Source organism: Odocoileus virginianus, chromosome 17 (assembly GCF_023699985.2).
Source record: "Odocoileus virginianus isolate 20LAN1187 ecotype Illinois chromosome 17, Ovbor_1.2, whole genome shotgun sequence".
Classification (NCBI taxonomy): Eukaryota; Metazoa; Chordata; class Mammalia; order Artiodactyla; family Cervidae; genus Odocoileus; species Odocoileus virginianus.
In genome coordinates this window covers 34884548-34955089 of record NC_069690.1, presented here as the reverse complement: position 1 = coordinate 34955089, position 70542 = coordinate 34884548, and the positions used below count along the sequence as shown (strand labels likewise).

General features: G+C 49.2%; 2 protein-coding genes and 1 long non-coding RNA gene across 4 annotated transcripts; 1 reads left to right on the top strand and 2 right to left on the bottom strand.

Moving 5' to 3' along the window:
• Positions 1-14626: 14626 nt before the first annotated feature.
• Positions 14627-41869, bottom strand: LOC139039101 (uncharacterized). Its single transcript, XR_011492283.1, has 2 exons — positions 41504-41869; positions 14627-17281 (listed from the first exon to the last, which is right to left on the bottom strand). It is a non-coding gene; the product is annotated as an uncharacterized lncRNA (long non-coding RNA).
• On the bottom strand, positions 35084-35847 carry LOC139039100 (calmodulin-1). The gene has a single exon (XM_070479313.1). The coding sequence runs from the start codon at positions 35647-35649 to the stop codon at positions 35200-35202; it is 450 nt and encodes a 149-aa protein (XP_070335414.1). The 5' UTR covers positions 35650-35847; the 3' UTR covers positions 35084-35199.
• Positions 41870-41914: 45 nt separating the features above from the next.
• Positions 41915-69620, top strand: ITGA3 (integrin subunit alpha 3). Of its 2 annotated transcripts, XM_020914155.2 has the most exons (26): positions 41915-42564; positions 49851-49975; positions 50300-50376; positions 52143-52392; positions 53925-54011; positions 54361-54568; positions 55027-55223; positions 57146-57234; positions 57360-57496; positions 57659-57745; positions 58634-58701; positions 58775-58911; positions 59485-59634; positions 59721-59818; positions 60100-60247; positions 60531-60599; positions 61180-61259; positions 61366-61443; positions 61949-62051; positions 62159-62341; positions 62488-62610; positions 63283-63396; positions 64314-64412; positions 66891-67016; positions 67351-67492; positions 68241-68413. In XM_020914155.2, exons 1-25 carry the CDS (start codon positions 42359-42361, stop codon positions 67459-67461), a joined length of 3150 nt encoding a protein of 1049 aa, XP_020769814.2. In that variant the 5' UTR covers positions 41915-42358; the 3' UTR covers positions 67462-67492; positions 68241-68413. The 2 variants fall into 2 exon arrangements, with proteins under 2 accessions (XP_020769814.2, XP_070335415.1); XM_070479314.1 differs by lacking the exon at positions 67351-67492 and having other exon boundaries at positions 68241-69620.
• The last annotated feature ends 922 nt before the right edge of the window (positions 69621-70542 follow it).

Sequence of the window (70542 nt, the reverse complement as noted above, 5' to 3'; positions counted from 1 at the left end):
CCTGAGGAACCTGTATGCCTGTCAAGAAGCAAGAGTTAGTACTGGACATGGAACAGCGGACTGGTTCCAAGTTGGGAAAGGAGTACATCAAGACTGTATATTGTCACCCTGCTTATTTAACTTATATGTAGAGTACATCATGTGAAATGCCAGGCTGGATGAAGCACAAGCTAGAATTAAGATTACTGGGAGAGATATCAATAACTTCAGATATGCAGATGATACCACCTTTATGGCAGAAAGTGAAGAGAAACTAAAGAGCCTCTTGATGAAGTTAGAAGAGGAGAGTGAAAAAGTTGGCTTAAAACTCAACACTCAGACAACTAAGATCATGGCATCTGGTCCCATCACTTCATGGCAAATAGATGAGGGAAAAATGGAAACAGTGGCAGACTTTATTGTCTTGGGCTCCAAAATCACTGTAAATGGTAACTGCGGCCATGAAATTAGAAGGTGCTTGCTTCTTGGAAGGAAAGCTATGACCAACCTAGACAGCATATTAAAAAGCAGAGACGTTACTTTGCCAACAAAAGTCCACATAGTCAAAGCTATGGTTTTTCCAGTAGTCATGTATGGATGTGAGAGTTGGGCCATAAAGAAAGCTGAGCGCTGAAGAATTGATGCTTTTGAATTGTGGTGTTGGAGAAGACTCTTGAGAGACCCTTGGACTGCAAGAAGATCAAAGCAGTCAATACTAAAGGAAATCAATCCTGAATATTCATTGGAAGGACTGATCCAGAAGCCGAAGCACCAATACTTTGGCCACCTGATGCAAAGAGCTGATTCAATAGAAAAGACTCTGATGCTGGGAAAGATTGAAGGGAAAAGGGGACGACAGAGGATGAGGTGGTTGGATGGCATCACCGACTCAATTGACATGAGTTTGAGCAAGCTCTGGGAGATGGTGAAGAACAGGAAAGCCTGGCGTGCTTCAGTCCATGGGGTCGCCAAGAGTCAGACATGACGGAGTGACTGAACAACGGCAACAGTGGTAGTTCCGGTTTTAGTTTTCTGAGGAATCTCCTTACTGTTTTCCACAGTGACTGCACCAACTTACACTCCTACTAGCAGCAGAGGAGTGTTCCCCTTTCTCCACACCCTCTGCAGAATTCATTTGTAGACTTAAATGATGGCCTTTCTGACCAGCATGAGATGGTACCTTGTTGTAGTTTTGATTTGCGTTTTTCTAATTAGTGATGCTGAGCATCTTTTCACGTGCCTATTGGCCATCTGTATTTCTTCTTTGGAGAAATGTCTCTTTAGGTGTTATGACCATTTTTCAATTGGGTTGTTTTTATTGTTGAGTTGTGTGAGCTATTTGTAAATTTTGGAAATTAACCCCTTGTTGGTTGCATTGTTTGCAAATATTTTCTCCCATTCTGTAGATTGTTCTTTTTAAAAATAGGGTCTTTTTTTATAGTTTTTTTTTTTTTTTTTAAGATTTATTTGGCTGCCCCAAGGCTTAGTTGCAGCGTGTGGGATCTAGTTCTCTGACCAGGGATTGAACCTAGGCCCCTGCATTGTAAGCACAGAATCTTAACCGCTGGACCACCAGGGAAGTCCCTCTTTTTGTTTTGTTTATGGTTTCCTTTGCTGGGCAAAAATTTTAAGTTTGATTAGGTCCCATTGGTTTATTTTTATTTCTATTGTCTTGGGAGATCTGACCTAAGAAAACATTGGTACAATTTTTGCCTATGTTCTCTTCTATGAGTTTTATGATGTTGCATGTTATGTTTAAGTCTATAAGCTGTTTTGAGTTTATTTTTGTGTATGATGAGAGGGTATGTTCTAATTTTACTGTGCTGTCCAACTTTCCCAACACCACTTGCGGAAGAGACTTTCTCTCATTGTATATTATTGTCTCCTTTGTTGAAAATTAATTGATCATAGGCACATGAGTTTATTTTTGGGCTTTCTATTATGCACTATTGATCCATATGTCTGTTTTGTTCCAATACCATGCTGTTTTGATTACTGTAGCTTTGTAGTATTGTCTAAAATCAGAAATCGTTATGCCTCCTTTTTTGTTCTTTTTCTTCAGGACTGCTTTGGTAATTATGGGTCTTCTATGCTCCACATGACTTTCAGGATTATTTGTTCTAGTTCTCTGAAAGAGGCCATGGGTAATTTGACAGAGGTAGCATTACATCTGTAGATTGCTTTGGGCAGTATGGCCATTTTAACAATATTAATTCCATAAGTTTGTTTTCTATGTCTGTGAGTCTGTTTTTGCTTTATTCATTTGTACAACTTTTTAGATTCCACATAGAAGTGATACCATATAATATTTGTCTTTCTCTGAATGACTGTGATATTTTGATGACAGACAGATATATACAACTGGATCAGGGAGGTAAATAATTAAAACAGAGGACTGCACAATATGCAGAAAAGAATTTGGGCTTGAAGAAGGGGCCATGACGCATACAGGGAGACGTGCATAGATGGAATCTCACAAATTTGGGATGAGTCAGGCAAGTAATTATGAATCAATCAAAAGTTTTTCATCTCCTAAAAGACACCAATCCTCAGTCACAAATAGTGGCTCAGGCATCCCACACGAATGATCAAGCATCATTATATTGTTTCCTTGATGGCTCTGTGAAACTGAGTGAAGTTACATTTCCTGATTCAGAGGGTGCAACTAAATGTCCCATGGAAAAGCAAAAGGAGATGTTTCAATAACTTGGCCTCCGAGAGTGGAGAACTGATTTTTCAGATCTCACTAACAGTCATGCTGTGTATATCAAGTCTGAATCATGGCAATGAAAAGATGTTTCCCCTCAGCTCTTAGGTACTTTATTTTGAAAAACAGTTTCAAATGGTCATCTTGATTTCTATGAAGATTTTAACACATTCACGGAAAACACAAAACTAAAGGTTGTTGATATCCTATCCACATGCAAACTAATCTTACTCCTCTATCTTGGATACTCAGCAGACAGGCAAACGTAAACTTTAGCAAATTCCATTCAGTCTGTAAACTTCTTACTGAAAAATAGAAAAGATCTAATCTGCCAAATGTCATGAACCTCCGCCCATAGTTCATCAGGCACTCTGTCTATCAGATCTAGTCCCTTAAATCTATTTCTCTCTTCCACTGTATAATCATTAGGGATTTGATTTAGGTCATACCTGAATGATCTAGTGGTTTTCCCTACTTTCTTCAATTTAAGTCTGAATTTGGCAATAAGGAGTTCACGGTCTGAGCCACAGTTAGCTCCTGGTCTTGTTTTTGCTGACTGTATAGAGCTTCTCCATCTTTGGCTGTAAAGAATATAATCAAGCTGATTTAGGTGTTGACCATCTGGTGATGTCAAAGAATGCTCAAACTACTGCACAATTGCACTCATCTCACATGCTAGCAAAGTAATGCTCAAAATTCTCCAAGCCAGGCTTCAACAATACGTGAACCATGAACTTCCAGATGTTCAAGCTGGTTTTAGGAAAGGCAGAGGAACCAGAGATCAAATTGCCAACATCCTCTGGATCATCGAAAAAGCAAGATAGAAAAACATCTATTTTTACTTTATTGACTATGCCAAAGTCTTTGACTGTGTGGATCACAATAAACTGGAAAATTCTGAAAGAGATGGAAATACTAGACCACCTGACCTGCCTCTTGAGAAACCTGTATGCGGGTCAGGAAGCAACAGTTAGAACTGGACATGGAACAACAGACTGGTTCCAAATAAGAAAAGGAGTACGTCAAGGCTGTATATTGTCACCCTGCTTATTTAACTTATATGCAGAGTACATCATGAGAAACGCTGGACTGGAGGAAGCACAAGCTGCAATCAAGATCGCCAGGAGAAATATCAATAACCTCAGATATGCAGATGACACCACCCTTATGGCAGAAAGTGAAGAGGAATTAAAGAGCCTCTTGATGAAAGTGAAAGAGGAGAGTGAAAAAGTTGGCTTGAAGCTCAACATTCAGACAACGAAGATCATGGCCTCTGGTCTCATCACTTCATGGCAAATAGATGGGGAAACAGTGACAGACTTTACTTTTTTGGGCTCTAAAATCACTGCAGATGGTGATTGCAGCCATGAAATTAAAACACACTTACTTCCAGGAAGAAAAGTTATGACCAACCTAGACAGCATGTTAAAAAGCAGAGATATTACTTTGCCAACAAATGTCCATCCATCTAGTCAAGGCTATGGTTTTTCCAGTGGTCATGTATGGATGTGAGAGTTGGACCATAAAGAAAACTGAGCACCAAAGAATTGATGCTTTTGAACTGTGGTGTTGGAGAAGACTCTTGAGAGTCCCTTGGACTGCAAGGAGATCCAACCAGTCCATCCTAAAGGAAATCAGTCCTGAATGTTCATTGGAAGGACTGATGTTGAAGCTGAAACTTCAATAATTTGGCCACCCGATGTGAAGAACTGACTCACTGGAAAAGACCCTGATGCTTGGAAAGATTGAAGGCAGGAGGAGAAGGGGATGACAGAGGATGAGGTGGTTGGATGGCATCACCGACTCAATGGACATGAGTTTGAGTAAACTCCAGGAGTTGGTGATGGACAGGGAGGCCTGGCGTGCTGCAGTCCATGGGGTTGCAAAGAGTTGGACACAACAAAGCAACTGAACTGAACTGAATCTGCCAAATGGCCTGCACATCCTGTGCACAGTGCTGCTGAAAGGGTGTGATTTACTTACCTGTGATACTGAGGTTTTCACAATAAATTCTTTCAGTCACTTTTTAGTTTCCTCAAAATGTGCAGAAGCTCTTAATAAGTGTATTGACCTTGTATAAATGGAAGGAGATCACTCCCTCGGTCAAGTGCCCACAAGACAGCTATCAAGATTGCTGTCCATGGCAGAGATGTTAGAATGTTGACCTGTTGTAAACTCATATTTTTAAAGAATGAATTTGTAAGTACATTAAAGATGAGAATGGAGAAAGGGATTAGAGTAAAACAAATGTTTATGCTATTTCTCCAAAACTGTTTGATGACCTTTACAGAGGCCATGAGGAGCCTAGAAAAGGATGAACCAACCACATCTGAGTTGTTCAATGTTATTTGTAGCTCGTGACAAAAACTCATACAGAAAAAAAAAATCACATACTTTGGAAGTAAGGCTGCTTCAAGACTTTCTTAATTTCTCTACTAAAACTTGAACTGATTTGAAATCTGTTAGTCTGGTTTCTGCAGACAAACAGAACCAATAGAACATTACATAGACACTGGGCTTCCCAGGTGGCGCTAGTGGTAAAGAATCTACCAGCAAATGCAGGAGACACAGGAAACACGGGTTCAATCCCTGGGTTGAGAAGATCCCCTGGAGAAGGAAATGGCAACCCACTCTAGTATTCTTGCCTGGAAAGTTCCATGGATAGAGGAGCCTGGCAGGCTATAGTCCGTGAGGTCGCAGAGAATGAGACACAACTGACCATGAATGTACTGCATAGAAAGATATAGATAGATATGGGTGACCAGATCTCTCTGTCTATATCTACATGTATATAGATACACACTTATTCATTTTAAGAATTGGCTCATGTGGTTTTGGTGAGAAGACTTCTGTATCTATGGTCAGCAAGCTGAAGACCCAAGGGAGCTGACAGTGTGGTTCCAGTCCATGTCCCAAAACCTGAGACCCAGGAGAGCCAATGGTATAAGATGTAGTCTCAATCTGGCACTCAGGCTTTCAAAGGAGTGGATGAGGTCCCCCATGTAGGAGAGAGCAACCTACAGACTCAGTGTATTCGGTCTACTGATTCCAAGGCTAATCTCATTCAGAAACACCCTCACAGACACAACCAGAAAAATATTTAACCAAATATCTGGGCACCCCAGTGACCTAATTCAGCTGACACATAAAAGGAACCTTCGCAGAAATCAACTTCGATTTCACAAATTCAGATTACCTCTGTGCTCTAAACCATTTTCCTGAAGAAAGAAGTTAAACTTCTGATGACATCTGAGTATTTAAAAATTATGGACATTTTAGATATTGACAGTCTATATGATGAATTCATAGATGCAAAAGACTGGATTGATAAACAGCTTGTTGACCAAAACAGATCTGTAGATAAAAGTGGATGGACATTTCTCAAGAGCTGTGAACTGATTTCCACAATCTGAAAATGCTGAAATGTTTTTGTTGAGAGGATTTTTAGTTCATCATCATGTTGGACTGACACAAGGAATCAGTATAATGTGGGCTTGATATGAGCAGAACTGTAGGTCCAAGTGAATTTTACATTTGCCTGTCTGGAGTTGCACTATTATATAAAAGACAAGAAGGACATCCTAAATAAAGACCTCAGGCAGTTCAGTTACCGGAAAAGAAAACAGAAAGAGTCAAATTGCCCTACCATGCCACAGGACAGGAAGAGAGATGTCAGTGCTCTTTTTAAAATTAAATATGGATAATATCTATTTCATTTGTCCTATTACATTTCTGTTCTCCTTTTAAAAGACTCTTATTTATGTATCTTAAGAATACACAGTAATATAGCCCACAGAATTTTAATTTCAATAAGGAGTTTCCAAGAATTAAAATAAATTTATAAAATTATATGAGGACAAAAAAAAGATGTTATAAAAATATTGTTATATTTGTTTGGTCCTACTATCAATGAGTGCTAATCTCCTCTTTTAACTAATCCTATTGTTTTGTTTACATAACAGCATTTATGGACCAGAAAAGCAAATAATAGAGAATAACATATAATTTCAAATAGATAACTATTTTCATATATTAATGTTAAAGTCATAGAGCATGGATATACTATATATGATATTATTATGCTCTTATATGTTTTTCTGGTATGGCTGTGTCCCAGGTTGACTTTAAAAAATTGGTCACGCATGTATGAAGCGATTCGCTGCCTTTGAAAGGCAGGGCCCGGACGGAACTCAGTTCACCGAGCTCAAGTGATGTCGCCAGTCCCCTCTATCCCTCTGTCTGCCTTCCATGTCCCCCCTCCCAGCCCGCTCTTACATTATCCCCAACAGTCCAAACCAGGAACGTGCTTCCCAGGGTGTGGTCCTGGGATTCGGTTTCAGCAGGTGCCCTGAACCCCTTGCATGGCCTCCAAAGGGAGTTGCCAGCTCCCACACACAGAGATTACAAGAGTGGAGAAGTGCTTCCCTAAAGGGAAATTGAGGGGCTCTTACCAGAGAGGGAATAGATGCTGTGTGGGCAGAAGCATCCTCAGCTGTCCATTACCCGGCCAGCCCGGAGCCAGAGTGCTTTCTGCTAAATCGCTTTTGTCCAGATCCCTGGAGCCAAACAAACACACATCTATTTGATCACTTACCATATTTACTGAGATGATCTATCGATGTGTCTCTCTTACTGATTGGACAGTGAGTTTCCCAAGGTCAGGGACCACGTCTGATTCCTGCTCTGTCCTCAACGCCTCCCACTCAGCCAGGTGCTCGGGTCACAGGTGCTCAGTAATGTCCCTGGGATCCTGCTCTTGCATCTGTTCTCAGCTGTCACTTCACACAGGCCTTGCACAATCTCTTCCACTTCTCTGGCCTTTCAATCTACAGCTCCTGCACAGGCCGTCCCCCCAAGTCCAGAACTGGGCAGATACTCTCTTCTGGACACTCTAACTGGGGCATCCCAAAGGCAGCTCAAACACCATCTGTTGGAAACGGAATCTTCCATCATCATCCTAAACCTTCTCCTTCACTGCTCCCCTTCTCAGAAACAACAGCATGTCACTCAGTGACTATGCTCCCACCTGCCACAGTCACTCCCCGAGGGTTACTGATCCAGTCTCCAAAAGCCTGTCAATTTTCCTGCCATGTTCACCCCACTGCCCTGCCTCCCCACCCAACCCAGGCCTCCCTCCCCTGACGTCCTACCCCAGGCCTCTCTCAACCCGGCTTTCATTGGTAACAGGAAGTGCAGCTCAAAGCCCTTGGGAGCATCCTCTTCACCTTCAGGCCCACCCAGCAGCACTTCAGCCCTGCAGACTCCAGCCCTGCCAAGAGCCCTGCATTCCCTCGGGGCCAGCTGGGAGCATGTGTCCTGCTCTGAGTCCGTCCTCCTTCTTTAGGTGCTAACCCCTTCTTGTCCTTGGAGACCAAGCTTACCTCCACGAAGCCCGCCATGAGCCACAGCCCAGTCCCTCAGCTCAAAGCCCCACCCCGGGCTCCTAGGACCTCTGTACTTTTCTCTTCTCTACCTTGTCTGTCTACTATTTTACTAGATAGCAATCTGGTTTCCTGCGGTAAAACCTCTGTGGTTAGACAGGTGGTCTCTCTTCTACCAGTCTCTCCCTCTAGACTGTGAGTGCCAAGGGGGCAGGATGACACCCTTAGCCTTGGACCTCAGTCAGAATTTATCACATAGTAAGTGCTCATCAGTCATGACATGGGTGATCCGTGGACCAGTGACGGCAGGGTTTGGCAAACTTTGTAAAGGGCCAGATAGGAAATATTTCAGCCTTTGCAGGCCCTGTGGTCTCTGTTATGAGAAAGCAGCCACAGTCAACAGTAAGTAACACTGTATTTGCAAAATCAGGTTGGATTTATGTTGTGGACTGCAGTTTGCCAGCTCCTGCACTATATGGATGAACTCCCCCAGCGCTTGGGGCCAACTTCCCCCCAACTTTCAATGCCCAGTGAGACCTGGGCCTGCTTACTGCTCTGACCAGCCTCCCTTCTCAGCCTGCCCCAAAGGCCCTTCCCCCATCCCCTTCTCTCACCGTCCCACCCCATTCCACTCTCTGCGCCTCATCACCCACTTCAGGCTCCCAGCTACCTATGACTCAGTGTTCAGCTTTCTTTCCCTGGGGCTCCTCCCGCCCAGCCACACAGACTCCCCATCATTTCCACTTTGACACAAAGACTGGCCCTTTGGACAAAGGAATGACAAGCAGATATTTACCATGAATAGCATTTCCTTGGCTGATCAGAAGCACTTTCCTTCACAAAGCAGTTTACCTGTGGTTTTCCACTCTTGTCAGCCCCTGCCTCTTACCTTTAGCTGAGTTCCCTGAGGATTTTCCCCTAAAGACTCAGCCCTCCTGGCCCCTGCCCTGGCAGATACACTGTGTGGCAATCAGCAGTCTGAGCTGAGCAGCATCCTGGCACCCAAGGGCTGGAAGTTTGGGGAGCACTGGAAGAAAGCACCCTGGGAAGAACCCTGGTATTTCCCCCAGAGTACCATCAAGTCCCCTTGGAGTGGTTTTGTGGGCAAAATAGCTCAGCTGGGGGACTGGAGTGGCAGAGGAGGGCCAGCATGGGTGCAGCGAGAACCACTGCTTGGGGACAGGTTTGCACTTATTCCTGGGCTTCCCCTTTGGGGGCTCGAGATCCCTGGTGCCCCCAGTAAAAGTGGGGTCTCTGACCAAGAAGCAAGAAAAGAATGGATGTCAGGGATGGGCAACCAATGATCTCACCACACTGGGATGCTTCCTTACAAGGACAGAAAAGAAGGGAACATCCAAGAACTCATGTTTGTTCTACAACTGGCCCTGAGGATGAAGAGCAGGACAGGGGATGGAGAGGGGGGAGGCAGCTATGGAAACTGGACCAATGGAGGGAGGGAAGATGTGGGCATCAGCCAGGTGTGGAGAGGCAGAGGCACCCCAATTATACAGATGGGGAAGCAAAGGCCCAGAGAGGGGCCATGACCTGCCCACAGTCACACAGCCACGTCTCCCACCTCCAGGCTGGACATTTCTCCAGGTTAGAGCTGTCGAGGTCATCACAGACCTGGTGGGTATCCACAGTGTCTTGCTCGGTGAGGTGGACAGGCAGTGTGTCTCTGGGCCTGGGCGTCCATCAGGGATTTCCAGACCCCCACCCAGAGCAACTTGGAATCTGCCTTTCTTCCTCGAAGGAGAAAGAGGCCAAGTTTTCTCACATGAATGGAGAGGGAGGAGCCAACAACCCATCCTGGCACAAACCAGCCAGCTCAATATGTTTAGAAGTAGAAGGAGAAACAGGCAGGCAGACAGAATTCCTGCCAGTCCTTGGCCCCGCCCGTCCTGCCTCTCATCCTCTTAGTCTTTCTCTGTCTTGAAAAGAAGAGGTCAGACCATAGGAGCAAAGGTGAGGGAGAAATCTCTTTCCTTGGAGATTTTAAAAAATAACATTGCCTAAGCGTGCTGGAAAAGAAGAGGGTCGTGACCTGGAGGCAGGAGGAGGGTCAAGGTCACACTTGGATGAGTTTTTTTTCTTGGATGAGTCGCAATTCAGGCCTCGGAGATTGGAGAAGGGTGATGCCGGGCCCTGATCGCCGGCTGCAGTAAGCGAAATCGCCACCAGGTGGCAGGCCTGCCTATTTCTAACAGATAAGGACTCTGGCTGCTGGGAACTCAAATTGGTTGCCCTGTTTGTTTACTCATCCGTCATTTATTCATTCATGGTTTTTATTCCCCAAGCACTTTGGACTCCTCATATATGCCAGCGGGCATTGTGCTGGGTGTAAGGAGGAAACAAAAGTGGCCGAGACAAGGGCTGTGTTCTAGGCACCTCGCATAGCTCCTCTCTGCTTAGCCGCCGGCCCCACACGCAGAGGAAGGTCCATGGGGCGGCCAGGTGTCTGTGAGTCACATCTGCTGCCTAGGTTGGTTCCTACTGCAGCCACGTGGGATGGTGCCCCTTGCCTATGTTCTGCAGAGAGAGCCAACGGCCGTGGGCTCTGAGTGAGGTTTGGACGGCCTCCCATCCCGGTGTCAGATCGCCCACAGCAGGTCTCAGGTGTAGCCGCACAGTGGTCCCTGGGGCTGAGGTTTTCTCCATCTCTGTTCCTCCTCCAGCCAGGACCAACCTCAAACCACCAGCCTCTCCCCCCACCCTTCCTCCCTTCAACCGCTATGTTCTGGCAGCTTTCCTTAGAAATGTCCATCCAGAGAGCCCAGGGTGGGCCCCTGGAGCAGATCCAGGGCCTGGATGCCCTGGGGCCACTGTGCACCATCTGCCTTCCTCAAGCCTGGCTCCTACCCCACCCCTGCTCTGGGCACCCAGGGCCAGCGTTCACCTCCAGAGTACTGGTCTCCCATGTGCTGGAAGCATCATGTCTTGACTCCTCACTCCATCCCCACCTGAGGTACAGTTTCAGAAGGCCAGGGATCTCGACTTGCTCCCCATAGATGCCGCAGGACCTTGCACAGTGTCCAACAACAAATGTGGGCTGAATCACTCAATGGAGGTGAGGGAATGCAGCTATGCAAAAGCTTCGAGGTCTTCAGGAGGCCCCATGGATCCACAGGAAGGCAAGGTGGACAAGGGTAAGCTTGGATGCTAAGAACACACCTGAGACTTCCCAAGTAGCCACCTTGAATTGAATTAGAAGAACCCCTGGACCAACCTCAGTGAGGACCACCAGAGCCCCAGTCTTCTCCTTATGCACCCGAACTCCAGACCCAGCAGAGTTGGGGTAGCATCCCCTTGGGTCACTCTTTAAACAGGGCCCCCAGATAGCTTCCTCAGCCAGCAGCCACAGAACCCTTTCCTCTGGAAGAGTGCCAGCCGCTGTTGTGCCTTGCTTCCTTCTCCCACTCTTCCTGCCCCAGCTTCCCTGGCAACTGGGAACCCCCTTGCTCAACCCAGCCCTGTGCCTTCTGACTCATGGTGCAGCTCAGCTAGAAAGCATCTGGCCATGCCCATGGCTCTGGCATCTGGCGCATTGCCCTACATGAGGAACACCCCTCCCTCACATCCTCCATGTGCTTCCTCCATTAAAATTATGTCCATTGAAAACTTCCCCACTCCCCAGAAACCCTCTCTGATAAGTGGGGATGGGGCAAAGCACCCCAGCCCCAGTACTCGGTGCCAGGTGGAGTGGGAGTCCCGATCTTATCAGCTCATCACATTCCGAACATTCCCCGTGGGCAGGGGAGGAGGGAGGCCAGGAGAGGAGAGTGCGGCTTGACGGCAACATCCTGTGTCTCTGTTTGCTCCTGTTTCTCCCCCCACCCCCACCCCAGCCCAAGCCCCAAGTCCCCTCTGTGTGCCTCACAAGCCCTCCTTGGACCCCATGTCTGGTTCCTACCTCATCCTTTTCTAGTCTCTTCTGAGAGTTCCCCTAAAGCCCCCTTCCAGACTGTGCAGGACCAGAAGTGAAGGCCAGCTCCTCCACCCGCCTCCCACATGCACCAGCCTTGGGCCCCCTTCCTCTCTTGCTGGAGGAGGGGCTGCCTGATCACATTTTTGCACAGTGTCTGTGGGTATTCAGACAAAGTTGTCTTTTTCCTAAACACTTAAACACACATCCCTCTGCCTTCTGGCCACCTCCTAATTTCTAACCAGAGAGCAGTGACTGAAGGGGGAGCTGGGAGCCAGGAACCTCAAGTTCTAATTCTGGCTCCTGCCACTAACTTACTGACATGAGGCTTGTCACTACCCTGCTCTGAGCCTCAGCTTCCCTCAGGAATGACAAGGATGGACTGGTGGTCTCATGTTGCTGAGTCTAAGGGGAACACTTGGTGATCCCTTAGACTAAAATTTTGGTGGAGGACATGGAAGGGAGTCGTCAGGGAGGTGCCCCTCTTTGGAGACAACTCCATTTTAGTTTTCTGGCGAGGAGCAGGCCATTCCTAGGGGTGCTGCTCCCCCAAGTGTTCCCCACCCCAGGTCCTCTTCCCTCATCAGAAAAATGTTTCCAACAAAGAAGTGCCATAAAAAGCATCACCAAGCGTGCGTGCGCACACACACACACACACACACACTCACACACACACAGAGCCAACATCAAGCTTCATGGTGAATTACTGAAAACTCTTCTACTGTGGTTAGGAACCAGATAAGGTTCTCACTCACTATCACCACTCTGACCAGCACTACACTTGGAAGTCCCAGACAGGGCAATGAAGCAAAACATAAAATCTATTAAAAAAAAAAAAAAAAAAGCTGTAAGAACTGAAAAGGAAAAAATAAAACTATCAACATTTTTGGGGGGAAGAGTGAATCATATATCTTATTTTTTTCACTGTATGAAAAAATTTTTAAATTCTACAGTGCTTTACAATTTTCAAAAGTTTCACACACATGATTTCATATAATCCCATGGTAATTTTTCCCCCTACCCCTATATTGCCTCTTCCCATTTCCCTCTCCCCATTGGTATCCACTAGTTTGTACTCTATTTCTGTGAGTTTGCTTCCATTTTGTTTTATTCATTAGTTTGCGGTCTTTTTTAGACTTCACATATAAGTAATATCATGCAGTATTTGTCTTTGACTTATTTCATTTAGCATAATGCCCTCCAAGTCCAACCTTTGCTACAAATAGCAAAATTTCATTCTTTTTTATGACAGAGTAGTATTCCAGTGTGTGTGTGTGTGTGTGTGTGTGTGTGTGTGTGTGTGTACCACATCTTCTTTATCCATTTATCCATTGATGAACATTTAGGTTGCTTTCATATCTTGGCAATTGTAAATAATGCTTCTACAAATGGGAAAACCGGTGGTGCTCATGGTAAAGAACCTGCTTGCCAATGCAGGACACATAAAAAATGCAGTTTCGATCTCTGGGTCGGGAAGATCCCCTGGAGGAGGAAATGGCAACCCACTCCAGTATTCTTGCTTGGAGAATACCATAGACTGAAGAGACTGGTGGGCTATAGTCCCTAGGGTCACAAAGAGTTGGGCATGACTCAAGTGACTTAGCATGCACACACCAATATTTAGATGCATATGGTACACAGAGAAAATCCAAAAAATATATAAACTATTAGAATAAATAAGTGGATTTAGCAAGGTCATTGGATATAAAATCAGCATAAGAAATTAAATGTTTTCCAATATATTACCAATATACAATTAAGGAAAGGAATTTATTTGAAAACACCATTTATACACCATAAAATTATCAAACACCTGTATGCTAAGTCACTTCAGTCATGTTCAACTCCTTGTGACCCCATGGACTGTAGCCTGCCAGGCTCCTCTGTCCATGGGATTCTCCAGGCAAGAATAATGGAATGGGTTGCCATTTCCTCCTACAGGGGATCTTTCGGACCCAGGGATCTAACCTGGATCTCTTACACCCCTTGCGTTGGCAGGCGGGTTCTTTACCACTTAGCACCACCTGGGAAGCCACAATCTAATCTCAGTGCAACCCAGATAGGACTCAAACCCACAATCCCCAGCTCTGGAGGCTGATGCCTTATCCATTAGGCCACTGGGTCAACACATCAAATACCTACCTAGAGATGAAAGTGAAAGTGAAAGTTGTTTAATTGTGTTTGACTCTTTGCAACCCCATGGATTGTATAGTCCAGATCTTCCCAACTCAGGGATCAAAGCCAGGTATCCTGCACTGCAGGCAGATTCTTTACCAGCTGAGCCATCAGGGAAGCCCAAGAAATAAATCTAACCAAAACAGTGCAAGAATAATCAATACATAGAAAATCACAAAATGTAACTGAGAAATACTTTAAAATACCTAAATTAACAGAGGGATATACTATGTTCATGAATTAGAAGACTGAATTTTGTAAAAGTGTTCATCCTCCGCAAATCAAACTCAAGGCAAACTCAATGCAAACAAATTCAATGAACTCTCAATCAAAATCCTAGTGGGAATGTGTATGTGTGTGAGTTTGTGTGTGTAAATTGACAAGCTGATTCTAAAATTTATGTAGAAATGCGAAAGACCAAGAAATGCCAAGACACCCTAGTAGAAGAGTAAAGCAAAAGAATTCCAATACCACATATATTAAGACAGTTTGGTATTCGTGCAAGAACAGACCAGATAAAACAAAATACAGAGCCCCAAGACAGATCCATACAAATGTGGCCACTTGATTTTTGACACAGATGATACAGCTATGCTATACTGGGAAAAGAAAGGTCTTTTCAAACTGGTGCTGGGTCAATTGGATATCCATTTGGAAGAAAAGTATCTTTTTAAAATTGAATTAGAATTGATATACAACATTATATTAGTCTCAGGTGTACAACACAATAATTCTACTTTTGTATACCTTGCAAAATGATCACCACAATAAGTCTAGTTATTATCTGGAAAAAATATATTTTGACCCTTGTTTCACACCACATCAAAAATAGATTCAGGATAATTTTAGATCTAGATATAAAAGGTAAGGTGACTGGAAGAAAGCATAGAATATCTTCATGTCTTTGGGGTGGGGAAATATTTCTCAAAGAGGGCACACAAAGGGCTAACCATAAAGGATAAAATTTTATAAATTATTCTCCATTAAAATTAAGAACTTCTATTTATCAAAGTCACCATTAAGAAAGTGAAAACATAAGCTACAGATTTGGAGACAGTATTTATAATGTAAAGGGCTTGTATCCAGAAAATAGAAAGAACTCTTACAGATTAATAGGAAGAAGATGGACAACTCAATAGAAAACGGGCAAGAGGCTAGAACAGGAACTTCACAAACAAGGCTTTGGAAATGGCCTGTCAACATATGGGAAGATGCTCAATATTATCAGTCACCAGGGAAACGTAGATACCATACAGAGCTAAAATGAAAAAGACTGACACTATTAAGTGTTGGTGGGATGTGAAGCATATAGTACTCTTGTACCCAGCTGGTGGGAGTAAGTTGGTGCAACCACTTTGGAAAATTTATAGCAGCATCAACTAAAGATGAATTTATCCAGGCCCTGGTGGTGGTTTAGGTGGTTTAGTCACTCAGTCATTTCTGACTCTTGTGACTCCATGGACTGGTGCCCACCAGACTCCTCTGTCCGTGGAATTTTCCAGGCAAGAATACTGGAGTGGGTTGCCATTTCCTTCTCCAGGGAATCTTCCTGACCCAGGGATCAAACCCAGGTCTCTTATATCTCCTGCATTGCAGGTGAATTCTTTACCGACTGAGCCACGAAGGAAGCCCAACTCCTATGGCCTAACAATATCCTATCTGGGTGTATATCCAACAGAAAAGCATACACTATGCCCCAAAAGATAGGTGCAAGAATATTCACCACAGCACTATTGTCAGCAGCCATAAATTTTAAAAGTTGGATGTCCATCAGCAGAAAAATAGACAAATAAAAGGTGATGTGTTCATATGATGGCGTATTTACTTTACAGCAAAGCAAAGGAACAAACTACAGCTATAAGAAACAATGTGGAGGATCTCACAAGCTTAATGTTGAACAACAACAACAAAAAAGCCAGACACAGAAGAACATGCATTGTTTGATGCTGTTGATCAGCTCAGTTCAGTTCAGTCACTCAGTCGCGTCTGACTCTTTGCGACCCCATGAACCACAGCACGCCAGGCCTCCGTGTCCCTCACCAACTCCCGGAGTTTACCCAAACTCATGTCCATCGAGTTGGTGATGCCATCCAGCCATCTCATCCTCTGTCATCCCCTTCTGCTCCTGCCCTCAATCTTTCCCAGCATCAGGGTCTTTTCAAATGAGTCATCTCTTCGTATCAGGTGGCCAAAGTATTGGAGTTTCAGCTTCAACATCAGTCCTTCCAATGAACACCCAGGACTGATCTCTAGGATGGACTGGTTGGATCTCCTTGCAGTCCAAGGAACTCTCAAGAGTCTTCTCCAACACCATGGTTCAAAACTGTCAATTCTTCTGTGCTCAGCTTTCGTTATAGTCCAACTCCCACATCCATACATGACCACTGGAAAAACCATAGCCTTGACTAGATGGACCTTTGTTGACAAAGCAATTTCTCTACTTTTTAATATGTTGTCTAGGCTTGTTATAACTTTCCTTCCAAGGAGTAAGGGTCTTTTAATCTCATAGCTGCATTCACCATCTGCAGTGATTTTGGAGCCCCAAAAAATAAAGTCGGCCACTGTTTCCCCATCTATTTGCCATGAAGTGATGAGACCAGAGGCCATGATCTTGGTTGTCTGAATGTTGAGCTTTAAGCCAACTTTTTCACTCTCCTCTTTCACTTTCATCAAGAGGCTCTTTAATTCCTCTTCACTTTCTGCCATAAGGGTGGTGTCATCTGCATATCTGAGGTTATTGATATCTCTCCCTGCAGTCTTGATTCCAGCTTGTGCTTCTTCCAGCCCAGCGTTTCTCATGATGTACTCTGCATATAAGTTAAATAACCAGGGTGACAATATACAGCCTTGACATACTCCTTTTCCTATTTGGAATCAGTCTATTGTTCCATGTCCAGTTCTAACTGTTGCTTCCTGACCTGCATACAGGTTTCTCAAGAGGCAGGTCAGGTGGGCTAGTATTCCCATCTCTTTCAGGAATTTCCCACAGTTTATTGTGATCCACAGAGTCAAAGACTATGGCAAAGTCAACAAAGCAGAAATAGATGTTTTTCTGGAACTCTTGCTTTTCCGATGGTCCAGCAGATGTTGGCAATTTGATCTCTGGTTCCTTGGATGCTGTTGATAGAAAGTCCAAAACCAGGTAAAACTACTCTGAGGCACTAGAAGTCAAGGTGGTGATTATCTTTGGGGAAGCAGAAATTAGCAGGAAGAAAGAGGAGTTTTGGGCAATGCTGAAATTAATCTATTTTCTAATCTTCATTCTGGTTACATATTGTGTTCATTTTGTGAAAATCTGTTTCACAAAAAAAAAAGCCCTTTTCTATCTGTGTGTTACACTTCAATAGAACATTCATGTTACAACAAAATTAAATGGTGGCTCAGAGAGACCAGTTAACTTGCTCAGGATCACACAGTTCTGAGACGGCCAGTTAGAAGTTCTAGGTTTTTACTCCTACTTTGTTTTCTGACCTGGAAGGTCCTGGACAATTTTCTTTCTATTCTGGGGTTCAGTTTCCCCATCTATATGGAGTGGGAAGCAAACAAAACCACAGTTGCTATTATAAAAGCTGGCAGCAGAATTCCCCTGAGAGGAGACTCTGCCTGGGAAATAACTTGCTGGACTCTCCCTGGGCATGAAAGAAAGAGTGGTGAGGCCCCAGCTAATAGCCTTTGGCTCTCTGGGTTTCAAGGGAGAGTTCTTGAGAGATGTGGGCGAGGGGGGAGGAGACAGAGGGAGGCGGAGAACCAGCAAGGTAACAAGATGGCGGGCGACGAGGGTGAGGTGAAAACGTGGCAGCTGGCCGTGAAAGGAGAGGACAGCTGTGGGGCTTAAAGACCAGTCGTATCTGATGTTCATCACTCCCCTCCTGCTCCAGCACCCTCGCCCTGAAGGAATTATTCCCCACCCTCACTGCCTTGAGTGACTAGAATTCAAGGAGGAATTAAGGGGGGGGGGGGGGGGGGGCGGCGCTGCATTCCATACCTGGGCTGACAAAGTGCAGAGCCAACAGCCCACAGGTGAGAGGCAGAGAAGTGGAGAATTCAGCAGAAGCTGACTCTCAGGGTAGGGGCTCATGTTGCTCCAGTATGATTTTTTTTAATGCGAGAGGGGAAAGGTGAACCTGGAAGTTTGGAGCACTCGAGTTCCTTGGGTGACTGACCCTTGGTTTCCATGTGAACCAGACGGGGAGATTGGATATGGCTTAGGGCTCATTGCACTCAGCTAACTTCCCCCAAGCCCCTTCCTGCACTGGCATAAGGCTGCAGAAGGTCAGACCCTTTCAGCCAGATGTTACACAGACACACAGACACCATGGAGAATGTCAGTGGCCAAAGGCCAAGATGGCTGGAGGAAGCCATGGAGATGCACCCTGCTGACATCACATCCAAGAGCTTGAAGTAGCCCCCTTCCCAACCCATCTCCACCCTGTCCTGTCCAGGTCTGCCCTTGGGTAGAAGGACCCTGACACTCCCAAAGGAAGTCAGCAGCCCTGAGGAGCTGAGACTGAAGGACGGGATGGGATGGGGGGGTACCTTCAACTCCTCCCAGGGTGAGCAGGAGGATGAGTGGGGAGACGCCTACCACAGCACCTCCATTGCCTCTCACAGTTAGGAAACCCCAGTCCTCTGCAGTAGGTGCAGAGCCTCACCTTTCACAGACCTGTCACCCATCACCCTGGGTGAGGTGCAGAAGGGCAAGAAGCATGCTTTGCTTCTGGGGATAAAGGAGGTTCCAGGTCAGGTGGGAGTGAGGGGGTAGTAAGAGTGAACGCAGCCTCCAAGAAAGACAAAACATCCTCATTAAGGCCTGACTCTGAAGGTCACCACCTCCAACAGACCTTCCCGAATGTCCTCATTAAAGAAGCTGTCCCCACCCTCATCCCCAACTCCCACCCCTCAGAACACAGGCATGCCAGCTTCCCACTCCGGTGGGGGTCTGCTCTGGCTATCCCCACCCCCAACCGCTGACCGACTTCTGAACAGCCGGGGCTAGGGCTAGGGCTCCTCTGGGTCTCCCGCAGGCTGCCAAGGTGTGCTTTGCACACAGCAGGTGTTCACCAGCACTTCACTAGCATGTGTTCACACATGCCACCTGGAAGGCTTACTGAGGGAGGGATTGAAGGAGGGAGCCCAGGAGAACCTTCCAGAGTTTAGGGGAGAAGTTGGGGGCTCAGATATCCTGGGATAGCCACTGCCCACTGAACCCTGATTCTAGGGCAGACATGCCCTTGCTGCCCTGGCTGGGGCCCTCAATAGGCATGGAAGGACCAGCCCACCCCATAATCAGTCCCAGCTGTGGAAGCCCAGGTCTGGGAAGGAGAGGCCATAACTGGACAGAGGGCTTGTCCTTTCCTGCAGCCTTGGCCCCACAGGGTCTGGAATCTCTCAGGCCAACAGCCCCTCCGAACAGGGGTCAGGGCAGAATGAGGCTCCCCAGGAGGCAGGGTGGCTCCCCTCGCTGTTCCCAGGGGTGTTTGCAGGCAAAGGGTGGCCTTCAGGGAAGAGGAGCAGGTGTTTACCTGGTTGGGAGAGGCTTGGCTGAAGTTCAAGTTTAGCTACTTTACCACGCCCTGGGGGAAGGATATGCTGTTTGCTCCTCAGTTGCTGCCCTAAACCTCTTAGGGAAGGGTGGGGCTGGATGGGACAGAGAAGCTGAGTGTCTGGGTCGCCAACGTGGAGATCCACAGCTACTTCTCTTGGCCTGGCCCCTCCTCCCACCAGACTTCTCTTGGGTGGGCGGATACTTGTTCCAGCATGTCTGGTAGAGATGAGAGATGAGGAGAGAAGGGACAGAGAGACAGAGGAAGACAGGAAGGACTCAGGGCAGCGATAGGGTGATAAGGGCAGAGGAGGGGGCAAGGGAGAAGGCTCCAGAAGGCACTTGGGCAGAGGCCCGGGGAGTGGGGCAGGGCTGCCCGTTTTCCTGGACCAGAGAGAGGGAGGCACACAGGGCTGACCTCTGTACACTACCCAGGAGCGGCATCTTAGCTTTCCGGGGGCCCACGCGCGCCTCTAGTTCTAAGGGTGTGTCTGAGAGCTGTGGCACGTGATGGGATGGTGTGCTCTGGGAGGGGACTGCTTGTCAGCAAATCCCCCCGCCCCCCCACCCCCCACTCCTGTCAAGCTCCTTGATTATTTTTTCCTGTCAGCTCTGCCTCCAGGGACGGCCTCCCGCCCAGGATGTGAGGCAGGCAGCAGCTTGTCTGATTCAGCCTGGCCCTGGGGAGTCCCTGCTCTTAGGGGGCTGAATAATCTGAGGGAGCGAGACAAGAGAGACTCTTCCCACTGCCATTCTGGGAGCCAGGGAGGCCCCCCTCCCTGCCCCCGCTCTCTAACCTCTCAGAGAGCAGGCCCTGAGCCTTTGGGATGCAGCCAGATTCCTGCTGGCGGGTGGGCTGTGGGAGGATCAGCAGACAGGCTACTGTTCTCTGCATCTCCCATCCCCCTCGCAGGGTGAGCCAGGCTCCTGCCTCCTCCAGCTTCCCCTCCCTGTGTCCAGGGCCTGCTTGTCGGAGTGAGACAAGAGAAATGGAGGCAGTCAGGGCCTGACCCAAGGGCCTTGGCTCTGGGCCCAGTGCTAGGAACACAGTCCGTAAATATTTGGGGAGTGAATGGTGCCTGCCCCTCCCCACACAGCTGACTCCCGCAGCCACAGAAGGCCTGCCTCTGATCTGGGAGCAGCAGCAAATATCTTGGGGTTCAGCCTGCTGGGCCTTCGACCAGGTCTTTCCGTAAACAGAAAGCATCTTCTTCATTCATTACGAAGGGCGATGTCATATCAGCCATGCCCCTGCTTCTAGGTTGGCCATAGGGTCAAGTGCAGCCTGGAGACCCAAGGCTTCTCTCCTGGGTACAGAATGCCTTGCTGATGGATGCTTTTCTGAAATCCAGCTTCTGCCCTTCAGAGGCCCCTTTACTTGCTATTGGGGTGGACATGAACCCGGTCTGACCTTTGGAAAGTTAACTGAGGTCCTCAGCCTTCCCTACTGTGCCCCTCCTGGAGAGTTGTCTGACTGCTGTCACCCTGTCTGGAAGGGCTCAGCCCTGGGTGGATGCCCCCAAACTCCTTGGGGGTCCCCTTCCTGTCCTACTGTGACCCTGGAGGGGAGCATGCAGCCCTCAACTCCCCCTCTCCCATGGCCTTAGATCAAGACAACAGAAATGTCTTTCGAAGGAAGTCTCTGGACAGTTCCCGTGCCGGGCCGCTGGGAATTGGAGAGAACCACCGGCCACCTGCAGGGGGATGACTGAAGCAGTCTCAGGCTGCACCCTGCGTGCACTTCTAGGGCCTTGGGACAGGCCATGAAGCAGGAAAGCTGGAGTCAGGGAAGAGGGTGCTCGTGTGAGCTTTTCCAACTTTGCTCCGTTGGTCCACCCTCACTTCGTGACACTCCCTTGGCCCACTGTCTTGTCATGTAATGTTGGGCAAGTGATCGTAAGCCTCCAAGGCTTAGTCTCCTTGCATGTGAAATGGGGTTCATAACAGTATCTACTCCAGAGGATTGTGGTAAGGATCAGATGGAATAATGCATGTAGGGCACTTAGCATGGGATAGAGAATACAATAAATATTCAATAAATGTTAACCATTATAACGAAGACTTTTAAGACTCAAAGGCCAAGCTTTCCACTTCCTTCAGCCCTGAGCTCTGGATGTGCTTCTCATGGCCTGGGGGAAGGAAGACTGTGGAGGAAATAATGTATTTGGGGACTGGATGGGCCCCTGCCCCAACCTGCCTGCCCTGAGCAGGCCGACCTGCTCCCATCCACAGTTGTCCTCCCCACTGGGTTCTCATGGGACCCCAGATCTGCTACCTTCCCCCCCACTCCTCCCACCTTGCCAGCCTGGTGCCCACCCCATATCCAGGAAGAAGGACATAAACACAGCCAGGATGGATTAGAGCTCCCAGCATCCTCTCCGGAAGCACCAGGACGGTTGTGGCTCCAGGGAGGTCTGGGAATCCCTAGCGCTAGGGAGCCCAGGGAAGGGGGCGGAGGAAGCACCCTTTCAGGAGCTTAGGAGAGAAGGAGCTAAGTGGTTCCAACTTATGGTGGTGTTCAGACCCTTGCCACCTCGCAAGGGTGCCACCTTGCATACATAGTGGGTATGAAGTAGTATCTCCTTGTGGTTTTCATTTGCATTTCCCTGATGACTAATGATGTTGAGCTTAGTGCTATTGGTCATTTGTTTATTTTCTTTGAGGAAATGTCTATTCAAATGCTTTTAAACCACCTTGCTGGCAGCAAGTCACTGGTTTGTCCTGCCTCTGCCCATTCTCCCCGCAGCAGCCTGTCCTCTGCTAAGTGAGGTTCTTGCCAGGCCCTTCCTTGCTTAAATCCTTTATGGCTCCCCATTGCTTGCTGCTGAACTTGCCAAACTGTGTTCTGTGAAGAGTGTTTTGGGAGAGGTCAGGAGAGGTTCCTTTGAAGATAGTTCCACGGTCAAGTTATGGTCATAGTTTTGGGAAATGTTATCTTCTCTCACCCACGCCAGGAGTTTGCCAACATATGTTGGCCCAGAGAAGTCCCAAAGCACACACTGCCCCTCCTTAATCCAACATTTCCCAAATGAATTTGATGATGAATTCACACTCCCCTCACCTTTTATTTTCTTTTTGACAGATTTATTGAGATATAACTCACATATCACACAACCAACTCACTTAAAGGGTGCAATTGAAAGGTTTTAGTGTAGTCACAGAGACATACTGCTGCTGCTAGGTCGCTTCAGTCATCGCTGAAGGTCGCTAACTTTCTGATCCTATGGACTGTAGCCCACCAGGCTCCTCTGTCCTTGAGATTCTCCAGGCAAGAATACTGGAAGGGGTTGCTGTGGCCTCCTCCAGGGGATCTTCCCAACCCAGGGATCAAACCCATGTCTCTTATGTCGCTTGCATTGGCAGGCAGGTTCTTTACCACTAGCACCACCCAATGTGCAGCGATCACTAGTATCAATTTTTGAACATTTTCATTATCCCCAAAAGAAATTCCATATGCCAACCTGCCCTCCTCATTCCTTCCTCTCAACCCTGGAAAAACTACTAATCTACTTTCTATTTCAATATTTGCCTGTTTTGGACATTTCATAGCAATGGACTCATACTGGATGCAGCCTTTTGTGACTGACTTCTTTTCACTCAGCAAAATGTTTTCATGGTTCACCCACATTGTAATGTGTATCAGCACTTCATTCCTTTTTGTGGCCAAATAACTGTCCATAGTGTGGATAAGCTACATTTTGTTTATTCACTCATCAGTTGATGGACATTAGTGTTGTTTTTACTTTGGAGCTATTTTGAATAATGCTGCTATGAACATTCATGCACAAGTTTCTGTGGGAACATGTGTTTTCATTTCTCTTGGAGTACATACTTGGGAGTGGAATTGCTGGGTCAAACTGTAACTCTCTGTTTAACTATTTGAGGAAATTCCAGACTATTTTGAAGCAATTGCATCATTTTACATTCTTATCAGCAGTGTATGAGGGCTCCAGTTTCTCCACAACTTTGCCAACACTTATTTGACTTTTTGGATCTAGCCATCCCAGCAGCTTCCCTGGTAGCTCAGTGGTAAAGAATCCACTTGCAATGCAGGAGACGTGGGTTTGACCCCTGGATTGGGAAGATCTCCTGGAGAAGGAAATGGCAACACACTCCAATATTCTTGCCTGGGAAATCTCACTGACAGAGGAGCCTGGCGAGCTACATTCCATGGGGTTGCAAAAGAATCGGACACCACTTAGAGACTAAAACCAAAACAAAACAGAAAAGCCCTATAGGTGTGAAGGGATATTTCACTGTGGTTTGATTTGTATTTCCCTAATAATTAGAAATGTTGAACATTTTTCCCGTGCTTGTTGTCTATTTGGATATCTTCTTTGTAGAAATGTCTATTCAGTTCATTTCAAACTGGGTTACTTGTCTTTTTATTACTGAATTGTAAATGTTATTTATATCTACCAGACACAAATCCCTCATCAGATATATGATTTATAAATATTTTATTTCATTCTATGTGCTACCTTTTTACTTTCTTAAAGGTATCTTTTTATTTATTTTTACTTTATTTATCTTGGCCATCCCATGCGGCATGCACAATGCTAGCTTCCTGACCAGGGATTGAATGCATGCCCCCTGCAGTGGAAGCATGGATTCTTAACCACTGTACTACCAGGGAAGTCCTGAAACGGGTCCTTTAAAGCACAATTTCAATTAAGTTCAGTGTCTCAATCTATTCAGTCTGCTATAATGAAATACCTCAGGCTTGGCAGCCTCTAAGCAACAGAAGTTTATGTCTTACAGTTCTAGAGGCTGGAAGTCCAAGATCAGGGTGTCAGCATGGTCAAGTGAGGGCCTCTTTTGGGTCGCAGACTTCTTGTTACAACCTCACATGACAGAAGGGGCTAGGCAGCTCTGTGGGCCTCTTTTATAAGGATACTAATCCCAGTCATGAGGGCAAATCCTTCATGGCCTTATAACCTCTCAGAAGCCCCACTTCCTAAAATCGTTATCTTGGGAATTAGGATTTCAACATATGAATTGGGGGGAGGGGGACACACATCTAGATCAGAGCATTCAATTTATCTATTTTTCTTTTGTTGTTTGTGCTTTTGGTGTTCTATATAAGAATCGATTGCCAAGGAGAAGACCACAAGAACTAACCCCTATGTTTCCTTCTAAGAGTTGTATAAGTTTACTTTTTATATTTAGGTCTTTGATCCATTTTGAGTTAAGATTTGCATATGATCTGAGGTAGTGATCCAATTTCATTCTTTTGCATGTGAATATCCAGTCCTCCCCTGTGCCTCCCTTGTATATTTACAAAACATCCAGTAGCATCTCATGGAAACCTGGTGCTTCAGGGAACACCAATTGGGAATTGCCGACCTACATGATTAGATCCAAGTTTCTTAGCCTAGTCAAAGCCTTTCACCATCTGTCTTCAACTGGCTTCTTGCTGTTCCTTAGACTTTCACTGGGTTTTTCTGCCTCCACAGCTTAGTATATGCTGTTCTAACACTTCCCCCAACACTAACACTATCACCTTCACATGCACTGCTCATCTTTTTCTACTAAAATTCACTCATCCTTGTTGAGGTGAAGGGGCTTGCATAGCTCAATGAAGCTACGAGCCATGCCATGCAGGGCTACCCAAGATAGATAGGTCATAGTAAATAGTTCTGACAAAATATGATCCACTGGAGGTGGAAATGGCAAACCACCCCAGTATTCTTGCTGTGAGAACTCCATGGACAGTATGAAAAGGCAAAAAAGAGATGTCACTGGAAGATGAGCCCCACAGATCAGAAGGTATCCAATCTACTACTGGGGATGAGCAGAGGGCAATTACTAACAGCTCCAGAAAGAATGAAGTGGCTGGACTAAAGTGGAAATGGCACTCAGTTGTGGATGTGTCTGGTGGTGAAAGTAGTCTGATGTTGTAAGCAACAATATTGCACGGGAACCTGAAATCTTAGGTCCATGAATCAAGGTAAATTGGAAGTGGTCAAGCAGGAGATGGCAAGAGTGAACATCAACATCTTAGGAATCAATGAACTAAAAGGGACAGGAATGGGCAAGATGACCATTCATCTGATCATTCATTCAGATGACCATTTTATCTACTACTGTGGGCAAGAATCCCTTAGAAGAAATGGAGTAGCCCACATAGTCAACAAAAGACTATGAAATGCAGTACTTGGGTGCAACCTCAAAAAACAACAGAATGATCTCGGTTTGTTTCCAAGGCAAACCATTGAACATCACAGTAATCCAAGTCTATGCCCCAACCACTGATGCTGAAGAAGATGAAGCTGACCAGTTCTATGAAGACCTACAACACCTTCTAGAGCTAACACCAAAAAAAGATATCCTTTTCATCATAGGGGATTGAAATGCAAAATAAGAAAGTCAAGAGATACCTGGAGTAACAGGTAAGCTTGGCCTTGGAGTACAAAATGAAGAAGGGCAAAGGCGAACAGAATTTTGTCAAGAGAACATGCTGGACATAGCAGACACCCTCTTCTAATGACACAAGAGATGACTCTACACATGGACATCACCAGATGGTCAATACCAAAATCAGATTGATATTCTTTGCAGCCAAAGATGGAGAAGCTCTATCAGTCAGCAAAAACAAGACCTGGAGCTGACTGTGACCCAGATCACAAGTCCTATTGCAAAATTCAGGCTTCGATCGAAGAAAATAGAGAAAACCACTAGGCCATTCAGATACAACTTAAACCAAATTCCTATGATTATACAGTGGAGGTGATGAATAGATTAGATAGGGATTAGATCTGGTAGACAGAGTGCCTGAAGAACTGTGGAAGGAAGTTCATAACATTGTACAGGAGGCAGTGACCAAAACCATCAGAGAAAGAAACGTAAGAAGGCAAAGTGGTTGTCTGAGGAGGCTTTACAAATTGCGGAGGAAAAAAGAGAAGCAAAAAGCAATGGAGAAAGGGAAAAATATATGCAACTGAATGTAGAGTTCCAGAGAATAGCAAGGAGAGATAAGGCCTTCTTAATAGAACAATGCAAAGAAATAGAGGAAAACAATAGGTAGGAAAGACTAGAGATTTCTTTAAGAAAATTGGAGATATCAAGGGAACATTTCATGCAAGGATGGGCACAATTAAGGACAGAAATGTTAAGGACCTAACAGAAGCAGAAGAGATTAAGAAGAGGTGGTAAAAACACACCGAAGAACTGTATAAGAAAGGTCTTAATGACTCGATAACCATGATGGTGTGGTCACTCACCTAGAGCCAGACATCCTGGAGTGTGAAGTCAAGTGGGCCTTAGGAAGCATCATTATAAACAAAGCTAGCAGAGGTGATGGAGTTCCAGCTGAGTTATTTAAAATCTTAAAAGATGATGTTGTTAAAGCTCTGCACTCAATGTGTCAACAAATTTAAAAAACTCAGCAGTGGTCATATGACCGGAAAAGGTCAGTTTTCATTCCAATCCCAAAGAAGCACAATGCCAAAGAATGTTCAAACTAATGTAGAATTGTGTTCATTTCACATGCTAGTAAGGTTATGCTCAGAATCCTACAAGCTAGACTTCAGCAGTAAGTGAACCAAGAACTTCCAGATGTACAAGCTGGGTTTAGAAAAGGCAAAGGAACAAGAGATCGAATTGCCAACATTTGTTGGATCATAGAGAAAGCAAGGGAATTCCAGAAACACATCTACCTCTGTTTTATTGACTACACTAAAGCCTTTGACTATGCAGATCATGACAAACTATGGAAAATTCTTAAAGAGATGGGAACATGTCTCCTGAGAAACCTGTATGCAGGTCAAGAAGCAACAGTTAGAACTGGACATGGAACAACAGACTGGTTCAAAATTGGGAAAGAAGTATGACAAGGCTGCATATTGGCACTTTGCTTATTTAACTTCCATGCATAGTACATCATGCAAAATGCTGGGCTGGATAAATCACAAACTAGAATCAAGATTGGTAGGAGAAATGGCAACAACCTCAGATATGCAGATGATAGCACTCTAACGGCAGAAAGTCAAGAGGAACTAGAGAGTCTCTTGCTGAGGATGAAAGAAAGGAGTGAAAAAGCTGGCTTGAAACTCAACATTCAAAAAACTAAGATCATGGCATCTGGTTCTATCACTTCATGACAAATGGAAGGGGGAAAAAGAAGCAGTGACAGATTTCATTTTCTTGGGCTCCAAAATCACTATGGACAGTGACTGTAGTCACTAAATTAAAAGATGCTTGCTCCTTGGAAGAAAAGCAATGACAAACCTGTGTTAGTTGCTGTGTCGTGTCCGACTCTTTGTGGCCCCATGGACTGTAGACCACCATGCTCCTCTGTCCATGGAATTCTCCAGGTAAGAATACTGGAGGGGGTTGCCCCCAGGGGATCTTCCCAACCCGGGGATTGAAGCCGGGTCTCCTGCATTGCAGGCAAATTCTTTATCTACTGAGCCACCAGGGACAGTATATAGAGAATGACAAACCTAGACAGTGTATTGAAAAGCAGAGACATCATTTTGCTGACAAAGGTCCATATAGTCAAAGCTATGGTTTTTCCAGTAATCATGTATGGATGTGAGAGTTGGACCATAATGAAGGCTGAGTTCCAAGGAATTGATGCTTTTGAACTGTGGTGTTGAAGAAGACTCTTGAGAGTCCCGTGGACTGCAAGGAGATCAAACCAGTCAATCCTAAAGGAAATCAGTCCTGAATATTCATTGGAAGGACTGATGGTAAAGCTCCAATACTTTGGCCACCGATGCAAAGAACCTACTCAGTGGAAAAGATCCTGATTCTGGGAAAGATTGAAGACAAAAGAAGGGGCCGGCAGAGGATGAGACGGTTAGATAGCACCACTGACTTCATGGTCAGGAATCTGAGCAAACTCTGGGAGATAGTGGAGGACAGAGGAGCCTGGCATGCTGCAGTCAATGGGGTCTAAAGAGTGGGACGTGACTTAGCAACTGAACATCAACAACAATTTATTTTGTTGAAATACCAAGTTCTCTAATGGGTAAAAGAATTAATAGAACTGCACTGACAGAGCTGGAAGGACCTCAGGCTTCCTGGAATGTGTGGTACATTTGAGGATAGCAACCTAATCTGATGGACAGGGAAGCTCTATGACATACCCAGGGTCACAAGGTAGGGCAGAAACCAGGTCAGGACCAGGTCTCTTCCCCTCCCGCCAGTAGCTCTGACACCATGCCTGCTGTGTCTCCAACCAACACACATTTACTGAGTTCCTTCTCTGTGCCAGGCCCTAGTCTGAGCCCCATCTGAGGCAAAGAGGACAAGATCCCTGGGACCTTGTCCTGCCTCTCTCCCTGGACACAGTGGGGCTTAGGGCTGGCGGGGCTCCTCCCGGGTTTCAAGGGCCATCCCCTGGGCTCCGACTCAGCTTTCCCTGCTCCTTTGGAGGAAGCACTGAGAATGGGGGTGTGGCAGGCCGTCAAAGGCACAGGGCTGGCCGGGAGGAAGGGCCCCAGGTCCAGTTCATTTCCTGGCATCCTTGTTTGCCGTGTGCCCTTAACTTCCGGTGGCTGTTTCCGCCCCGCCCATAGCCTCCCTGGCTGAGTGGGCAGATGGCCTTGGGACTGGAACTCTCCCGCCATCCTCAGTTTGAGCTGTCTCTCAGCTGGGAAGTCCCCCAAAGCCCAATAGCGCCAGATGAGAATACTGCTCTCTCCTCCAGCTGCATGACCTTGGACCTGTCACTTTGCTAGGCTGGGCCTTTGCTTCCTCTTCTGGAAAAGGGGATGATGAGACTGACCTCACAGGTTTGTCATGAAGAATAAAGGATATACTATACATAAGGGGCCTGGCATAGTGAGACTTCCAGTACAAAATGTTGTCCCTTTTCTCAGTCTAGCTGTTCCCAATTTTCTCCTCCAGGAAGGCTTCCAGGATCCTCCCTTCCCTCTGTCTCCTCATCCCTGTGTTGGGGTCCTAATCTGAGCCCTGGGGAAAGCCAACTGGGCTCCTCCATGATATGATGGGGTTCCCCAGATGCTGATATCTCCACAAGCTCTCGAGCATCCATTTCACTCACACTGATGTGTCCACATACCGTAAGGAATGGGGCTGAAGGGGACCCACAGGGAATTTCATGAGTTTTTCAATGTACCCATTCAATTCAACACACATTATTGATCTCCACTCCAAGCAGAGTATTGTGGTAAGAGCTTTTGGCAGGGTGGAAAGAGAGGGGGTCTGAGCTCGACTTTTCCTGGAGGACTGAGCTGTAGAGGGAGAGATAGCCACTGCCTCCCCACTCCCATCCCAATAAACAAATAATATTTATTGAGCTATTACTATGTGATAGGCACTGTACAAGTTCTCTTTTACTCTCCATAATGACGCTATGGTTAGGGTGCAATTTGTAATTCAATCTTACAAATATAGAAATTGAGGCACAAAGAGCTTAAGCAACTCCACTCAAGTGAGTAAGTGGCATTTGGCCAAATGTGACAAACACTGGATCAGAGGCAGAAACAGGGTTATGCTGGAGCAGAAAGCATCCAGTGAGATCCAGGGAGCTTGGGAAGACAATGGGTTTCAGTCGGTTTTGAAGGAAGGGGAACTATCTACGGGCAGGAGGAGGCTGGAGCACCGCCTGTAGGCAAAGGCCTCAAGAAGGGGGTGAGCAGGCATTTGGGAGATGCAGATCTGCCTGGCAGCTGGGGCTGTGTGGGGAGGACAGGCGTGTGGAGGACAGGGCAGAAGATAAGCAGGACAGTCATGGGGGACCTCAAGACCCTGCTGAGGACCTGGGTTTTGGGTTTGGTTCTGCAAGGCATCTAAGGTAGGGTTTTGAGTGGGGTCAGATCAGAGGAGAGGTGGAGGGCCTCCTGGGGCTAGGTGATGGTTGTCTAGGAAGAGAGAAGGGAAAGGCATGGTGGGTGGCCCACTGTCAGCTGCTCCCTATGTATGATCATTTACCCTTCCAACAGTCCCTAGAGTTGGGCATGATCAAATAAATTGAGGCTCAGAGCTGTCCAGAGGTGGGTTAGAGGTGAATAACATTGGGGTAGGGGTAGGGGCCCCCTCCCTGGGGTGGGGCCAGGGCCCAAACCATGTTTCCCCACTAGTGGCAAGGGTGGGTGTGTAGTGCTCTGAGGTCTTCTCAGGGTGTCTGTGGGTACAGAGAGAAGGGTGATCATGGAATGAATGAAGTAGGGCCCCTGGGATTACAACTGGGATCACCAAGAGAGCTAGAACCCAGGGGGCTGGAAGGAAGGAAGGACAGAGCTGAGGGGCTGGAGCCCAGGGTGCAGATGAAGAGAGACCTAAGGGGTTGGGATCCCAGGGACTACCTTCAGTGAGCTTGCTATGGGCCCAGGCTGACCATGTGGAACCAGGCTGACATGGCCTGATCAACAGCAAATCTCAGGCTGGTGCTCTTGAGGAAAGGCCCCGGAGAATTTTCCTCTGCAAACCTTGGTGTCACTCCTGGACTCTGGTCTTCTTGTCTATCTCTAGCCCTGCCCTGGGGCCTTGGGCAGGTTGCCAGCCAGACCTGACCTGCACCTCCACTTAGGAGGCCCTAGAGGTCCCCCAGACTCACTGGTTGTCCTTGTTGCTGATCCCGCCCATGGCCCCTGCCTCCCACAGCCACCAGCTCCTTCCCGCCCACACTCCTTGCCCAAACATCTCACAAATCTACAGTGAGGCAGCTGCTCATCCCTTATCATTTCCAACCCCACATCCGCCCTCAGATGGGTCTCCCTGACTCTAAACCAGAGGAAGCTTTTGAATCCACAAAGCCTGTCAGCTTACTCCAAAGCCTGAACCCGTCATTTCCCTTCAGTTCCAAGGCAGGCAAGCTGAAGCCCAAACTCCAGGCTCTAGTGCTTTCCTGAGCGTGTCCCTTACAGCCAGCTGTGCTTGTGATTGCTGTCCACTGCCCTACCTACCGCATCTCCGTGCCCCCTCCCCGCCACACTTCTGGCTCTTCCCTCCCCACCCCCACCCTCAAGTTCCCTTCTCCCTTCCTGTAGTGGGCTGTGCTCTCATCCTACCTCAGAGCTACACCTGTCAGCGGTGAGGCCCAGGGCAGCTCTGTCACTGAGGGAGTGGCCTTGACATCCCCCAAGCCCCGTCAGTTTCCTTCCCTCAGATGAGCCCCTGACATCCAGGACAATCCTCCAGAGGCAGAAGGCTATGCCTCTCAGGAAGTGTTTTACAGGAAAGTAAAATCTCCTTCATCGTTGACCTCATCATGCCAACACTTAACTGAAGAGGGCAGTGTCAGGGCCTGTCTGGAACCCCTGCCTGCCCCGCCCGCCCCCACTAAATCATTCTTCGTCCCAACTCTTCCCTCAGCACCCTTTCCTCCCCCCCACCCCCCCATGGCTGCCTGAGTCATTTAAAACCCAGGGCCCTGGTTTTTGTGGGCGATGCTGTAATATCCTGCCAGAGAGCCCGCCAGCTCCCCTGCCAGGTAGGACTCCCTATATTTCAACAGGAACCTTCAGGAGATAGGCCTTAAGCCACAGGAGGGTTGCCCAAGGGTGAGAATTTCTGTGATCTTGGCAGGAAAGGAGAGGGTCATGAGGAGGAGGAGGAAATTCTGCTGCCTCTCAGATCAGACTCCAGACAGGCACCCTGCCTTGCACATCGGACTCTGAGTCCTGAGAGCAGGCTTGTGTCTCCCCCCTCAGTCTACCCTGTAATCTACTTTTTAGCTCGCTGAAACTTGCAAGCAGATTTCAAATCAGCACTCACCAGCCCCACAGACCTTCTTGTCACTGCTGGCCGCTCCAGGGTGAGGTTGGAAGCGAGGGGCTTGGAGAGTTGGGGGGAGCACTAGGATGAGGGGCGAGAGCTGGGAGGAGGCTACAACCTGTGTTACTCAGGGCCTGGTCTGAGTATAATTACACTAGAAGCCCAGCCTACAAGTCCAGAGCGGCAGGGAGGAGGAAGTGAGTCAGTGGGCATAGCCATTCATGCCTCAGAGTTCTGACTTTCCTTTTCAACCCACTGAGCCAAGACATTTGTCCCAACATGATCCCATGGTGGGGGAGGGGCAGGGAGCAAGAGGGTATTTATGAGACAGAGCTAGCCTCTCACTCACTTCTACTAGGTTCCCTTTTTTAGGGTCATAAAGAATATGTGGCCAACTGAACTCAGACACACTGTGGCTGAAGATCTACTGAGTGTGAGGGACTGTCATGGGTGCTGGAAATACAGGTGTAATTGACATTGAGCACAACTATCAGTGAGATACTTCTGGGTCCCAGTTCTGCTGTTTTTCAACAAACCTCTGAGTCTGGTATCTTTATGTCCAACTCATAGTGAGGAGACTAAGAGGTGAAGAGACCTGTCCAAGGTCATAGTCTTATCCCATCACAGAGCCTCTTGATGAAAGTGAAAGAGAAGAGTGAAAAAGTTGGCTTAAAACTCAACATTCAGAAAACTAAGATCATGGCATCTGGTCCCATCACTTCATAGCAAATAGACAAGGGAAAAATGGAAACAGTGACAGATTTTATTTACTTGGACTCCAAAATCACTGCAGATGGTGACTGCAGGCATGAAATTAAAAGACGCTTGCTCCTTGGAAGAAAAGTTATGACCAACCTAGACAGCATATTAAAAAGCAGAGACGTTACTTTGCCAACAAAGGTCCATCTAGTCAGAGCTATGGTTTTTCCAGTAGTCATGTATGGATGTAAGAGTTGGATTATACAGAAAGCTGAGTGCAAAAGAATTAATGCTTTTGAACTGTGAGGCTGGAGAAGACTCTTGAGAGTCCCTTGGACTTCAAGGAGATCCAACCAGTCCATCCTAAAGGAGATCAGTCCTAGGTGTTCATTGGAAGGACTGATGCTGAAGCTGAAATTCAAATACTTTGGCCACCAGATGCAAAGAACTGACTCACTGGAAAAGACCCTGATGCTGGGAAAGATTGAAGGAAGGAGGAAAAGGGGACGACAGAGAATGAGATGGTTGGATGGCACCACCGACTCAATGGACATGAGTTTGAGCAAGTTCCAGGAGCTGGTGATGGACAGGGAAATCTGGTGTGCTGCAGTCCATGGGGTCGCAAAGAGTTGGACATGACTGAGCGACTGAATTGAACTGATAGTCCTATCAGTCTATAACCACACCATGAGCCCAGCCTACAAGTCAGTACAAGGCCTGGAAGATGCAAAAGTGATTACATCTGTGTGTGTGTGTGTGTGTGTGAGAGTGTGTGTACTCAGGGTTCAAGGGGGCAGGAGTGAAGGAATAAAGTGAAAACTCATGAAAGATTTTGAAGAACAAGTGGAGATTTTCCAAGTGGACAAGGAGGTATGGAGTATTCCAGGCAGAGGGCTCAGCTTATGTGAAGATCAAGTGGCACGGACCAGACTTGGAATGTCCATGAAATCCTGCTGGGGGTGAGGCACTGAGATAGAGGCTGTCAAGAGGAGCAAGCGAGAACTGCCATATGACCCAGCAATCCCACTCCTGGCCATACACACTGAGGAAACCAGAAATGAAAGAGACACGTGCACCCCAGTGTTCATCGCAGCACTGTTTATAATAGCCAGGACATGGGAGCAACCTAGATGCCCATCAGCAGATGAATGGATAAGAAAGCTATGGTACATATACACAATGGAATATCACTCAGCCATTAAAAAGAATACATTTGAATCAGTTCTTTTTTTTTTTTTTTTTTTTAAGTTAATGGTCTTTTTATTGGAAAAAAAAAAAAAGACTAGCATTTACAACTTGGAATGGACGTAAATTGTAAATTTCTTGAACAGCAATGTTGATGGTTGTGCTGAAGTCCACAGCCACAGCCTACTCTGCCGGCTCCAAGTCATGGTTCAGAAGGTTTTAAAAACAGAGAGTCCAAAGATGCTCCCTTGGTAAAAGTTTCTTTTTAAAAATTTGTATGAATGGTGATAGCCTGACACCCATTCCGCTCTAGCACAATGCAGACAACGCCAGACACACACAGGCGTGCCACCAGGGTGTGTCACGGTCACCAGGGGACGACGAGGCCCATCCTGCGGCAGTGGGGCTACGCCCAGACAGTTATCCTACACAGCATCCTGAGGTGAACCAACCTTAAACGCCTCTTCTCAGTAAACCAGCTACGACAATGTACGCTAACAATTTGAACTAGAACCCTTTGAGTAGGTTTTGAATTTGTTTTTTTCACTTTTTCATTTTTAATACAAATGCCTGACTGTGTTCAATTGTCAAGCTGCATGCATGAAAAACTGGCCAGCCCAGACAGTGTTATTAATCATGAGCAGATGGACCTGCCAGGAGTCCACTAAGCGCGTCCTTATTGTTAAGGTAGGACAAGTATTTATATCGGAAAACTGATGTGGAGCTTGATCTTTAGGGGACAGGACCACCAACCAATACATGCAGATTTTTTGTGTGTGTGGACAGAAGGTACTTTTGACATTCAGTTTTGCTATATAGAAACAGAATGAGTAAATGAACTTTTTTTTTTTTTTGCAAGAGGTAAGTAAAAGATTCAATTTGATTCTTCTGGGGGGGGGGGGGAGGAGTTGAAAGTAGGTCTTCATTTTGCAGTCATCATCTGTACGAATTCTTCGTAGTTGACCTGCCCGTCTCCATCGATGTCCGCCTCTCTGATCATCTCGTCCACTTCCTCGTCGGTCAGCTTCTCCCCCAGGTTTGTCATGACGTGGCGCAGCTCTGCGGCGCTGATGTACCCATTGCCATCCTTGTCAAAGACTCGGAACGCCTCGCGGATTTCTTCTTCGCTGTCGGTGTCTTTCATTTTTCTAGCCATCATAGTCAGAAATTCTGGGAAGTCAATGGTGCCATTACCATCAGCATCCACCTCGTTGATCATATCCTGCAATTCAGCTTCTGTTGGGTTCTGACCCAACGACCTCATGACGGTTCCAAGTTCCTTGGTTGTGATAGTGCCATCACCATCTTTGTCAAATAGGGAGAAAGCTTCCTTGAATTCGGCAATCTGCTCTTCCGTCAGCTGATCAGCCATGATGCGAGCGAGGCAGGGAGGCCGAGAGAGCGAGGGTGGCCGCGCCGGGGCCGGGACCGCAGGGCGCCTCCGCTACAGTTGCTGCCGGGGCGCCGTGTGCGTTGAGAGCTGTGCCGTCGCCGACCGCCGCCGCCAACTGCGCTAACGGCTCCGCGCCCGCCAGGCTACCAGCACCGCCGCCGCATTGAATCAGTTCTAATGAGATGGATGAAACTGGAGCCCATTATACAGAGTGAAGTAAGCCAGAAAGATAAACACCAATACAGTATACTAATGCATATATATGGAATTTAGAAAGATGGTAAAGATAACCCTATATGCAAGAGAGAAAAAGAGACACAGATGTATAGAACAGACTTTTGGACTCTATGGGAGAAGGCGAGGGTGGGATGATCTGAGAGAAAAGCATCGAAATACGTATATTATCAAGTGTGAAACAGATGGCCAATCCAGGTTGATGCATGAGACAAATTTTCTGGGCTGGCACACTGGGATGACCCAGAGGGATGGGATGGGGAGGGAGGTGGGAGGAGGGGTTCAGGATGGGGAACACATGTAAATCCATGGCTGATTCATGTCAATGTATGGCAAAAACCACTACAATATTGTAAAGTAATTAGCCTCCAACTAATAAAAATAAATGAAAAAAAAAAAAAGAGGAGCAGGCAGTGGGGACAAGGGGAAGTTGCTGAGCCAGATCTGGACACTCAGAATCTGGGAAACCTGTGGGTGGCCAGCTGGAGGTGGTTGACAAGATCTGAACATCAAGGCTGGGGCCTGGAGGCACTTGGGTGGGGGTCATCAGCAGGGAGGGGAATGCTAATACACAAACAGTGATCTGGGGAGACAGAGGGAGGAGCAAGAACAGAAGCCCAGGGTGGGCTGAGGAGTCTCGCTAGGGGGTGAGGTGCTAGGAAGAGACAGAGAGGAAGGAGGACCAAGAGAGGGTGAAGAGGGAGGTCACCAGGGTTCCTACTGCCACCCCAGAGGGGTCAGGGGCAAAGAACCAAAGACCACTATTGGGTGTGCCCCTCAGAGGAGGCTGGTGCCCAAGGAGATAAGGTTCCAGTGAAGGCAGAATCCCTACTTCAGGGACGTGACTTCTAAGTTGTAGAGACTTAGAACAGAAAGCAGCCAAGATGATTGGGGGATGGGGGAAGCAGGGTGCCTGGTACCTTGGGTACCTGAGTACCTTGGGCATCTCAGTATTTTCAGTTGTAAAGTGGGTGATATCTCCACCTCATAAAGCTACTAGAAGATATACATAAAGGGCTGGCTACATAGTAGGTGCTCAGTAAACAGCTCCCTTTCTGAATTCAAATGTACATAAAACATTCAGAGACAAATAGTCACATAGGCAAACATGTATAAATGTGTAAGGGATGACATGCACAGACATGTTCCAACCAACATGTGTGTAGGAATGCTCCATGGACAACCACACACACACGGCCCTCCACCCCTAGCAGAATCTCTAGGACGTTAGTAGGAGTGGAAGGGGGGGTGCAGATGAAGCCCAGCACCTGTCCAGATTTCACACCTGAGCACAGAACTCTGCCAATGAGAAGACATCTCCCCAAGGGACCTGGTGATTCAGCTCAGCTGGGGCCACCAAGTGGCCTCTCAAACTTGAAGGGGCCATCTTCGCATGAAGTAGAGATGCTAAAGAGCCCACCCAAGTCCTAAACTCCCAGTCAGAAGGTCAAGGCATGTGCAGCAAGGCCTAGGCTATGGGGGACAGCAAGGGAACCATGTAGAGGGTCAGAGGAACTAGAAAGGCAAAGCGGTTGGCTAGCACAGAATTTTCCTGATGTCTGGGGCCTACTCACCAGGCCCCTGTGGGAGTCACTCTGTTCTCTCCTTCCCCTACCCCCTGCATACCGCGCCCCCCCCCCACCCCCAACACACACCTTTACCTAAGTCCAAGTCAGATCAGCACCTTGGGGCCTTCTTACTCACTCTCTCCCTCCCTCCTTCTGTGCCTTTTCATCCCACTTCACCCATTGCCCAAATTATTACAGCTGCCCTCCCAGCTCAGTTCCTCCTGGCAATGCCAACTTCATGCTATAGCCAGAATGTTCTTTCTAACAACCACCCATTGTTCCGTAATCACCAGCCCTAAAATATAATGCAATGTGGATTTAGCCTCTTAAAATCTGAGAGCTTTCAGAATGTGAGGCCAGGATGAAACCCTGGCCTCCTGAAGATGCTCTCATTCGTTTTTGAGCCTCTGGAGGTTCTCAGCTCTGTGCCAGTACATAGCAGGCTGTCAATGAATGCTTGAGACTGACAGATTCTGAGCCAGAGAAGTTGTTTGGCCTGGGTGCCTGTTCTGCCCCCATAACTGGGTCATAGGAGAAAGGAAATCTGATAAACCCATTCATGCTTCACTGCTCCGGCTCCCTCCCCAATAATTTGCATTTTCAATTCAAGTCAGAGACAGGGACCTGAGTCTTAATTCAATAGCTGAGATTTGGTCCATTTAGTTCAACAAATACTAGGAGCCTTGGGACACAGGGATGCCAGGTGAGGAATAATAAGGGATTTCTTCCAGCTCTTTCATTTCATAGATGGGGAAACTGAGGCCTGGAGGATGTGACTTCTAAGCTGTAGTGTCCTGGAAGAACAGAAGGCAGCCAAGATGATCGGGGCACAGGGGAAGCAGGGTGCCTGGGGGAGGTACCTTGGGCATCTCAGTATTTTCAGCTGTAAAGTGGGTGACATCTTGACCTCATAAGGCTATTATAAGATATACATAAAGGGGTGGCTACACAGTAGGTGCTCAACAAACATTAGCTTCCTTTCTGAATTCAAATGTACATAAAACATTCAGAAACAAATAGGCACATAGGCAACATGTAACTTGTACAAGGTGAGAGGGCAGAAGATAGCCTGCATTCAGCCCTTTTGGCACCACAATTCTACTCCATCCATATCTCTCCATATGCGTGCTGACTTTCCTGTGAGAAGTGAGTGAGCAAGTGGGATCTGGGAGAGTGAGATGGGGGCAAGAGGAGTGTTGCATGGGCCGGGGTGCAGAGGAAAGCTGGTATGAATACATAAATGGAATAAATGGAAGGTCCTTTACAGCATCTAATGCTTTCATGTTACAACTGGGAAAACTGTACCCCAAGCTAAGCCCTGACTCTTTTGCTTTCCTCTCTCTTGAGGCTCCCTCTTGCTAGTCCTTTCCTTCTCACTTGTCCAGATTGTCCTCCTCCAGGAAGCCTCCCTCATTCTACAGCAGGACCCACAGTTTGTATGTTGTCATGGTCACCAAAAGAGACAGATGGACCCCCATCCAAGATTTGGTTCAATGTCAAGACTGATGATGTCACACCCATGCCAAGAGGGAATGAAAAGTTTTATTATTTATGTAATTGAGGTCTCTGGAGGAGCAGGGCTGGTTCCTCAAGCAGGTCCAAAATGGCTTGAGAGAGGGAAGAAAGGAGACTGGCCGGGGTTTTTACTGTGATGAGGGAGTGAAATTGGGGGAGCATTTGTGAGGAAAGGGGCTTGCATGGTTCAAATCTCCCACAGACACCAAAGGAGACAGCACAGCTCTCAAGCTGAAGAGGGAGAGGGGACAGCTGAAGAGGTGTCAGCAGTCAGACATCAAAATATGGTCTCAAACTCCTCATTACACATGCTGTTCTCTGGGTCAACATTTCTAGTGGCTCCCCTCTCTACAGGGAAGAGTTGGCCTGATAAAGTCAATTGAGGGGTGAGATGAGGCTGCGGATGATAATGCCACTGAACTGTGGATTTCTCTTTCCGCGTCTCTCCAGCCCAGAGACCCTTCCAGTCCCTTCATCTCTCCACCTCTATTCCATCTCCCCCAGATTTGTCTGCTGTGCTGTGCTCAGTCATGTCCGACTCTTTGCAACCCCATGGACTGTTGCCTGCCAGGCTTCTCTGTCCGTGGGAATTCTCCAGGCAAGAATACTGGAGTGGGTTGCCATGCCCTCCTCCAGGGGATCTTCCCGACCCAGGAACCAAACCAGGGTCTCCTGCATTGCAGGTGGATTCTTTACCAGCTGAGCTACCAGGGAAGCCCCCAGATCTGTCTGACACTCCTCCAAATTCCTTAGCTTGGGCCCTCCCCCTACCAGATGCCCCCTGCTCCCACTTCCACATTCCCCCTGGAAACTCCCCCACAGTGGAAAAACCATCCCTCATCCCTTTCCTGCTCCCAAGCCCGGGATCGGACATGCTGGTCATTCCTGTTTGGGATGGCCAAAGAGATAACACCTGGCATAGAGCCCATCTGTCATGACAGAACTCTCAAAGCTATTTCAGGCAGGACCCCTGTCCACATTGAGTGTCCACCCTGGCCCCTGGGTTCCTGGTCCTGGCTGTTCCCCCTTCTCCAAGGATGAGGTGGAGGACCCAGCAGCCAACCGGAAGGAGAGCAAGCTAACTATTCAATCCAGGTCAGCTTTCTATTCCTTAGTTCCACATCTCCTAACCCCTGGAGGCTCTGGACCACAAAGTGGTCTGTGGAGAGAGGCTGGGCAGCTCTGAGAGTCACAGCTTGGGAACAAATGCTGCTCCAAGGGCAGACAGGGACAAGTGTCCTCTCCCCAAACACTTTAGAGAAACTCTGCTATCACAGCTGCTTTTGTTCAGGCGTGTCTGGCTTTCCAATCAACATCTGCCTGGAATTTGTCTCTTAAAGACACAGCTGTGGCCAGTGGCCTCCAGTTCTAGCTCTGGCCTCCCATGAGTTGTGTGACCTTGGACATCTAGTTTCCTCCTTAAGTTGAATGAGGCCAAATGACAATGAAATGAGAGTCTGTAGGTGAAAGGATTCATAAAAAGAAGTTCAGCTGGAGTCCCCATGCTCTGAATTTAATTTTGTACTCCTAATTCTTTATCCTTTTCCTTAGAGAGGGCTTCAAATTGTACAAGCTTCAGGCCCCACCAAACCTAGATGTGCCCTGCATATGGTTTGAATGTTAATTATTAGCACAAGTAGTCACGAAGGGCTCTAGGGTCAGAAAGCATAGGATTAAAATTCAAGTTGCGTAGCCTTCAAGCCTCAGTTTTTTCACCTTACAACAGAGATAACACCTGAAAGATTGTTGTGAGGATTTAATTTACTAATATTTGTAAAGCAGGTAGCATAGTTTACCCTGCCCAAGCACTACAATATGGAGATCTTATTACCATAAACTCTCAGAGATTGGGGCTCTAAAATGAACTTTGAGAAGTAAGGTCTGAAGAATGAACTACTGTACCACAGTAAGAAAGCTCCTAAAGCCTAGAAAAAAGAATGCTCAAGGGAAGTGGGTCTTTGCGCTGCAACAAAAGAAATCTGCGTTAGACTCAAGAAAACAGAGTGATCTCTTCAAGTTCCTATTTAGTTAGATTTTTCTGCGGATAACCAGATCTTTGGACTCTGCCTACCTAACTGAACCTGGTGCCACCCACGACATACCTGTCGGGGCTGAAGTCCCTGCCCAGTCTCCAAACACTCAGTTAGAGCCTGGGTGGGAGGAAGGGACCTTTGGGTTCTGCTGGGCTGGGCCCTGGGTGGGTCAGAAATGGGTACAGTCTGGGCCTAGCTCCCTGGCTATGCAGGCACTCTAACGAGAAGGGACTTCTTTCCACATCGAATGGATATTCATGATACAGTAGATGTCAGAAGGCATAGCCCGCCGGAGAAAACGCTGTCGTTGCTATTTGTAATTAGCGATGCTTGGTTATTACCACTGCTAAATATCTGTCTGATTGTGTGAGACCATTCCCCGCCTGGGTCAAAGTGGGTGGGAACAAGTGGGTAAAAGAAAAAAATCTTGACAAGGAAGGCGAAGGGGCTGGGTACCAGGAAGAATGCTCAGAGACCGCTAACCTTCTCTCAGGGACTCACAGCGCGGCGGAGGAGAGTAGAGCCTTCCAGCCGGTGGCTTGCGGATATTGGTTCCCAGATGCGCCAACGCCGGGGCTCTCCAGCCGGACCCACAGAGGTGGCCGCGCCCGGAACGGCCTTTCCAGCGGCCGCAGCAAAGCAGCGGGACAAATCCCACCCCCGGCTCCGCCCGTCCAATCCATCTTGCTCGGGAAGCGCCGCTTCTCTGGAGAAGCAAGCGGAGGGGAGGGGAAACCCAAGCTTTTGGGGTCTCCCGACAGGTGTTTGCGGGAGAGGGCGGAGCCGGCTCAGGAAGGATGAGGGAGGGGCGGTGCTGCCCCTTTAAGAGGCGGCGGCCGAGCAGGGACCTTTTCTCTTTCCCCGGAAGGAAAGCTTAGCCCTGGCTGGGCGCGCAAGGTGGGGAGGTGCGGGCCTGGGCGTGGGGAGGCGGGGCGCGCGCGGGGGGGACACCCCCTCCTTCCAGTCTTCCTTGCGGTGGACCGGTCTGCCTGCTCAGATCTGCCGCCGAACCCGGATCGGAGGCGACTTTGCGGCCAAGTGGGCGCGGCCGGTGCGAGCTGGGGGGCAGGGTGCCCAGGGCAGGGGGGCGGTGACCCGGGACAGTGCAGGCGGGAGAACAGCCCCTCGGACCTCCGAGGGAAATCTGAGCGTTCAGACCGTGAGCGGATGTAAAATTGACCAAGTCTGGGGGCCAGAAACTGATCAGCGCTGCGGGGCTTAACTACGCGGCCGGCGGGAGCGTTCTCCGGTAGCGCGGGGGAGCAGGTGAACAGGTCCTCACTCCCAGCTCCACGCCCTCACGCGCTCTCGCCAGGGGACAGGTTCCCGCCAGCAGCCATGGGCCCCGGCCCCAGCCGCGCCGCCGGCGTCCTACGCCCGTTGCTCGGCACGCTTGCCTTGATGGTGGCCGCAAGCAACCGCGCCGCCTCCGCCTTCAACCTGGACACCCGATTCCTGGTGGTGAAGGAGGCCGGGAACCCGGGCAGCCTCTTCGGTTACTCGGTCGCCCTCCATCGGCAGACAGAGCGACAACAGCGCTACCTGTAAGTGAAACTGGCCGGAGTGGGTGGGAGAAAGAGTGTGCGCACAGGATGCGGATTTCGGGCTGAGTCCGAGCCCCAGGGCCCGGTGGCTTCCAGGCTCGCAGGCCGTCGGCTTTTGGGAGCTAAGATTGAGAGAGCGGGGACCTAGGCGGCTCTCCTGCTGCTGAAGTTTGGCGGGAAATAGAGGGATTGGAAGTGGGATGGGGGCAGTCATCATTTGCAAGTGCTGACCTGGCCAGAACCTGTCTAGACTCAGCCCCTCAGCCTTATAAACCTCTGTTGAGAATAAAGTGGAGTCCCCGTTTCCTGAGACGCCTCCCATTCAATGAACCGGGAATTTAGTGGACCGAATGCCTCTTCTCTCCAGGGCTGGGAACTGGGGAAAACTGCAAGATAAACGCCTTTCTCCTTTCCCGGAAGCACCTACGGGCACATGCACTTAAGCCGCCCCCACCTCACACTTAGTGTGTGGCCCCGCCAGCCACACCCTGCGCAGAACCAGACTGGAGGGCCTTCTCAAGTGTTTGGTGGTTGGAGAGAGAGGTGACGGGCGAGTCTGGGTGGTTGGAGCTGTCCAGGCGCTCCTTCAGACCCCTTGAGGATGCAGAAGTAGCAGTGAGAGGAGGAGCCGTCCCAACTCCCCCTTGGTTTCCTGCACCCCACCCCCACCCCCAGCAGTGATGCCCTCCCACTAGACGATTCTGTCTCCTCGCATTCCACGGATTCATGTTGAATCTTCAACCCTGAGTGTGTTTGTTTTGGTTTCAGGAGGGAAATAGTGTTTTTCTCTTCTGTTCTCCTTCCCCAGCAGCTGCAAGGAGAAGGAGGGGAAAGAGCTAGACAGAGAAGAGAGATGGGAAGGAGACACATCCAGCTGCTTATGTTGTCCCCCCACCCTATATCATGCCCAGAGGAGCATGTCCAAGTTTGAGAAGTTTCTCTGCGTGGGCTCAGTGTGCTGAGGTTGGCAGGTGGAGGAAAAGGGCAGCTGGGGAAGGTGAGGCTGTCCAGGAGGGAAGGCTGTTAGGACAGCACAGGCAGGCTCTTCTGTTTGACCTGAGATGTCAGACCCTGCCGAGCAAGAGGACGTGATCAGGTAAAGGGTGTGTTGAAACCTTTCCCAATTCTGGCTGGAACCTGCAGAAACTTGAGGAAGTTGGAATGTCCAAAGTCCAGACTCTGCCTCAGCCTTGGCCCCTGCCCTGCTGGCCCAGCCCCTGCCCAGTCTACCTGCCTCCTTGGCCTCAATTCCGTCTGGCTTCTGCGGAAGTTGGGGCTACCACATCCTTCCCAGCCCGGCCCCAGCAGCCGTGGTCTAGCCTTAGCCAATACTCCATCTTTTCAAGATTCTAAGTGACCATCAGCTTAAGTTTCTATCTTAGTGCTTTTTCTGCCCCAGCCCAGAAAAAGATTTTCAGATTTTCAATGCTGAATCAACATGATATAAGGCAATGTAGTGTAAAGAGAACATCAGAAAAGCAAGGGTAGGTAATGAAAAGCTGGAGGAAATAATAGTTTCTGTAATATGCAATATTCCCTAACCCCCACCCCCCAGCCTTTTTAAATTTTTATTTTCTGCTCTGTGACCTTAAACAGGATATTTCTAGGCCTGTTTTCCTGAGAAAGGGGTTCAGCCTGGATCTATATACGCCTTCCTGCCTCTGTTGGTCTATAGAAGGCAACTTGGCATTGTGGAGAAAGAAGAGGCTCCCAATCCCATGACCAGTTTCCCATCTAGAATCTGTCACTAATACCTGACTCTTCACATATTAGGGCACTTTCTTCATGGGGGTAATAGTGAGGTTTTAAGGAGATGATTTGGGTTAAATACTGCATCAGCTGAGGGCTCTTGTGCTAACCAAGGGCCTCACTCAAGGTGACTTAGTGGAGGAGTCTTACTTTTCTTCCTGGGCATCTAGAGATGGCATTAGGCCTTTCAGGAGCCCAGAAGTTTCTAAAACTGATGAATCTCAGAACAACAGGTAGTTCTAGATAGTGTTCTGGGTGACTCACTTGGGAATCTTCAGTCTTTCCAGGGGTGATTCTACATCTTGGCTCGTCTCCTCGTCTCACTGAATTCTGCCCCATGACCCTTTGGGAGAACCAGCTGGGCCAGCTGGGCTTAGCTGCAGCCTGCTGTGTGACCAGATGTAAATAGCTGCCTGAGTACACAGCTCAGGGGAACCAGCAAGTCAAGTGGCAGTCTTATATTCTGTTAGCTTCAGAGTCCCTTTGGAAAATGGGGGAGGGTTCATGATCCTGAACAAAGTCTGAGCCTGGAGTTCCCTGCAGATTTTCAGAAGATACAGGGACCTTGGAAAGTATATGCAAAGTCTTGCATGCCTGTGCATTATTCTAGAGCCAGGAGGACGGAAAAGCATAACTTTCATTATATTCTCAAAGAAGGCCTTATTGTAGTAATGGTTAAAAACAAAAGTGTGTCTTTGTTCCCCATCACCTTCATCTTTAGACTGTGGTTCCATGCCCACAATATCAGAGGCTTACTCTAACCCCGGCCCCAATTTCCCAGTCTCTGAAATCTCCGGTTTCCTGGTGATCAGGAGCAGGGCAGGGAAGGGGAGAGGACCAGGGTGCTTTGGGCTTGTTAGTGAGATACGTGAGGACCCCTGGGGAAGCAGAGGGACTGTTCCTCTGGGAGATGGTCACGGACCTCCCCTACTTTCCCCCAGTACCTGTTCTGTCATTCCCTCCTGGGAATCTAGGTGTCCTGGTCTGACCTGACCTTGTGGACTATGGGAGATACCTCTGGGGCCTTTGCCTGGAAATGAGGGTGTTTGGGAAGCCTGGGGCAGGGGTGGCCACAGCTCCAGGAAAATGAGGTCATACCTGAAGTAGGCAGGAACCAGGCTTACTTGTTCCCCTAAAACATGTTTCCCTGGGTAGGGCAGGCACCTGGCAGCCTGCAAGGCTCGTGCCAGAGGAAATGGGCAGAGCAGCTGTGGCTGCAAGCAGAAGGTTTGGATGCGCAGTGTCCTTTTTCTCTGGCTTTATCCAATGACCAGACCAGGCCAAGGCACTTAAAACTGGGTGGGAGGTAGGGGCAGCCTGATCTTGTAGAAATGAAGAAAGGGCTTGATCAGAACTAAACAAAGAAGGAAGAGGATGGTGGTTACAATAAGGGGGATTGAGGTTAGAGGACATGAAAAATGCCCTAAGGGATCAGATGTGGGGAAAAAAATAACTAAGGAGCCAGAGAAAGGGAGAAGAAATGAGAAAAACAGTCTTGTTCTTTATTATTGGAGGTTTGAGCAAGGCCTCTTTCTCCTGTCCTCTCATTCTGTCATTTCCCCAGCTTGGTGCTCAGATTCTAGGCTGAGTCACCAGAGGGGAAAGAGGACTGGGGGCAGTTGGGGAGGACGAAGAGGCTAGTGTTTCAGCTAACACAGGAGCGGCCTCTGGGGATATGGCTAATTCAGGCAGAGGGTTGGCACAGAGCTGGGATTCAGGCATCAGAGAGCTGCCCCCTACCCCACTGCACCCCACCCCACCCAAGCACTCAGAGCTGGAGTGGAACCCTCCCTAACCGGCTTTCTGGCCAAAGGAGTAAGGCATGGGGACCCATGGCCTGAGTGCTGGACTCGCTGGCCCCTCAGTGTTAACTGAAGTCTTTCCGCTGGGGCCACCCCAGTGCCTGCCTGAGGTGATGAATCTGGGAAACTGAATCTTACGGGCTGTTTCTCTGAACATCATCCCGCCCCAGTATGCCCCAGGGAGACTTCTCTGGGGTGAACCAACTGGTGCCCTGACACCCCTGGGCCCTGTTCCCCAGCCTTCTCTGATTCTGCTGCTTTCTACTTGGCTGTTGCATTAGCTTTGATCTGCCCCAGGAAGAGTGATGTGGGGGGGTGTGGGGTGTGAGGGGTAAGAGTGAGAAAGGGCTTCTCTGGACTTGGAGCTCAGGGGCCTCTACAAAGGCCAGGAGGGGCTGTGTGGCTGGAGCCAAAAAGTAGGGTGAAGAGGCAGCTGCTTGAAAGCTCTTGAGAGGTCATTTTACTCATCTCCCTACCACCTGGAGAGGCACCAGCTCCCACCCAGCCCAGCCTGACTCTAGGAGAGAGGCCATCCAATCTCCTTTCTCCCTTGCTGCAAGAGCTGAACAAAGTATCCTGCCTTGCATCCCGCTTCTGACCGCTGCCAAGAGGGTGACCTCAGTGGTGGCCTGGGAGGGATCAGCTTCTGATCTGATCTGATCTGGACCAGATCCAACAGCAGGAACAGTGTGCTCATTTGCTTGGTAACTTACATTCATTTACAACGGCAACAAAAAGATCTTTCCCACCCTCTGGATTTTCCCACACCTGACTGTGGCTGGAGGAAGCTGGACCCGGCCCTCGGCATACCCTCCTCCCTCCGTCTATTCCCAGTCCTCTGGCTGTGGATCCATTGGATCCTGGGCTGGGAGCCAGAGGGCCTTAAAGGGCCTCTAAGCGGGCCAAGTAGGAGCTAAAAATACTCCAGGGAGGTGGGGGGAGCACCTTGTGGAATCTCTGGGGAGGGAGGGGCCTGGGATGCAGGGCTGGGGTTAGGGTCTTGCCCCACTTCCCCTCAGTGGGCACAGGCTGGTGCAGGGTGAGAGCAGAGGGGTACAGGTAGTAAGGGGTTTTATGTCAGTCTGACTGCTCTTCATGCCCAGCTCTGCCTTCTCAGTACCACAGGAGGCTAACTGGAGGGGGTCCCTCAAGCCACTCCCTCTAAGATGAGGCAGCTGGGAGGGTGTGGCCACCTGCTCCTCAGCCATTCCAGCACTTAAACTTGGGCCTGGAAAGCAGCAGGCCTAGCAACACTTCCCTTGCATTGCTCGCCCTGGAATGCAATCTGGGTTCTCCAGGGACCCCTCGCCCACTGAGGCCTGGACCCACCCCTCCAAGGTCATTGTAGCCAACCCCCAGCTGTTACCTCCAGCCAAATCTGAGCTCCCACCCTCGAATGACCAGCTGCCAGTAGCCCACCCCCCTGACTGATGGCCTGGTACCCTTCGGCCCCCGAAGTGTTACTTCCTCGTCACCCTCTGCCGCATCCACACACCTGAACTAGTCTGCTCGGTGCACTCTGCTTTAGATGCCCTCACCTGGCAGGGCAGAAATTCCCGGGTCCCCAGAACAAGGCCTGGGGTGTGCTGGGGCCATCCTGGTGCCACAAGAAAGCAGAACCACAGTGCTCACATGGTTCTCAGCTTCATAGTCAGAAGGCCCTTCTAAAGAATGAACCCACTGTTCCACCAGCAATCCTGGAGGCTGGTGGGGCAGCTGCAGTCCCATTTTACAGATGAGGCACTCACAGCTCAGAGAGGGGAAAGGAAATTGTCCTTGGAGGCAGAAGACACCTAGAACCAGACCCCTCAGCTCCAAGGCTGAAATATTCCCTTTCCATGGGCAGCGGCTCCCTGCTCTCACCTGTTGGGCACACTGGGGGCAGATGTCTACAGGTGGTGAGGCCATGGGCTCACTAGGTACCCGCCTCAGCCCAGATCAAGGATGACTAACAGGGCCTGGCTGCCATGCTGGTCCCCTGCCAGCCCTTCTGTTAGAGTTGCCCGCCCTGCCCTGCATAGAGAAGCTGCACCCCTGCCCTCAGGAACTGTTCTCCAGGGTGAAGTCTGAGCTGAGGTGTGAGGTGCAGGCCCTTCACGGCACCCCGAGGCAGCACATTCCTGACACCCAGTGGGTGGAGGCACCCAGGCCCTGGCATGCCCAGGCCTGGCCCTGCCCAATCCCTGCTGCCCTCACTGTCAGGTCCCAGGCAGGAGCTGCGGGCAGGGCTGTTGTTTTGCATATCCAGGCTCTGACAGGAGGCCTGGCACCCCAGTTCTGAGCTGGGAGCCTCAGGAACCAGCATTGCCGAGGCAGATGGAGGAGTATCTGGGAGATGTCTGCCACCCAGGAGGCAGGGTCTAGCAGGATTGAGGAGCTGGTCTTGGCAGAACATCCAAAGGCTGCAGACAGATGATGCTGGGAGAGCAAGGGGTGGTAGAGCTGGGCTCTCAAACTGCGATGTGAATATTTGGGGTGTATGTTAAATATGCATGTTCCAGGGCTCTACCCTCAGATTCAACTCAGGCTGTCTGTGATGGGCTGAGGAATTTGCCTGTTGAACAAATATCGCAGGGATTTTTTATTCTAGTGGTCCAAGAATTACCTTTTGAGAGAATACGTCAAGGCTGATCACTTGCCTTCCTCTCCTCTAGTCACCTGTCTGGTATGGGATGGGCTGCTAGAGCCCTTAAGAACCCTTGTAGGGACCTACAGGTGGCATCCCTAAAGACGGGCTCCAGGCAGACTGGGGACAAAGTGACTGACAGTCCTCATTCACCCCCACTCTCGTGCTCACCATTCCGCCGAAAGGGTCAGGTACCCTGCTCTCCTGCCATCACCCCCAGACCTCGTAAATCTGTCTCAGCACGGTAGAAAGGGGGCCAGAAGACACCCCAGGATCACTTAAGGACCCTGCTGACTCAGCTCACCCAGCTGTGGTTTGGGGTCAGTAGTCCTTTCCTGCCCACGTTCTTCAGACCACCTCAAGATCTAAGTCCTCCGATGGTTGAAAGAGGTAGGACCCACGCCTCCAACTATCCACCCCTCCCCACCACCTCACGCATCCTTTCCTCAGATCTCTGAGAGTTTAAATCTTATACCAGGACAACGCTGCCATCTTCTTTCCCATCTACCTTCATCTCAGAAGCCAAGCGTTCTTTCCCCAAATTAGATCTGCTTATGTCAGTCAGATACCAAAACAGTCCTTCCAAAACCCAGATCTTGCCATGTTTCTGCCTTGCTTAAAATCCCTCCACAGCTTCTCTTTTCACCCTGCCCTCTTGTTCCTCCCCATGTGTCTGGCCTCCAGCTGTACTGAGGGCCTGGCAGATCCCTGAGTCACCCTCTTGCTCACGATTCCTGGCTCTTGCACATGCCAGACCAGGCACAGCCTGCAGTGCCCTTCCTCCCCTTCTTTACCTGGTGAGCCCTGGGCAGCATCCTCAGACTCAGGCCAAGGTACTCTTCTGTGGGCCTCCCTGATTGCCCTCCATGCAGAGTCGGGGCTGGTTTGCACCCTGCTTTCCTCTCATGAGACACTGACCACAGGTATCTGTCTCCTTGCCTGCCTTCCCCACCCTGGGCACTCCTCGAGGGAGGGGCACGTAGCCATTCATCTCCTGCCCTCAGAGCCTGGCACAGAGCAGATGCTCGGTACATGCACACCAAGCAGTGAGTTGTTTGAAGCAGGCTTTGACGAGTGTGAGCCTGAGTCTACCACCTTCTTGCCCCCAGGCTCCTGGCTGGTGCCCCCCGGGACTTTGCGTCTGATGGCTCTACCAACCGGACTGGTGCTGTGTATCTGTGCCCACTCACTGCCCACAAGAATGACTGTGAGCGGATGGACATCAAGGAGAAAAGTGAGAAGAGGGCCTAGGAAGTGGTGCTGGGTCAGGAGGCTGGTGGAGGAGGTAGCACAGAGAGAATGACTAGAAGAGACAGAAGGCTCAGCTGGGCAGCTTCAGTGCTTTCTTGTCCACCTGGGAAGAGGGAGCCCTAGGGAAGAGTGGGACCAAATGGGGTTTGTGGAGCTCAGACTGTGATGAGCTGGGGAAGGCAGGGAGGGAGGGTGGCCCTGCTGGAGTGGGAGATCTGGGAGGGACCAACTCCTGCCCTCTGAAGGCACTGGATGCCCAGAGGATGGGATGAGGTGCCCTGGCTCATGAGCCCTCTCATGCCCACAGGTAACCCTAACCACATCATTGAGGACATGTGGCTCGGCGTGACTGTGGCCAGCCAGGGCCCTGCAGGCAGAGTCCTGGTAAGTCAGGGCTCACCGTCGGATCCCCCTCCTTTCATCTCCCGGGAGCTGCAGAGGGAAGCAGAGAGCAGAAGGGACCTTGGTGCATGAGCTTGCAAATGTCGATTTCTGCAGCTGTATGTCTCCATGTGCATGTGTGTCCCTTCATCCTGCACTTGTGGCGGGGGGATGGGGAGGGTGTCTGGCGCTCTCCCAAGGGCCAGCCTGGGTCCCTTCTGAATCACCCATTCCCCCCACCCCAGGGTAGGGGCGGTGCTCACCCTTTGTGGGAATCAGTTGAGGGGACTACAAGATGGAAAGGGCAGAGAGAGCCTCAGGCAGTGTGGCCTGGACACACTCCTTCTGGGGAGGCCAGCTGACGGAAGAAGCACAGCCCTTCTGCCCCAGCTCATCCGGCTTGGGTTGGGGGCCACTCCCTGTTGTCAGTTCTCTCCTCCAGCCTGCATTCGTCAGTGCTGGCCCCTGGGATCTCAATTTTTGAGTCCCAGATAGACAATTTATTTTTCATTTTTAAATTTATGTAACATTTACATACAGTGAATATACGGATTTTAAGTTTCAGTTGAGTTTTGGCAAATTATAAACCCAAGTAATCAACACCCATTAAAGAAATAGAATACTTACATCAGTCTGGACAGTGCACTCCTTTTCAGTAACTTGTCACCCCCATAGTCATCACTGTTGTGGTTTCTGTCACCTTTGACATTGTCGTAAGCTCTGGGTTTGACCAGCTCGCTGAAACTCATTTTCTAGTCTCTTATTAAGGATGGTGGGTCCAGGGCTCCACCTAAGTCAGTCCAGATCTTGGGTCCTTCCACAGTCTTCTACTTGCCCGTCCATTCATTCAGTTCGTTTTTAGTGAGCATGTCCTGCGTGCCAACACTAGAAACTTCCCAGTGACTCGGGACAGACTCGGGCCAGCACGAGCATAAGTTTGATTCACAGGTGAAAAGGGACACAAAAGACAAGCAAACAAGAACTAGGCCTGGTTCTGGGTTTCCTCTGGCCCCTGGCTGTTTTACAAATACCTTATTCTTATTGATTTGCCCAATAAACTTTAATGGAGCACCTCTCATGTGCTGGGAGAAGCTTCGAGAGAGGCAGCACAGTCTGGTGCTTAAGAGCTTGACCCCAGAGCCCAACAGCCTTGGATTGACTATCCCCTGCCTCTCTTAGATGTGAGGTTGCTTATTTCTCTGTGCCTCAGTGTCCTTATCTAAAACAAGGAAGTAATTATCCCTAGCCCATAGAGCTGGTAGGAGGCTTAAGAGAATTAATATGCAAAAAGCTCAGACTTGTGTCTGGCATATACTTACTAAGTAAATAAGCACTCTTAAGTATTAGCTGCTGCTGCTGTGGTGGTTGTTGTTATTCTAATATTGATCCATTTATTAAGAGGGCAGGATCATCAGGGGACAACAGAGAAGCAACTTCCTAACCTGCTCTGTGTCTAGCTCCTTTTAGACCCAAGAACCTGAAACCCACATCTCCTCATCCTTTTCCCTTTTTATTTTGCTGAGATCTCCAAGCTGCTCTCAAATCCAGTACCTTCTGGTTTTCCAAAAAGTGTTCCTAACCTTCAGGGCAGGTTTCAGAATTCTGGAAAGGCAATGCAGGTCCAGGCATCCCCGTGGGAAGAGAGAAAAGCCGGAGACCGCTTTCCACTCCTCTCCTGCAAAAGCAGAGGTGCACGGGGCCATGGAGACTCCTTTCCTGAGTCCCTGCTGCGGGCTTAGCTGTGTGTGTTGTGGGGGGGGTGTCCCCAGGTCTGTGCCCACCGCTACACCCAAGTGCTGTGGTCGGGGTTAGAGGACCAGCGGCGCATGGTGGGCAAGTGCTATGTGAGAGGCAACGACCTGGAGCTGAATACCACGGATGACTGGCAGACCTACCACAACGAGATGTGCAACAGCAACACCGACTACCTGGAGACAGGCATGTGCCAGCTGGGCACCAGCGGCGGCTTCACCCGAAACACCGTGTACTTTGGCGCTCCTGGTGCCTACAACTGGAAAGGTGGGGACCGTGGGGGAAGGGAAGAGGAGCAGAGACCACCACCCCATTAGGCCCTGAGGCACCCTGCCAGAGCTTCCACACAAGAGGGCAGAGGAGAGCATGCCCTTGCCACCATCAGCAACCACCTCGACCTGTGCTATTTTAAAGCGTTTTCTAGGTACCAGAGGTAGACCTGTTATCTTAATTAATCTTAAAATGCAAGAATTATTATACCCATTTTACAGAAAACTGAGCCTTGGAGAAGTAAAATAAATTGCCCAAGGCCATAATAAGTCCTGAAATGTGTATTGGAATGTAGGTCCATCTGATGCCAGGTTAACCATTTAAAAACTTGTTAAAAAATAAAAACATATTCCTGGTACAACTACTAAATGGTACAGTAAAATAAACAGGAAGAGTGCCCTTCTTCTCCCACATCTCCCTTGTCCCATTTCCCAACGTATACTGCTAAGTGTCTTGTGGGTCCTTCCAGACCTGTTTTAGAATATATAGGTATCTTAAGAAACACACATACCCACACAGAAAATCATTTTAAATGTATTGTTCTTCTACTTCTTCATGTATCAATAAAAATTGTGGACATGCTTTCATGTCAGTACATACAAGGCAATCTTTTGAGAGGGCTGCAAAGTATTTTCTTATATCAAAACTCATGCTTGATTCTGCCACACCATATACTGCCTTTTAGGTGTCTGACAGCTCACACAGCCTCCACCTGCCTCTCTCCACCACAGGCTATAGTAACAGCGACCTCTTTTCCCTTACTGCACCTACTATTGCAGAATCAACAAGCAGAGGGAGCCCAGAATCTTGTTTGTTTTTTTTTAATTGCAGTATAGTTGATGTACAATATTATGTTAGTTTCAGGTGTATAGCATAGTGATCAGCGTTTAAGTACATTGTAAAATGATCACCCCTATAAGCCAAGAAACCATCTGTCACTCTTCAAAGTGATTACATTATTATTGACTATGTTTCTTATGTGGTATGTTACATTCCAATGATTTATTTATTTTGTCCTCTTGACCAACAGGTTGCCCAGGGCATAGTCACAGCTCTGGGCTCACCTGAGGCTGAGGCCTCTGCTCACTCTGATAGTCTTGCCTCCCACTCCTTGGCAGGGCCAAGGTTCTCTCCAGCAGCAGCTGGGGGACAGGGGAAAGTAGGTAGCCCAAGTCTGGGGACAGGATTAGGAGAAGATAATGGTGTGAGTTTGGCTTCGTTGTCTAGGGTGGGGAAAATGTCATCTATTGATAGTATGCCAGTACCCAGATGACTGGATTCCAGCCATGACTGGACATCCCTGAGCCTCCATCCCTAGCTCTCCATCCCTGAGCCTCACTTTTCTCATCAGCAAAATGCGGGTCATCGTTCTAGCTCAGAATTGTTAAAATAAAGAGTAAGTGATTTTCAAATGGCAAAGTACTCACAGATCAAAGGGGTTATTATTATCCTCATCTGGAGGGGGGGCTGGACATGGCGGAGGAAAGGAGTGGTGACTTATATACCCCCTTCCTCAAATCTTTGTGAAGGAAACAGCTACATGATTCAGCGGAAGGACTGGGATTTGTCTGAATATAGTTACAAGGACCCAGAGGACCTAGGAAACTTCTATATTGGTGAGTCCAGTGGTAGTGGCCCTTCGGTGGGGAGGAGAAGGGGGCTCAGTCCCTGGCACACTGGTGCCTGTGGAGCAGAGAGGCCAGGCTGCACCGAGACCAGTAGCATTCAGTTCAGATAGCACACCCTGAGCACCAGCTGTATACTCCCCCCAGAGGCAGAGTCATGACCCTCATTGAGTTCATGGTCAGGGTACAGTCAGGGCTTGGGGCTGGGCATCCAAGGTCCACTTTCTTGCCCAACTTAGAATAGAGGAATAGAAGATAGTTGGGGATACTGGGAGATGACCAGAGTACAAGGGGACCAACCTTACTGGAGTCTCAATTGACCACCTTCCCCCCATCCCAGGCTACACGATGCAGGTGGGCAGTGCCATCCTGCACCCCACAAACATCACCATTGTGACAGGCGCCCCGCGGCACCAACATGTGGGCGCTGTCTTTTTGCTGAGCCAGGAAGCAGGTGGAGACTTGCAGAGGAGGCAGGTGCTGGAGGGCACGCAGGTGGGAGCCTATTTTGGCAGTGCCATTGCCCTGGCAGACCTGAACAATGATGGGTGAGAATCCAGGGACATTTCTCTGTGGCCAGGGAGAATGATGAGTGGGTGGGCTTGCACGAGTGAGGGCAGAGAAATAGAGGTTTGCAACTGTACATTTTTTTGCCTGTTGTTTGCAGGAATTTACAAATCCATTTTGCATGTTGATTTGTAATCAGACTTTATGGGATTCTGGGTGTTTGCATGTCAATTTCATGATGCCTGCATCTCACTGTCTGTGCCTGTCATTCATATGGCCCTAGTGGATATGAGCTGTTTGGGTGTGATCTGTGTGTACATGGCTTCTCCACAACCTGTGTTTTCTATTAGATCAGTCACATTGACACTTCCATGTCCTTCCCACAACCTATGGCCAGAGGCATCACTTGTAGACTTGTGTGCCCTGCCTGGCACAGTTGTGTCTGCTAAATAACAGTTATGCTGCGTGTTGCATCTCCCCCTCCTTCTTTCCTATGCAGGTGGCAGGACCTCCTGGTGGGTGCCCCCTATTACTTCGAGCGGAAAGAGGAAGTAGGGGGTGCAGTTTATATCTTCATGAACCAGGCAGGCACCTCCTTCCCCAACCACCCCTCCCTCCTTCTTCACGGCCCCAGTCGCTCCGCCTTTGGCTTCTCTGTGGCAAGCATTGGTGACATCAACCAAGACGGATTCCAGGGTATGAGCCAACACTCCCGCCCCAGCACCCACTGAGAGAGAGAGCCAGCTGCATACCAGGCTTGATGGGGCCCAAAAAGGAGACAGATTCGGGCCCAGGTCTGAGGAGCTCACAGCAGTGCAGAGGGAGCCCCCAGGGGTGAGCTCAGTAGGCCTCCTGGAACAGTGCACATACCACTGGGCATCAAAGGCCAGGCTGAGTGTACACAGTGGTGGGAACAGAAGGGGCAAAATGTGAGCATGGTACCTTTGGCTGATGTATAGTGGGTATGAGGTGTTCACATCAGAGATGTGGCTGGAGAGGTAGTGTAGGGGTGGGGTGGACACTGAAAACCAGGCAGCAAAACTAGGGCTTTGTGCTGGATTATGGTAGAGGGGTGTCCAAAAAGATTTGAGGGCAGAGGTGTGACATGATAGCTTGGTACCCTGAAAGATGATTCTGGAGGGAGATGTGGGGTGGATGGAGGTGGGGAGCAAGGCTAGGGATATTAAGATCAAGAATATAGTATTACCTATGGTTGATTCATGTTGATGTATGGTAGAAACCAATGCAATATTATAAAGTAATTATCCTCCAATTAAAAATTTAAAAAATAATATAGTATTACTGTATCAGGTGTGGAACTTCCCTGGTGGTCCAGTGGTTAAGAATCCATCTTGCAGTGCAGGGAACATAGATTCAGTCCCTGGTCGGAGAACTAAGATCATGCTGAGGGGCAACTAAGCCCGCATGTCACAACCAGAGAACCTGCATTCTGCAACTAAGACCTGATGCAGCCAAATAAATAAATAAATAATAAACAAACAAATAAATAAATATTTAAGTATATATATACTATACCAGGTGTGGGTGTTAAGCACAGGGACACAGTAGAAGTTCTGGATATAGGGGATGCCAGTTACTATTCTGTAGGACTTGGAGACCAATCAGACCTTGCATGTCAAGGAGAAGGATAAATCAAGGGGTTTAGCCTGGTTGCCATGGGAGCACCTGGCTTATCTAGAAGTCATTTCTCTGATAACCTCAATTTCCCAGAATATATCTAAAAACCAAAAGGAAGGCAGAGGAACCTCTAAAGAGCCAAAATAGGTGCTAGAAAGTTCAGTTAATGAAGCCCAAGCACTTACTGATCCAAGAGTTGCCCAGCTGTCACTCAAGACCTACTTATTCTTCCTTTGCCTACTTTTCCTACAAGCTTGACTTTCTAATTACCTAGGCCTTATCAGATCAAAAGCAGCAAACTAGAAAGTTTTAAGAAGACAAAACATTTGGGGGTTATTCTGTGGAAATAATGGTTAGAATTTAGCAAGAAAAGTTATAGTGTTGTGATGAAAATCCCAGCCCCCACTGTTAGACAGACATAGGCTCAAATAGCCTCTTCTCTACTCATTAGCTGTCCGACTTTGAGTTTTCTGAGCCCATTTCCGCATCTGTGAAGTGGGGACGGTATTACCTACTGCCAGCACTTCCGTGAGGACTGGATGACATGAGTGTTTAACTATCCGGCAAAGTCACAAATGGGGAACACCTGCTTTTGTGACCCTGCTGGTAAATGTCATGAGAAGAACCAGGTGTCTGGAGGGGCAGTTGACAGGGGAGAAGGAAGGCACAATAGTAAGGGAAAACAAATAGCCAGTGGTCAGGAATCTGGGGTCTAGACCTGCCTGAGACATTAGCTTGCTGTGTGACTTTGGTAAGTCACTTTCCTCTCCTGGGCCTAATTTCCCATATATAAAGGAGGCAATTGGGTGCCTAATGGGCCCAGTTTTAATCCTAAGTCACAGAACTCTGTCCCCTGCTGCTCTGAGCACTGCTTGACAGGGAGGTCACGCCATGCTGGGCTCTGTGGCCTGCAGCACAGGGCTGGAAAACCGTGGGGCCCATAGTAACCGGGGTGACCCTGAACTCTCTCTCTTTCCCAGACATTGCTGTGGGAGCCCCATTCGAGGGCTTGGGCAAAGTGTACATCTACCATGGCAGCTCCAGGGGGCTCCTCAGACTGCCCCAGCAGGTACAGATAGCCAGGGACAGAGGCACCTTCTTCCTTTTCCTCACGCACTCCTGCCTATTCCCCATGGGCCTCGTTCTCTGGAACCTTCCCCAGAGCCTGTCCCCACCACCTTCCCCCGCCCCCAGGTAATCCATGGAGAGCAGCTTGGACTGCCTGGCTTGACCACCTTTGGCTACTCCCTGAGTGGGCAGATGGACGTGGATGAGAACTTCTACCCAGACCTGCTGGTGGGGAGCCTGTCAGACCGCATTGTGCTGCTGAGGTGAGCCAGGGCAATGGTGGATGGGGGCCTCTCTCTTCTGTCCCTGTCTGCATGGAGCCTCAGCTCAGTCCTCCTTCAGAATCAGGTCCATCAAGCCTGAGCCCAGACCCTGGCCTGGCCTGGGGCAGGCCTGAGGCACTGATGTCTGGTTTTTCTTTGTAGGGCCCGGCCTGTCATCAATATCCTCTACAAGACCTTGGTAGCCAGGCCATCCATACTGGACCCTGCGTTCTGCACGGCCACCTCCTGGTGAGACCCTCTGGCCCCAGTCTGCCCTTTTCATTCCTCCTGATGTTTGGGAAGCCCAGGAGGGACCCTGGCTTTCAAAACCCTTCCCTGGCAACTCCTGATACCCCACCATTAAAGGGTTGATTCTTGGGAAAGCATTGCCCTCCCCACTCAACCTCATTAAAGAGTAAGATTCCTTGCTAATGGGTGAACTGTGGGGGTGGGGGGCGCAGGTAGGGCATGGTGGTTGGAGCTCTGGGCTGCTTGGTTCAGATTCCAGTTTTGCCCACTGCAATGGTAGGGATGGGCTCTAGGGAGTGCTAATAATAATAACCAATTCACAGGAACTAACACAACACTGTAAAGCAACTATACTCCAGTAAAAAAATTTTTTAATTAAAAAAAAACCAATTTACAGGGTCATTGTGATAATCAAATGAGATAATGTACAAAAAGCCCTTAGCATGGTACTCTGTAAATCCTAAGTGCTCAAAAAGCGTAGTTGCTAAGATGGTTACAATAATGACAGTGATGACCCCAAGGTCTATTAGTGAATGAGGATAATGGATCAGAAAGCTGAGGGAGATGAAGTAGGGAAGCAGCGGGTGGTGGGGAAAGAGATCTGGACTGGGGATCCTGCCCAAGACTTGGCTGGGCCAACACCTGGCTTCGGGCAACTCCTTTAGTCTCAGGACCTCAGCTTCCCCATTGGTGCCCTCTAACCCTGTTTTCTATGGCTTGAAGAGACCAGGGACACCCCAGCCCAGCTCTGTAGACTCCTCAGTTTTGTCCCTGCCTTTCCCCCAAAGACCCTGCTTCCTCTTGCCCAGTAAATGGGGTGAGAGATGGGACCTGGGTATCTGGGTTCCACCGTGACCTGACCCTCTGTATGTCCCCCACCCTCAACAGTGTACAGGTGGAGCTGTGCTTTGCTTACAACCAGAGTGCAGGGAACCCCAACTACAGGCGGAACATCAGTGAGTGCTGGGCTGTAGGGCGAGGGGAGGCATGCTCACCTGGTCACTTGCTGACCACCCTGTGCACCCACAGCCCTGGCCTACACGCTGGAGGCTGACCGGGACCGCCGCCCACCCCGACTCCACTTTGCACGCAGCCAGTCAGCTGTCTTCCATGGCTTTTTCTCCATGCCTGAGATGCGCTGCCAGATGCTGGAGCTGCTCCTGATGGTGAGGGAGGGGTGAGGGGTGGTACATTGACTCCATGGCCCCAGGAGGAGGTAACTCCATGCACCCAGGAGAATCCCCGAGGTCAAGGGTGAGGGAATGAGTTCTCTCCAGAGACAGAGGTTGTGGATTGACCTGGAAAGTCATAGGTAAGTGGAGGCTACAGGGCTCAACACCCAGCCCATGGTAGAGAACAGAGACCTTTGGAGCCAGGATGTGGGCCAAAGAGAAGTATATGAGATTGTTAGCTTGTCTCTGGGGAAAGGCATCCACAAGCGAGGACAAGCTCAGGCTCTCTCTGAGACATCAGAGTGAAAAGGGAAAACTCAACTTGGGGAGCCCAGGAATGAAGGGAGGCTCAATCTTCCTCCAGAGGAGTCTCTGGAGAGGAGGAGCCACATCTTACCGAAGCAGGTCAGTTTGGTGAGCAGACCAGAGGGTATTCAGCCTTACAGGGGTTTTTTAGGGTTGAGGGAGAGGCGCACAGCTCCTCCCTAGGGGTTTAAGTTTGTATGAGGATACAACTTGGTTTGGAGGGCAGTGCAGAGCTGGGTTCAGCTCACCTTCCTTTCCCAGGACAACGTCCGCGACAAACTCCGACCCATCACCATCTCCATGAACTACTCTTTACCTTTGCGGTTGCCTGATCGCCCCCGACTGGGTCTTGGGTCCCTGGACGCCTACCCGGTCCTCAACCAAGCGCAGGCTCTGGAGAACCACACGGAGGTGGGTGGGGCCGGGGCCGGGGCCGGAAGGACAAGGGCCTGGAGAGCTATAGATGGTGGGCCCTTCACACCTCCACCCACCCACAGGTACAGTTCCAGAAGGAATGCGGGCAGGACAATAGGTGCGACAGCAATTTACAGATGCGGGCAGCCTTCGTGTCTGAGCTGGGGCAGCGGCTAAGCAGGTGCGCTCTGGGCGGGGTTGGTTGGCCAAGGTGGGCCGGACTTCATTGGCTATCAGAAATTGAGGGGCGGGGCCCTATTGGTCGGAAAGAGTGGAGAGAGCTGTTGAGACCTGAGGGGAGGGGTCTCAGAGAGGCAAGTCGGAGGGAGAGGAGGGATTTTAATTAGCCAAGAACCATAAGTTTGGCCTTCCCTGGCCAGAAAGGGCTTTCTTCTGAGGGGCGGAGCCTAACAGTTTGGGGCAGGGCTTTGGGCTCAGTCTGAGGCTCTCCTCCCCTCTCAGGCTCCAGTACAGGAGAGACCTCCGAAAACTGCTCCTGAGCATCAACGTGACCAACACCCCAAGCCGGAAGCGGGCTGGGGAAGATGCCCATGAGGCGCTCCTCACCCTGGAAGTGTCTCCGTCCCTGCTGCTGTCCTCAGTGCGCCCCGTGAGTGCCATCTGCCTCCTCAGAGCCCAACCACGACCCAATGCATCCTTCGTACATGTCAGATACATGTGTTGTCATTTGCCGCGTGTCCCACCCACTGGGGGGAGGGGGCGTCTAGGGGACTACGGTCCTCTGGGCTGGGCCTCCTCAGGTGCCTCCAGCGTCTCTGCTCCTAGGGGAACCCAGTTCTCAAGCCTCGAGGGCTTCTGGCCCTCTGCCACAGGAGAGGGATGGGACAAGCCTTAGTCTGACCACCTAGATGTGATTTGTCTTCTTTCTTCAGCCTGGAGCCTGCCAAGCCAATGAAACCATCGTTTGTGAGCTGGGGAACCCCTTCAAACAGAACCAGAGGGTGAGTGCCCGACTGTACTCTCCCAGGGCTGTGGGTACAAGTCTCCTCCTCTGATGAATTCCTTATCCTCCCTCTGCCTGCCTGCTTCCCAGGCTTCCTTGAATCAAAGAGCTAGAGTTGGGGAGGAGGGATGCAATAGGGGGTGGGGAGAGACCCAGAGACAGAAAAATGGAGCCACTAGGGAGCTATGCACAAAGCTAGAGCAAGTGGTGGCAAGGAAACTGATTTTGCTGAGCACCTGCCATGTGCCAGGCCCTGAGCCCAGTTCTTCTATATATTTCTCACAGCCTTCTGAGGAGGTTGGTGCTGGTTTACAGAAAGGAAACATAGGTTTCGAAAGCTTGAGTGATTGCTCAAGGTCATGTAGCTCAGAAGTATTGAGCTACATGAGCTATTACTAACAGAAAAGAATGGGAAGAGGGAGGCAGATGAGGCTAGGAAGGTGGAATAGTGGAGACAGGTGGGCGGTGGAGACCAGAGAGCCAAATTCCTAGCACAGCACTCAGCCCCTCTCTTCCCCATGGCATCACCCCCACCTGGCCTCAAACACCCATCTCTGCCTCTCTTGCCCTTATGGCAGATGGAGCTACTCATTGCCTTCGAGGTCATCGGAGTGACCCTACACACAGGGGAACTCCAGGCACAGCTGCAGCTCTCCACGTGAGTGACCTCAAGAAACAAGTCTATATGGGAATGAAGGTATTCTGGGTGCCCCCCAGCCTCAGCTGACATATTCCTCCCCTTACCCCCTGCATTCCTTCCTCAGGTCAAGTCACCAGGATGACCTACGGCCCATGACCCTGCCTCTGCTGGTGGACTACACACTCCAGGCCTCACTCAGCATGTGGGTACCGCCCTGAACCTCAGCCTGCTGAGGAGCCTGGACCTCCCTTCCCTAAGGTGTCTCCCAAGCTCCTCTGACACACCTCTCTTGGCCTGGTATCCTCAACATCACTGTCATTATTGTTACTATTATTGTTCTCCTTGCAGAGCAGCTAGCAGTGGAGGAATCAGCAACTTTGGGGCGAAGGTGTTGGTGTGGCCCTACCATTTCATGAGAGCCCATTGTGCTAATGATTTTATATACATCATCTCATTGTCTTCTCAAAATGGCCCCATGATACAGTGACCCCACTTAAGAGATTAACCTTACTTTACAGTTGAAGAAACTGAGGCTAGAGAGGTTAAATTATTTGCTCAAGGCTGTACAGCTAGTAAATGCGAGAGCTGGGGTTTGTCTCAGGTCTGCTTGCTGTCAGAGGAGCTGTACAGAGGAGCTAGCCTTGGTACCCACCCCCTGCAAGGGCCCCTACTGTCCCCTATCACTCCAGCCTCTTTCTCACCCCCAGGGTGAATCACCGGCTACAAAGCTTCTTTGGGGGGACAGTGATGGGTGAGTCTGGCATGAAAACTGTGGAGGATGTGGGAAGCCCCCTCAAGTACGAGTTCCAGGTAAAGGGACCTCTGGGTCCAGGGTCAGAGGGTGTGAGGATTGGGGGTCGGTGAGACAGAGGTGGTTTCCCAGGAGAAAGTAGCCGTGACATCTCTTGTCCTCACAGGTGGGCCCAATGGGTGAAGGGCTGGCAGCCCTGGGGACCCTGGTCCTGGGGCTGGAGTGGCCCTATGAAGTCAGCAATGGAAAGTGGCTGCTGTACCCCACGGAGATCACTGTCCGTGGCAATGGATCCTGGCACTGTTGGCCACCTGGAGATCTTATCAACCCTCTCAACCTCACTCTCTCTGTAAGGACACCAGGAGAAGCGTTCACTTGTGGCCCATTTCCTTTGCTAGCTGCAAGGCAGAAAGGCCAGCATCTTCCTCTCCCTGCCCTTTCCTCCTCTCCTCACCTCTGCTCCTTCCGCCAATAAATCGCCTCTACCCCCTTCAGGTTCCTGGGGACAAGCCGCCATCTCCACAGCGCAGGCGGCGACAACTGGACCCAGGAGGAGGCCAAGGCCCCCCGCCTGTCACTCTGGCTGCTGCCAAAAAGGCCAAGTCTGAGATCCAATTGGTGAGTGGCCAGGGCAGGGTTGGGGGGAGTATGCCCACCTATCATAGGGTGAGTGGGCACCTCAAGACATACAAAGGAAGAGAGATAGGTGCTACTCTCCAGGAGACCCCAGTCTGATGTGGAGATGTGGCCCTTGCCTTGTGCTGGGGAGCAGCTGGTACGGTGAACCAAAAGCACAGGCCCTGATTCTATTTCCAGGAACCCCAGCCTGTTGGGGGTTATATAGCTGTTCAAAGCTTTGGACATTAGAACTAGCGATGGGGAGACACAAGATGAAGACAGGGTGCAGGGCGCCCTCTGTCGGAAGGGAGGAGGGAGCAGACCTGTGCAGCAAGTTGAAGCCTAGCTGGGTGGAGAGAGAGGAGTAGCCTCCCAGGGGAGGAAGCCAGCAGGAACAAAGTCCCAGTGTGGGAAGGTGGTGTTCAGGTTTGGGCCCCATGTACATGAACAGGGACCAGATTTCCTGTTCTCCATATCGCTGGCATCTATGTATGCGTGGTCCAAAAAATGTGCCTTAAACACATAAATGCAGGGTTGGCGGGGAATGTGCTTGAGTGAAGGGATGAGGACAGGCCCCTTCAGTTTCAACCATAGTTGGGACAAAGCCTGGAGCGAAGTCTGGAGAATCTAGAGACCCAGACTGTCTGGGTCTGTGTTCCCTGCCTATCTCAGAGCTGTGGCAGTGACCACACCCACTGTGTGTGGCTGGAGTGCCCCATTCCTGATGCCCCTGTCATCACCAACGTGACCATCCAGGCACGAGTGTGGAACAGCACCTTCATCGAGGTCAGTGCCGGTCTCAACTGCTACCCACCCCGGGCTGGGAGAGCAACAGGGAGCGGGTGAGGCCAGACCACACGTGTGTACCTGAGTGTTGTCGGTGACTGCATGGAGATGGATGCATGCTGGGTTCTGCACCTGTTACTGTGTGCCCTGTCAGAGTCCATGCATCCATGTGTGGACATGACATCATTTTGTCTCCATAAAATAACATCTCCTGTGTCCTTTATTCTGTTGTGTATCCATTACTTTCTCACCTCTCTGCATTAGCCCGTGCTGCTCCTTTTCCCTGGATGCCAGCTCCCATCTGTTACCTCTGCATGTAAACTCCTGTTCAGCCTTCACAGTCTCCCTCAGAGACCACCAGCAAGATCTTTTCTGATTTTTGTAGCTGACAATGACCTTTCCCATCTAGACACTCACAGAACTTTCTCAGAAGCCACACATGCCACTTAGCACACTCTGCTCTGGGTTGCAGTGCCAGCCGACCTAGACCAAACTTTTTCTGTGAATGACTAGATTAAACATCTCTTTTCAGCTTTGTGGGCCACGCGCTTTCTGTTGTAGGTACTCAAGTCTGCATTGTAGCATGAAGCTACTACAGACAATACACTGGTGAATGGGCGTGTCTGTGTGCCAGAAATGCTTTATTTACAAAAGCATCTCTTGGGCCAGATTGAGCCCGCAGGCCAGACCTAGACTGTGACCTTCACTGTCCCTGCTGTCCCCAGAATCCAGCATAGGACCTGACACAGAGATGAATGAATGATGTGCATTCGTGTGTAGAGGAGAGGCCCGGTGTCAGGTCCTTTGGAGTGATGCTTAAAGATGCTCTGTGGAGGGAGAGTATCCTGGGGGCTGGGCAGGAAGGAGGCTCAGAGGGACTTCAACTGCTTCCTTTGACTCACCCTTTCCCCCTCCAGGATTATAGAGACTTTGACCGAGTCAGGGTAGCCAGCTGGGCCACCCTGTTCCTCCGAACCAGCGTCCCCACCATCAACATGGAGAATAAGACAGTGCGGGTGAGTGAGCGTGTTAAGGAGACAGCAGGACCTGGCCAGGGCATGGGAGCACAGGGCATCTTTTCAGAGCACTTCCACATACTTTAGTTATTTGGTCTCAGTCTTGGCAGCACATTGGAATCCCCTGGAGGACTTCTGGTGTCTGGACTACACCCCTAAGTGATGAAATCTGAGACTGTGGAGGTGGGACCCCCGCACTGGTATGTTTAAAAGTACCCCCAGTGATTCTACTGTGCAGCCAGGGTTGAGAACCTCTACTTGAGCTCATTTGATCTGCATGTAAAGATGTTGCATTTTTGTGCTAACCTGAAAAAAAAGTTCCCAAACTTGATTCTAAGTTATATATGGAAAAATAAATACCACAAAATTGCTAATAATTTGTTATGAAAAGGTTAGAAGGGAAATGTATAGGAGGTGAATGAAGGGTTGGTTAAATACATTATCGTATATTTCCTAAAATAAACTAAGGTAGCAGAGGAAGGGCCAGGAAGATCAATGGAACAGAATAGGAATTTCCTTTTATTATACAGATAGCATTTTAATCAGGAGAAAAATATAGATGATTAAGTAGTATTGGGAAACTAAAGACAAACCCCTGCCTCACACCATAAACAAAAACACATTTGAGTTAGATTAAATATTTAAATGTAGGAAAAAAACCCTAATATACCAGAAGAAAATTCAGGAAATAATTTAATAATAATCTTTAATTATGGGGAGAGGGAGTTGTTTTATTAAACCCAGAAATCACAAAAAAATTTTGAAAAATTCAACTCTATGACATTTTAAATCTGTATACAGCAAAAGAGATGGTAAAGAAACTAAGAGGGCAAAAGACATATTGCTTTTTAAAAAGTTTATAGCATATATGACAAAATATTGATAGACATATTTTTAACATGTAAAGAGAAAGGGTGGCATGCAATAGGCATGTACGTATGGTGAAATATAACAGCAGTAAGATTTTTTTCATATCATATGAGAAAATATTAAAAAGAAGAATGCTATCTTGTTCTGATAAGGTAGAAGGAAATGCTGTTGATTGGCATATAAATTGACGGATTCTTTTTAAAGATGAATTTGTCAATATCTATTAAATTTTTAATTGTACATTTCCTTTGATCTTGCATATGATAATATATCAAGGAGCTAATAGGACAAATTTGCAAACATAAATATATGGGGATATTTTAAAGCATTGTTTATAATGGCAGAAAATTGGAAACAATCTAAATGTCTTTCAGTATGAGATTGGTTCAATAAATTCTGGCACATTCCTACAATGATGTGCAGTCGTCAGAAGAGATTAGGTTGATCTTTATTAACTGACTTCGAAAGATGATGAAAAAGGTCACAGAAGAGTGTGTATAGTACACACAGATCCCATTTATGTGAAAGAAAAAAAATATATGTTTATTTTTTTAAATTTTTTGTACATTTTTTCATTTATTTTTATTAGTTGGAGGCTAATTACTTTGAAAAAATATATATGTTTAATATAGACATTTTAAAATATGAAATAAAAGTAACTTTTTAAGAAATAATCATGTACAGTCAGAAAAATATTTTTCTATATATAAGTTTATATGCAGGGGCTTCCCTGATGGTCCAGTGGCTAGGTCTCTGCATTCCCAATGCAGGGGGCCCAGATCTGATCCTTGATCAGGGAACGAGATCCCACATGAAGCAATTAAGACCAAGCACAGCCAAATAAGTAAATATTAAACACACACAAAGGACCTTTAAAAAATATATATGTATATATATGCAAAATATGTATAATAACTATTATAAAACCTGTAATATAATAATATTATATATATATATCTCTTCATTGTAGGGGAAGAAAAAATGGTACTATATGCTATGCATTCTATTTTTTTGTAAATATTTGTGGAAGTGTTGCTCTATACCAGGTATTTCTCAAAGCAGTTTACTCATATCAAACACATTTAATCCTCCCAGCAACCTATGATACAGATATTATTAGTATATTCCCTATTTCACAGATGAACAACAGAAAGGTTAAGTGACTTGTCCAAGGTCACACAGCTAGTGAATAACATAGTTAGGACTTGAACCACGGTAGTCTGGCTCCAGAACCCATACTTTCGGCCACTCTACTATACTATGAGGTAGGCATTACGATCAATGGAGATTCAGAGAGGTGAATTTACTTGTCCAAGGTCCCACAGCTTGTGAAGGATGGAGCTGGTACCCAAGCCTGGATGTGTGGGTCACAAACCAGACTCCAGGGTGCCTCCCAGATCTGAGATCTTGGTGTCTGCCTCGAGGACAAAGGGGTGGATAGAGAAATCTGCTCCTGTCAATGGGCTGGCAGGGGCTTTTCCAGTCCCTGTGTGCCCCCTACAGGTGGTAAATCAAACAGCACGGTCCTGGGTCTAGCCGAAACAGGAAGGATGAGCTCAGGGCCTGAGGCGGTGGACACGCGGCTGAGCCCCTTCTCACCCCTTCCAGTTTTCCGTGGACATTGACTCTGACCTGGTGGAGGAGCTACCGGCTGAGATCGAGCTGTGGCTGGTGCTTGTGGCTGTGAGTGCCGGGCTGCTGCTGCTGGGGCTGATCATCCTCTTGCTGTGGAAGGTTAGAACGCCCAGCCTGCCACTGGGACTCCCACTCTGGGACCCCCTGCCAGCAGACCCTCACCAACTGTCCCTTCATCTCATTCCTCACGTCCATCTCACCCAACCATCACCCAAGTCCTCCCCACTTTCTCTCCAGCTCCCAGTCCTGGGTTAATGGGGGGACTTGCAAGCTGAAAGGGGAACCAGGAGCTCTGGCTCCTGCCACATCACCAAGCTGGGGCTGGGAATCAGGCATCCAGGCTCCCCAGCCCTAAGCCCCAGTTCACGAGTGCTGCTGGCAAGGACCCCCCAGCTCCCCCTGATGGCCCCTCCCCACCTCCTCCCCTCCGCAGTGCGGCTTCTTCAAGCGAGCCCGCACTCGCGCCCTGTATGAAGCTAAGAGGCAGAAGGCGGAGATGAAGAGCCAGCCGTCAGAGACGGAGAGGCTGACGGAAGACTACTGAGGGGGGCAGCCCCCACCCCCGGCCCACCTGGGTAACGCGGCCTCCGGGCCCCCTTCCCCAAGCCCCCAGCTGGCTGGGGCCTCTGACTCTCTCTGTCTGCTCCTCTTCCCTTATGGGCCCTGTCTGCACTTCACTCTGTCCCCAGCACCACCCCCAAAGAGCAGGTTACTCTGTCGGTCTCCCCTCCATATCCTGGGAGAGCTCGGGGTGTCTGCTCTCACCAGCCTCCCCACTGAGTCCCTCAAGGACTTGGGACCTCAAGAGGGAGCCATAAACCCTCCCTGTGCCCCTTATGCTTTCTGGGGATTGGAAAGGGTCAAGGCTAGGCCCCATGTTTGTAGGCCACAAGACAGAATTCAGAGTGATTCCATACCCCCATCCCACCTCCAGAGAAGGAGGGAACTAGTAGAGCCCTTATTCCTGGGAACCAGCACTCTTCCTCTTAGGAGTCTCTTGGGCTGACAAACTGACCCCTCCCGACTTTGTGGTCACTGTAGATCACCACCTCTCCTAGCCATTCCATCTGCAGTCTAGGTGACTGCCCCTCTGACTCCATCTGCCTCTCCCTCTCCTCTCTGCCTTCCTCAGCTCCTCCTTCCTCTGGGGTCTGGGGTGGGGAACCTTGTCCTCTTCGTCTCAGGGCAGGGAGATGGCATTGTGTTTGGGTAGGGGTCCTGGCTTTGAGGACCTCCTGGTGAGGAAGGAAGGGACTGGGCACATCTTCCCACTGGTTGTAAATGCTTTCTTCTGAAGGCCTCCCTCTTCTCCCCCTCCTCCAGTGTGACTTCTTTAAGCGGACCCGCTATTACCGGATCATGCCCAAGTATCACGCAGTGAGGATCCGGGAGGAGGAGCGCTACCCACCTGCAGGGAGCACCCTGCCTACCAAGAAGCACTGGGTGACCAGCTGGCAGACTCGGGGCCAATACTACTGATATCCTCCCTGATTGCACCCTGCTCCCCCAGTGTCCCCTTCTTCTATTTATCATAAGTTAAGCCCCAACAGACCACAGGGGCCACTGCCTTTGGCTGGCACCAGCAGGCTCGGGCACACACACCTTTCAAGTGCATGCACGTGCTATGTGGCCATGGCCTTCTCCCTGAAGGAAGGCTGGGGCCGTGGCCCGTACATTGCTGAGCACTGCAGCCCTGTGCCCTGGACACATATGAGCACATGTGGGTCCCACTGCTTGTAGACTGTGTTTGTGCACCCCGAATGGTGCATGGCCATGCGTGTCCCAGCCTCTACGAGTGCCAAAACCAAGCCAAAGGCCTTCTGCCAGAGCCAGGAGGAAGGGGCCCCCAATGGGCGACCCTTCCTCTGTTCACACTGGACCCGTCATGAGCCACAGGCACTGGATTGACCCTGACCTCGAGATGAAAACTACTGACAAGGAGCAGACCACCAGACCCCCAGTGCAGCTCCTAGCACCCATGGCAAAGAGTGGAGACCCTGCCTGAGGTCGTCCAAGGAGGTGTTCACAGGATCTGGCATGCTCAAACCAAGAGCAGAATGAACTAGAAAGAAGGTTCCCAGGGTGGCTTTCTTTCGTGAATTGCTGAGAAAACCTCTGAACTCAGCCATGGCCATCCCGCGTGCTAGTAGGAAACGCAGCCGGAGGAAACAGAGGTGGACAGGCTGCTAGGCAGCCGGGACATGCTGTGCTGGGACCGCTCTGAAGCATGATGGAATCCTCAGTAGAGTGGGGACCGGTCCTGGGCCAAGGAGATGATGGATGGATACAGGGCAGATACCACTTCTCACCCACATTACCATCCTGGCCTTGAAGGCCTGGCGGGATCTCCACGCGATCACAGAGGGAGCGACACTTGAATGTAGAACAGGGAGGAAGCCCCATCATGCCCCATCAGCCAGACCCCACTCTGCCCTCACTGACCATGGGTTGGAGACCTAGAAGTGGAGCTCTTGGCTCTCCTTGGCTTTTGGAGCCAGTTCAGCTTTGCCTTCTCGCCTGTGGCCCATTCTAGAAGTTGAGCTGTGTCCAGAAAACCTGTCCTGACCCCGGCCTGTTGGCAGGACCCCTCCTCAGCCCCTCCCCCCTTCCATGGTACTGTAGCAGGGGAGCCCCCTCCCCCTCCTTGTGCCTTCTTTGTGTACAGGCTTCTCACAGCAACCAGTAAACAGCTCCCTGTTTGTATACACTGCATCTGCCTCCATCTACCCCCACATCTTAGCAACACCATTCAGGCTGATGGATCATGATACCTAGCTGATCCCCCGGTGGACAGAGCCGGGTGCAGGGCTCTGAGAGGTTGGGAGGGTGAAGCTCTATGGCCGAGATAACCGCTCCTGTTCTCAGGGGTGCCCCAGACTTAGGGGACGGTCACCATCACATAACTGAGATTCAGAACATCAGATGAGGAAAAGCCCTGAGTAGACTGTATGGAATCCAAGACAGCTTCTTGGCAGACACTGTGCCAGCCTGGGGAAGGAGCAGGAGTAGAGGTGGTGGTGTGCAGGGTCTGGAAGAGGCAGGAAGCTACTCTGCTGTAGAAGCAGGTAGTCCTGGGTAATGATGGAGTGACGTTGTGTGCACAGGTGGAGAGCTGAGAGCCCTCAACTGGTGACTACATTCAGATAAGAATCTGCGTTACTGCCTCAGTTTCCCCACAACCAGCCCTAGATACCATGATGGGTAGATCAGACGGTGAACCAGTGACCCAAGGGTGGAAACACTGAAAAGTCTTGGTATCCATTCCCTAGCTCTGGGAGGGAGAACCGGGAGCCCTGGCCTGCTGCAGCTCTTCCAGACACACTTCTGTCCTGAGTTCACAGGCGCAGGGTTGGGTCAAGCTCTCTGCTGCCTCCTCTGTGCTAAGGCTGCAGACTGTGCTTGTGCACCCTGAATGGTGCGTGGACATGCGTGTCCCAGCCTCTGCTAGTGCCAAAACCAAGCCTCACAGACCTGGGGGATGGACCAAGGCTGCTTATCCTGTGACTTCTCTGTCCTAAATTGTGTCACAAGTCCTTCTGTTAATTGTTCCCAAGGACCTTTGACAAGAAGTATTAGTTGCTTAGTCATGTCCAACTCTTTGTGACCCCATGGACTGTAGCCTGCC

Coding starts and splice junctions, on each gene's coding strand:
- LOC139039100 (XM_070479313.1), bottom strand. CDS start 35,649: ATGGCTGATCAGCTGACGGAAGAGCAGATTGCCGAATTCAAGGAAGCT.
- ITGA3 (XM_070479314.1), top strand. CDS start 42,359: ATGGGCCCCGGCCCCAGCCGCGCCGCCGGCGTCCTACGCCCGTTGCTC. Junction 54,012..54,360: donor CCTAGGAAACTTCTATATTG/GTGAGTCCAGTG, acceptor CCCCCATCCCAG/GCTACACGATGCAGGTGGGC. Junction 54,569..55,026: donor GCAGACCTGAACAATGATGG/GTGAGAATCCAG, acceptor TTTCCTATGCAG/GTGGCAGGACCTCCTGGTGG.